We start from the raw sequence: 72,089 nt of genomic DNA, 5'->3' as shown, positions 1-72,089 counted from the left end.
AGTCCAATTAGTGCTGCTCATGTGTGTCTGTGTGTTTAGGGCTGAGCACTTAGGATTCCATACTCTAACAGGGGGCTTGTCCTAGGAGAAGACTGATTTGCCCCCTCTCAGCAGCCTGGAGTTACTTATAGTTTTCATTCGGAGTGGGGCCTTAAGGGAGAAAAACAATGAATACCCAGCTATGACTCTTACGACAAACCACAACAATGACCAACATGACAAGATACCCCCAAGACTGCACTAGTAACATTTGTATCTTGGGGGTAGCACAGCTATCCAGATCCACTCAGTAGGAGGGGTTCATGGCCAGTACTGTAATCCTAGCCAACGACCCCTGGCTGGTGAGGTCACAGGCCCTAGAGGAGAACCTATTCCTGCCGCTTTTCCTGAACCAGCATAATTCCTAGCTGTATTCTAAGTACCTGTCCTTATGCCGACACCTCAGTGTTGCTTGCCCCCCATCCCCATCAAAGAAGCTCCTTTTTCTGATGGAGACCATTCTACAGAAAGCCACAACTGGTCAAAATACAGTTATTCTTGACTTTGCTCATCCCATTCTTCCACTTAGCACTCAAACCCACTCAGTTCAGGATTTAGTGGTTAGGTGGTCCACAGATGCCCTAGACCTTTTCTCCCAAAGGCCCTGATGCCACTAGCACCTGGGAATATCCTACAAAGCACCTAGAGAGCCCAAGTCAGAGGTTCGTTGTCAGGTCCAGACACCTTTCCTTCCTGTGAGCTTTGGGCTTGTCTAAGCGTCCTCAGCCTCTGAGATCTGTTAGGGCTGGCCCTATGGGTGTTGGTCAGTTCTGAAGTCTGAGGGCAGACAGGAACCCAGGTCCACAGCGCTGGTGAATGGCTTCGTTGAAGCACATAGGAGCAGGTACATCCTGTGCATTAATTCCACAAAGACTTGCCGTTGCTCATCGGCAGGCTTGCAGTTACATCATGGCGAAGTTTGAATTCAACATGGCCTGAATGTCCTGAGGACTTGCCCAAGAGGCAGATCTTAGCACTCCGTGAAGCCGAATCTCCTCACAGATGAGTTTCTAGTGACTCCAGGGATATTTAACTAATTACATCAATGCTCTGATAAATTATAATTCTGCGTTTTCAACTCTGTCTCAGGGCTTTCTATTCAAAGCCTGGTTTAAGGCTGAGTGGTGGACACTTAAATCTGCTTGAAATATAACACAAAAATCGAGGCAGGGGGAGAAAGCCTGGCTAAGCCAATGATCCCAGCGAGAGCTTCCATGCAGGCTGGGCATTGCTGTGGATTTTCAGACTGGCTGGAAAGTCATTTTAAATAAGAGGAAAGTGTGACAGCCTTGTGTTTTTGGCACTGGGTAACTGCATCTATTGTTCTTATATTGGATAGTTAATTATTTTAAAATTCATTTTAATGTTTTGAGAAGATAATCATTCATAAGGAATGGATTGTATATGTATGTATGTGCATGCATGCTTGCTTTTGTGTGTGTGTGTGTGTGTGTGTGCAGGTGTGAGTACATGTGTCTGCAAGTATGTGTGGCAGTCAGATGTAGAGGGAGTTTCTGTGTCTTGGCAGCCACTCCCAAATAATCATTCAAAGACTTATTATTAATTATAAATGTTTGGCTGATAGCTCAGGCTTTTTACTAACTAGCTTACAACTTAAACGAACCCATTTCTATTCATCTATGTGCTAACTCCAGGCTCATGGCTTTTCCCTCTCCTGCATGTCCTGTTTCCTCTCTGTCTGTCTGGCGACTGTCCTCACTCTGCCATTCTTCTCCCCAGCATCCTCTCTGCCCTGAAAATCCTGCCTAGCCACCTGCCAATCAGCTTTTTATTAACAATGAGAGTAATACACATTCACATTGTACACAGTGATTGTTCCACAGCAGTCAGAAGTTGACACTGGATGTCTTCATTAATAATGTGACACCTTGTTTTTTTGAGACAGGGTCTCTCTCTGAACCTTGAGCTCACCCATTTGCCAAGGCTGGTTGAGCAGTAAGTCCCCAGGACCCTCCTCTCTGCACTCCTGAGCACTGGGATTACAGGTGCATGCTACTGCACCTGGCCTTTTGTGTAGGTGCTAGGGATTCCCACTCAGTCCCTCAAGCGTGTTACTGAGTGAGCCGTCTCTCCAACCAGTCCGAGTTCTTGCATGTTTAAATCAGGTTCTTAGGTGGAGTTGGCATGAGCCACACATAATGCTCAAATTGTTGAACCAGTCATGGAAAAGGTCATCTGTCTTTATTAGAAAGTAAAAAGGCAATATTCAGAACACAGCTAAGAACATATATTTTGTTTTATTTATGTATTTGTTATTTGTTATTTATTTGTTACATGTTATTTGTATTTTGTATTTGTTATTTATTTGTTACATGTTTTCTTCCACCATAGCAAAAGGGATTTAAGAGGTGAATTTCTGAAGACCAAGCTTTTCAGAGTGGTGGTCATTTGTACTCCTCCCTAGAACAGGGGCTTCTGAGAAGGAATGTGAACTATGCAGGGGAGAGGAAAGGAATGTGTGTACCCCTTAGAGGGACCCTGCAGGTCAAAGGGAGACATCCCTGGAATCTGACTTTGAAGGATAGCAGGAAACTTAAAAGGAAGCTAGGGCAGTGAGGCTGGGTTCCAGCAAGCCGGGGATTCCCCAGCCAGGGAGAGCACTATGGCCTGTGCTCAGGTGGTGAATCATACGCTTCAAGCTGTTCCTCTGCTTCCTGCACCCAGGAGCTGATACACGTGCAGAGATTTCACCACAGCTGCATGCCCGGAAGTACAGAGCAGGCGGCTGAGCAAGGCCCCCAGCCCTGGCTTGCCTGATCCTCCCACTGTGCCCTTCGGTTTCTCCACTCTTTCGTGTTGAAATCGAGAGGCAATGGGCTGGGCCTCATACGACGATCTGTTTGCCTCAGTCTCCCGGGAGCAGGCATTCTTCTAGAGACTCAACTTTCTCAGTGAGGTCACCTTGAGAGTAGCTTCACTGCACTGATGGGGAAGACCCCCACACTGCCGCTGCCTGGACAGCTGCTCCTCTGGGCCAAGGACAGAGGGATCTAGATCCCACTCCCCCCCCCCCTCCGCAAGTCCCCGGCCTCACACACCTGGCATCCAGGGGTTCTTTATGCAATGTTGTAGCTGATTTCCCTAAACATGCCTTGCATTCCAGAGAAGCCACTCAGTACCAGCTGCACTGGGACTCCTTCCTGTGACATTAAAGGTCCTCCCCACCTGAGGAAGACTATGGTCTCAGCCTTCAGGCCCAGCTCAAAACCCAGCTCTAACTACAGCTTTGGATTTCAGGTCCTGGGACATGATATGCATGATGCCTTCTCCCAGCCTCTGCCTGGGCTCACCCATCTAATTAATTCAGTACACATAAACTACTCACATAAGTTATTATGTAATCGCCGCCACCCTTTATAGGGACCAATTATCGTTTCAGGGACGGTATTAGAAACTCGGGGATTAAAGCACATATAATGAGGGGTGGGGTGTTAGTTTTGCAGTACTAGGGTTTGAACCTAGGACTTTCAAAGATGCTAATCAAATACTGTATCCCTGAATGACATCCATCTCACCAGTTTTATTTTTATCGAATTGTTGTTTCTACTAAAGTCCATGCTGATGGCTATATCTTAACCAAATGGTGTCTTGCTAGACCCCACGTGCTGACCACCTATCCCACATAAACTTACCCACCCTGTACCAAGAACAGCCATTTTGGGTAGCTCAGCTTCCCTCCATTGCTGGATGGTTTAACTCCTCCAGTCTAGGAAGTGCAAACCAGCATATCACTGTGGCTACCATTTCTATTTCTCTGACTCTTAATAATGTCACACACATCTTTGTATTCTTATTCAGCAGCTCTCTTCTGTGATAATGCTCCACGATTGTATCTGATTTACACAAATGCGTAGAGATGCACACTCTGCACACATAAACACACATTTGTGTGCATACAGACACATATATACATCGATATATCCATAACCATCAGTACATGTGTATATGTATGTGACCGTGGCATGTGTGGATGCACACTCATGACGCTAATGGATTTATAGGAGTTCAGTTTCATTCTGCACAATTATTGTTTACCAGTATTTTACAACCACTTTTTGTAAGAACATAATGTCAGAATCTAGCCACTGCACAGCAGCATTTCCCTCCAACCTCCCTCACAGATACTGACAGGTACCTCCTGGGACTTGGTACACAGGACCTCTCACCTGGGAAGTGAATTAATATCAAAGGGTATTGGTGTTAAGGTACTGGTGCCACACAGCTGCTCCCACCTCCTTCCCCGCCTCCTGCCTGGCTGCAGGCTCTTGCTATGAGCCCTCCACCATCCTCAAAAGAAGTCAGGGGACTCCCTGTTCTTCTAAGTGGGCTTTGAATCACTTTGGAGATCCTGCTACGCCCTGTCATCTGTCTCTGGTGCTGGGGCCTGAGCTCTCCTCCAAGTCCCCGGCCGCCATGCTGTGGTTTGGAGTCCTTAAGTTCTCTATTACTTACTCTCCACTCACCCCAGCCCCTTTGCAGTGATGGGTAGGTAATCAAAACCATGCTGGCGTGCACCAGGCTCGAGGCCTAATACGTTCCTTCTTATCCCTTACATGAGGCAGGGGCATCTCTCTCCCATCCCAGAGAGAAGAAACCATTGCTTGGAGGGGAACAGCTTGGTCCTTGTAACCGCTAAGAAGCAGCTGCAGGGAGCCAAGGCTCAGCGCTGTTTGGTTGGCTCCAAGTCTGCTGGGACGAAAGTGACGTATTCTGTTCCTGAAGGTGGCATTGATACGGAGCAGGGAAGGGACTGCCACCCTGATTTCTCAGTCCAGACCTGCCTGGCACCTGTCTTCTGGCATGTCTGCCATCCACAAGGGCGCGCACTGTGTACTGAGTCCAGTCCCCAGCCCGACATCCCCAGAGGTGCGGCAGCACCGCCTTACCCTCCTCCTCAGGAGGCAGTTGCGTCTCTTCCTCCAGCTGCAGAGTAAACCCAGGGCAGTTTCTTTTCTAGGCTCTCTCTCAACGTGGCCAGCACCCGTTTCCTCTCTGCAAAACTTCACCTCCTTTCTCATTGTGGCCACACTTCCTTCTTTTGTGTAGGGAGTCCCCTATTTCCGGTCAAGCTTTATTTTTTTCTTTCCGTCAGTTACGAGTTACTATTCAAATGGGTGAGTTTCCCGCGTCCATTAGGGCTGAGTCCAGTGGCTTCATGGGACACTCCCAGAGGGGACATCCACAGGGGACAGTGATGTCACCATCCACACATCATCTTGTGTTGCTGGTCACTTTTCTTGTGAGAAATCATCTCACGTCATCCAGAGGGTTAAAAAGAACCAACCGTCAGAGAATGAATCTGATTGGCTTTCCTTCCGAGATAGTTTTCAGTAAGCTCATTTTTAAAATTTAAATTAAAATTTTTTTTTGAGAATTTTATACATGAGTACATTGTTTTACATCATCCCCACTCCCTGCAATTTCTCCCATGTCCACTCTATTCCTTCTATAATTCATAACCTCTTTTCGTTAATATTACTAATGCATAACTAATGAGTGTGCTCGTGCGTGCGCGCACGCGCGCGCGCGCGCGCGCGCGCACACACCCCCCCTACTGAGTGCATTTAATGTTGCTCATATGTATATGTATATGTATATGTATATGTATATGTATATGTTTTTGAAGCTGACTCCTTGGGATTGGACAGCCTGTGGGGGATTAGCTCCCGATAAAGACCGATTCTCCCTCTCAGCATCCATTGACTGTCTGTAGGTCTTCATCTGGGGGTGGAGTCTTGTGAGATTTCCTTTATCCATGCTGGCATGTCAACTAGTGTTGCTATTGTGCAGGTTTTGATTAGGTGGCCATATTATTGAGATTTCATAGGCACAGTTTCTCAGAAAGTTCACTTTATAAAGTGATTTATCTGGGACTCAGAAGGCCTCCTTGCTAGAGAAATGGAAATAGACCGGGATTATCTAATGGTGGGCTGTTTCCGTGAGAGATACAAATAACAATGTCCTCGGTTATAATTATGCAGTTTCAAAAACATCCCAGGATGCTGAGACACCAGTGGATTTCAGGTGTAGAGGGCAATGACGTACACGGACAGCAAAGGGAAGCCTCCTTGTTCTGAACACTGCAGGGGTCTACTGTTAAATCAACTCCTCCTGCATAAGTGAACAGACAGCACGCTTCCCCGTGGTCCCCACCCACACCTCTCACCCCACCCAGTGAGGACTCTGAATACTGAGTAAAATCCTTCCATAGAAGTCAAAGCCCTGGAGTCCTCACTTCATTTGGGTCCCTCTACAACAGTGGTTTTCAACCTTCCTAATGCTGAGACCCTTCAATACAATTTCTCACGTTGTGGTGACAGCCCCCCCCCATACAATTATTTTTGTTCCTTCTTCACAACTGTACTGTTGTGGACTATAATGTAAATATTTTTGGAGACAGAGGTTTGTCAGTGGGGTCGAGACCCACAGGTTGAGAACCACTGCTCTGCAATCATGAGAGGATTGTGGGGTCGTGGAAACTGAGAGTCAGAGTCCAGCTACTCAGCTGGGCTTGGTGTCGCAAGCTTTTAATCCCAGCACTTGGGAGGCAGAGGCAGGTGGATCTCTCTGAGTTCAAGGCCAGCCTGGTCTACAAAGTGAGTTCCAGGACAGCCAGGGCTGCACCACAGAGAAAGCCTGTCAACAACAAAACAGAGTTCAGCTACTCACTAGAAACTGGAGAAATGAGATGCAGTGTGTTCACTTTCTAGTCCATTTGTCCCTGTGACTGTGGGGAGGAAACACTAGACAGAGAGAAGGCATGTGGGTCCAGGCTCAGCAGGAGAGGGGAGCACCCTCCAAACCCCTAGACTGAGGTGCAGTAACGTTTGTTTCTGGAGCAGTCCCTCCCGACAGCCACTACTCATCATAGTACTCATCATGACGTTCAAAGCAGGAGTTTCTCTTAGGGCCTCCATCTTGAATTTGAGGAAACGGAGGCACGAAAGGGTTAAGCTGGTTGTCCAAAGAGGTGCCGAGAGCTAGAAACAGAGCTGAGCTTTTCACAAGAAAGGACAACTCCCGAGCCTGTGGGTGGCCTGAATCTGCTGTGACAGTGCCCACACAAGGCTGTAGACAGTGAGAGGTGCTGAGTGACAGGTTACGAGACAAAGAGACAGGAAAAGGGGGTGGTTATCAGGGATCGGGAGTGGGCAAGCCGCTCCAGGGAGATGGTGCACAGGTGAGGCTTGAAAACTAAAGAAGGAACAAAGTTTCCAAGGATGGTCACCAGGACCTTTGCAGTCCCCTGGGGATGACCTGGAGTCTGGGCTGAGTCACTGGGCTGGAGAGCAAGCAGATCCCGTAGTCACTGGTCAGCTAGCCTCTGCTGCACGCTCAAACTCAGAAGGAGCCCATTCAGAGGACATGGAGGCATTTGTACATTCGGGGACTTGTCAGCTCTTGGATGGCGTCCACTGTGATGGGATGTTCCCAGAAGGATGCAAAAACCCCGAGGCTAAGAAGGTGGGCAGGTTTGAAGACCTGCAAGATTAGAGAGAGTGAAGGATGGAGAGGTGGGTGGGGCCAGGTCCTGCCAGCATTTCTCATTTCTGCTGAGTGTCCTAGCATGGTGTGGCTCCAGCAGGGAAGTGACAGCATCATCCTCTGAGTGACATAAAGATCCTGGAGTTAGAGGCAAGTCCTGAGGCTACTCCTGCTGTCTCGGGGCTTCCTGGCCAGGCACTGCCAGAACCCTGCCCCCATCCCATACCCCATCCCAATCACACCCAGATGTCGCCCTCAGGAAGAGAGAAGACAGTCAGTTGAGGGGTGATCCCTTCCACTGGGGGGAGTTTTAACTGTCTGGTGACTGTGAGTCTGGGATTACCTTGCTGTTCCCACTGTTCTGCCACCTGTCCACGAGCATTGGTGGTCTTGTGCTGTGGTCCTATACCCTACCAAGAACGCAGACAAACATCTATTAAATTCTGGTTTTCCAGCAAACACTGGTGCATTTGGCTGGATTCTGCATCTGTAGATAGAAGCTAAATTGTGGGCTCGGCAAGCATTTCAAGTCTTCCAAGGGAACAATGGAGTTCATGACAAAATGAGAGAACAATTAACTATGGAAGGAAGGGGGCCCTTCACAGTACAGTCTCCATGTGCTATTTTGATTGTAAGAGGATCAATGTGGGCTTCCATCATCGTGAAGTCAGCCAGCGAGGTGGCTTTTCTCCTTTGTTTTTTGAATTTCGGAACAATGAAATGGCCCCAAATGTTTACACGGGAGTTGGGATTGTTCCACATGTGAACTATGCCATCATGTCGAAGCACTGTGATGTGGACATCTATCAAACATCAGCATGAAGGCAGGAGAGATGTCAGGGCAAGAAGTTGCCAAGAGTCTCATCAGAATCCAATCAAGCCAGGTAGAAATCTCAGCACTCGGGAGGTAGGGGCAGGAGGATCAGGAGTTTGAGCCTGGACTGTACTATATGAGTCCTTGTTTCAAAATAATAATAATAATAATAATAATAATAATAATAATAATAATAATAAAATAAAATGGCATGGCTGCCATGCTCCTCTTGAGCATCTGTGGCTATGAACACATTTATACCTAGGAGATGGCCCAGCAGATAAAGGTGCTGGCTGCCAAGCCTGACGACCTGAGTTCGATCCCTGTGAACCATGTGTGAAATGAGAGAATTAATCCAGAAAGGTTTCCTTTGACCTCTACATGGTTATGGGTATACACACACACACACACACACACACACACACACACACACACACGCACGCGCACGCGCACGCACACGCACACGAACACGCACACACACACACACACACGCACACGCAGGAGATACAGGAAGGGAAGAAGGGAGGGAGGGAGGGAGGGAGGGAGAGAGGGAGGGAGGGAGGTAGGCTGGGAAAAACAACCATGAGATTTTTTTTTCAGGGTCTCACTCCAACCCAGACTGGCCTGAATCTCACTCTGTAGCCTTGGCTGGCCCCAAACTCTTATCTTAGCCTCTGGAGTGCTGGAGTTACAGGCTTGAGCCACTGTATTTAGCAAGATCTGGCCTTTTATTCAACAATCAGATCATTCACAGCCCTTGAGAAGCTCCGAGGCTCTGGAAATTGCTGAGATTTCAGGTTCTGGTGGTTCAGGTTCTGGTTCATGCCTCCCTCATGAAATTAAAAAAAAAATTCCTTTAAAAAAATTTTTACAATGATGTGTGTGTGTGTGTGTGTGTGTGTGTGTGTGTGTGTGTGTGTGTGTGTGTGATGCAGCTCTGGTGGCGAGTGCTTTTACCAACTAAGCCATCTCTCTAGTCCCTCACACACTTTCTTTACACGGCTCTCTAGAGCTTGCTTCTGGAAACAGGTTAGCTTGAAGGGCTGTTTCAGATACTCCAGGCACTGGACTGACGTTATCGGTTTAATGCTCCCGAAATCAAATAACATTTACCTCCCCTTTCTCCTGACCTAAGTCTCCACAACCATGTGTCAGCAAAGCAGAAGACCCCCGCCCTTAGCTCTCTGCCTTGCTGACTTCGGAACCAGACCCCAGACTCCTGTTTCATTCTGTTTCCCTGTTCCTTCCTACCCAACAGGGACCTGAGACAGCTCAGCAGCCAGTGATCATTAACTCATTCTCCTTGGCAGTCACCTCCTGGGGACTTAGGACTCCCATTCCTCCTGACTGATGGTCTGGCACTACCCCACAGCCATGAACACATGGGTAGCAGAGACATATGCCTCCTGCTTCATATCCAGCCCTGAGGCAGAGCTAGAGGGAAATCTGTAGGACTTCGATTGATGTGTGCATGGGGTCAACGAGAAATCAAGGATAGCCACTGTCTCCATGTCCTGAGAGAAGCATAGGGACTTGATGATCAGTGATTAGTCCTAGGGAAGGGAAGTGTGAAGCCTTAAAGGGCCTGGTCCCTGAGAAGCCATGAGAAAGCAGCAGGACTGAGGTCGAATGCGCTCTGGAGCTGGTCCTTGTGTTTCTGTCTTGTTCGAGTCCACTGGTACCAGGTCCACAGTAGTATACCATGAAGACGGTACCACTGACTCTTCATGACTTCACTCCCTCATCTCTACAGTGGGGGTGATGGCACAGTGTTCTGAGGACTAGAAGGATTAAAAGAGAAATAGAGACTCAAGGTAAGCCAGGAAACCACCTGTTCCTTTATAACTGACTGCAGAGGAAGGAAACTCTAATATATCCTTGGTCACCCTGGGTTGCTCTGACCAGGGCACACTTATGTGTCTGGCTCCCCGAATGTCTAGACAGATACACCATTCTAACTGAGCCTCGGCTGTGATGCGACCCAGCTCTTCCAACATCAGGACCTTCAGGAGGTCCTTGGACTTTCCAGATTTGCAGAATCTTGTACTACATGAAGTAGAGATAGAAAGGACATTTTAGGGCTGGGTTGCAGAGCTCCAGATGGCACAGTGGTTGAGGCTGGTATCTGACTCTCATGCCAAGGCAGAGGGAGCTACACCCTGGATATGCCAGGGAGGGTGGCCACAGAATGGGAGTCTCCCGTTTCCCATAACAGAATGTCTATTAATTATGCTTGGGGTTGGGCCTTGGAAGGACTCAGGAAAGGTCACTCTCAACCTTTTGAGGGCGAAGCTGTGATTAGAGGGTCCGGGCAGGCAGAGCAGCCACACACTGCCAGTTCTGACCCGGAGACTGTTGAGCCGCGTCTAGTCGCTCTGTGCTGAGGTTGGCCTGTGTCTCCACAAAACAACAGAGTGAAAGTAGGGAGTGGGAGATGGACCACCAGGAAGATACCACTGGGGAGGATTTAGCCACAGATTCTGAAAATGAGAAGCCAAAAGGATCATGGGGGAAATGCAGGAATGTGCAGAAAATCCATTGCCTGCTTCTTGGGAGTGATTCCATGCTCCCACGCCCCCGTTTCTTTAAATCACCAGCCTTAGACACTTACACTTTTCACACATGCCATTTGCACCACCTACCTTTAACACTAAGACATAGTGTGCCAATGGGCTGGGGGGACGGTTGGCTCAGTGGTTAAGAGCACTTTCTGTTTTTTCAGAGGTTCGGAATTTCTTCCTAACATCCATATCAGGCAGCTCACAACAACCACCTATAACTCCAGCTCTGAAGGATATAATGCCCTTTTCTAGTGCTTTTGGGCTTACATCTGCATGTATCATACACACATACACAGAAACAAAAATACATTTTAAAAAATATGTATTTACTTTATTTTATGGCATATTAGTGCTTTGCCTGCATGTATGGATATGCTCCATGTGTATTGCAGTACCCATGGAAGCCAAGAGTGTTGGATCTCTGGATGTCACAGATGGTTGTGAGATACCATGTAGGTACTGGGATTCGTCTAGAAGAGCAGCCAATGCTTTTAATGGCTGAGCCATTTCTCCAGCCACCTAAAAAGAAATTGGGAAAAAAAAATAGCAGAAAAATTTTGCAATTTATTTATTTTTTAATCACTGTAATTCATTGTAATATAACCACATCCTGTAAGTTGCAGGTTCTCTGGGATCCCTGAAAAGCTGCCTTTGGGTTCTTACGTTGTCTACAGTGGACACAAATATTTACATGGGACGGAGAGAAGTTTCCTGCTGCTCTGCCCACTTGTGGCTGCCCTTCACCGAACAATCCATCTCCTGTATCTCCTGTGGGGCCACCATCATCACTCACAGTGATGGAGCCTCACAGTGGACCAAGACATTTGCTTCTGTATGACCAGGGATGATGAGGTTAAGGAGAAGGGAAGCCCTTCACAGTGGTTAGACATTTCCATTGCCTTCCTGCACCCCCAGTGACTTACAATGCTGACGTGACTTGAGGACAGTCAGGGCTCTGTGCTCTGTGTTCACTGGAGACTGGGCACCCTCCATATGGAGCCCTGAGGACTGACTTTTCTTTGGGTGACTTAGGGGTTCCAGGAAAGCTCTTAGCGACTTCCCATGTTAACAAAGTATCAACATGGAACACAAGATTGTGTCTCCCACTCGCCATTACCTGCAGATACTACCTGCACCCATCCTTCCGTGCTGAGGTTTGGACATGGTTAAAGCATGTCTCCCCACCCGCAAAGGTTTCTGGGTTGGAAGCTCTGCCTCTAATGTGTCAGTCTTAAGAGGAGGCAGGCATTTTAAGAGATGGAGCCAGAAGAGACGGCAGAGGACGCAGTGCTCAGAAGGGATTGCCTGTGACCAGAGAGAATTCTTAAGATGAGCAAGACTCCCCACCAACCCTGCAGCTCCCTGACTTCCTGTCTCACCACGTGACCCCATCTCACTGGCTCAGGTCCTGGCACCATCCTCCAAGACATGATGTCATCATGTCATCAGGAGCCTCAGCAGAGTCAGCAGATGTCAGTGCCATACTCTGGGCCCTCCAGCAGTATGGGAACTCAAGTTCTCGGAAAGAAACCAGCATCTACAAGGTTGATTGACTGATGAGAGCACCAGTGATTGTGGAGAGGCTGTAATGTTCCAGGTCCAGAGCCAAGTTACAATTTATCTTGGGCTGTCGTTGTCCCCTAAACAGCCATTTCCACCGTGCACCTCTTGACTTAACATCCTTGTGACTACCGCATGAACCTTTGGGGATGACTTAATAGACCCTCCAGCTTCTACCAACCCAAAGCTAAGAATTCCATCAGGTGGTAACTGAGGCCTATTACAGAGGTCTCCCCAACTTTTCTGGAAGCTGCCTATGTAGTGTACCCATAAATATCTTTAAGCAGTGTCTTGATTGTGAATTTCTTTGTTCTATTACTATACTAACTATACCAACTATACCAACGTTAGAACACGGATTTTAGGTCAACCTGAACCTGTGTCCCTGAGCCATGGTCACCTATATTTGGCTCCAGCATAAACTATCTCTTGTCCCCTTTGAGGCAAAAACTGTGAATTCTTTCTTTTATGCTGAGACCCAAACAAACCTCCTTTCTTTATGCATTACTCAGCCTTGCTGGTTGCATTAAAGCAAAGGGAGATGAACTGATGCATTCCCCCAGTTCCTTTTGGTCATGGTGTTTATCACTGCAAATAAAACCTAACTAAGACAATGGCACACTCTTGTGATCCCAATGCTGGGGAGACAGAGATTGGTGGGTCCCTGGTGCTCACTGGCCAGCCAGTTTAGGAGTGGTGGTTTGAATGAGACTGGCCCCCATAGGCTCATATATTTGAATATCTGTTCCAAAGTTGGTGGAACTGTTTGGGAAGGATTAGAAGGTGTGGCCTTGTTGGAGGAGGTGTTTCACTGGGGGTGGACTTTGAGGTTTGAAAAGCCACACTATTTCCAGATAGCTCTCTCTCTCTCTTTCTCTCTGGTTCTTACTTGTGGATCAGATGTAAGCCTTCAATTACAATTTCACTGTCAGGTCTGCCTGCCTGCTGCCATGTTCCCTGAGATATCGTTCCCAGCATCCTATAGAAGAATTCTGTTGCGATTGTGTCTTTCACAGTTTAAATCTAGACAGCTATATGGTGTATCAATTTCCTTAAATTTTTTTTATTATTTGTGTGTGTTTGTGAGTTTGTGTGTGTGTGTGTGTGTGTGTGTGTGTGTGTGTGTGTGTGCATATGAGCATGTGAGTTTAAGTGCCTATGGAGGTCAGATGCGTCATAATCAGTACAGCTCAAGTTAAAGGCAGTTGTGAGCCTCCTGACTTGGGGTCTGGGGGCTGGACTCTGGTCCTCTGCAGTGAGTGCCCTTAACCTCTGAGTCCTCTCTTAAGCCCCCTTTACAGTTTTTAGTTTAAAAAGGGAAGTAAACTGAAGGTGTATGTGGCTTGGTTGGCAATGTGCTTGCCTCATGTTAACAAAGCCCTGAGTTTGATTCCCATGCCACATAAACCAGGCGTAGTTGCACAGACCTAAACCCCCAGCACGTGGAAAGTGGAGGCAGAAGGTCCAGATGTTCAAGATCATCTCTGGATGAAGGGAGGGAGGGAGGGAGGGAGGGATGTGGTGGGGATTCACACCTGGTAAATTTCTCTAACCTCCAAACTCCTGGATCATCTGAGTCTTTGCGGCCGGCGTCATGATGACACACATATTTTCAGACAGCAAACTTATTCTAATGTGGGACATAGGGAGGTCAGAGACAACACAAGACAGGAAGAGTCCATGCAGTCCCTCCCGCTAACAGTGTGCTGCACCCACCTGTCAGTCACACGGGCCAGCTGCAACTGTTAGGATAAATTCATAAAGAGACTGGCATCTTTGAAAATATGCAGGGGCAAGTCACATACAAAGTAGCTCCTCTTGTCCCTGAGCACCTTAGGCCTACGACGTCGTAGAAGGGAAGGGGTGGTTCCTTCAAGATAAAGCCTGTGCTTCCTTTTTCTCCTCTCTTCTCAAGAAAAACCACAACAGGCCATGTATGGTGGTGCAGGCTTGTAATCTTAACACTTGGAAGGTGGAGGCAGGAGGATTAGCAGGAGTATATTCTCTTTCTCAGCTCCATATGTGAATCTGAGGCCAACCTGGGCTATATTGGACTACGTAAAAAGATGACAGGAGGTAATTAACATTTCTTACACGATTCTTCCTGGGTCCAGGAAATGATAGAAATGCTTTGCAGGTGTCAGCCTTTTCACTCTCTTGGCAGTTGTTAAGTTTGGACCTAGCAAGGTGAATTAGATGTTTTATTTCAGGCCAGGCGGTGGTGGCGCATGCCTTTAATCCCAGCACTCAGGAGGCACAGGTAGGTGGATCTCTGTGAGTTTGAGGCCAGCCTGGTCTACAGAGCGAGATCTAGGACAGGTACCAAAACTACACAGAGAAACCCTGTCTCTAAAAACCAAAAAAAAAAAATATGTTTTATTTCATAAAATATAGAAACATGGAAACAGCCACACTGAGCAATTCATCCAGGGTCACCTGTCTCCTAGCTGGCAGGTTCAGGGTTGAATCTGAACAGTTCAGGAGGCAAAGATCAAGGTGCTGATCACTGTGTTCTCCAGGGAACAATAGAGTGACCTCGGAGGGCCTGTGGGAAAACGGAACGGAAGCTGGAGTCTGCTCACTTGCCTTTTGTCCTGGTCCTCGGATCTGTCTTTAACCACGTTCTCCTTGTTCTACACTCCTGCTTCTGTCCGGAACGTTTTGTCCTTTTCCACTCACCTGCCGCAGCCCTGTGTCGCCAGGGCCACATCCCTACCTTGCACAGTGTCGGGGACGGGTGCTTTGGAGTCTGCCTCTCCCGCTGACTTTCTCAGACCAATTTTAAAGTTATCTTCAAACCTCCAGAAAATAATCCCATGGAAAGTTTGCGTGCCGTGGTACTAAAAACGATAGCATGCATTATTATAAAATCCAAATCTTTTTCTGCCCCTTGGTGAAGACTTTGGTTCTTATGAGACATGTGTTCAGTTCAGCTGTATCTTACATAGGTAATTTTGTTACTCTTAACCACTGAGCCATCTCTCCAGCCCCAATTCTATTGCTCTTTATATAATATTTTAGGTGATCATGTTGCCACATAGTAAAAATACGTTATAACCTAACATTTAAATGTGTCCACATATATACAAATATATGTTGTATAATCTGCCATTCTTGTTTAATTCTCATAGCTCAGCTTGGTCACTTACATCACAGCCGTGTCAAATGCTAATGTCTACTTCTCTTCTGGGATTGCACCTTACTGGATTGGCCGTAATTTTCAGAGAAGTGTTGAATAACAACAATGGTATTGATACAGGGAGGAACTGGAATGAAAAGAGAGATAATGGAGAAAAGGTTTATGCATTGAGACTCTAGCCAGTCATTTTAAATGATGATAAAATAGTGTCAGTTGCAACAGAAGGTTAGCAGTTAGCTGCCACCAGACTATAAGGAAAATTTGGCTTTAGACTTTATAAATAAAGTCTCCAATTTTTAGAAATTGGAATGCTGGGTGCCCTGAAGAAGCAGAGAATGGGAAGCAGGACTGTCCCAGGATGTTGGAGGCGCTGGTGGGCCATCCCAACAATAGCTGAGGCCCCGGGGGATGAGGTCAGCGTTCTTCTTCAGCAGCCGAAGCACAGAGCCAGCAACTCAAGGGTCTCATGACCCCCACCTGCCCAGCTGGTCAGCACTGGGGAAGCTGCTCTGTCCCATGCACACCGGCAAGGAGAGCTTAGTGGGACTCTCTTCGTATAACCTCCTTTGCTGCATGAGCCAGCACCCTGTGTTTCCTGAAGACTCGGGGTGACTCATAACTAGAGGTGTAAGACTGGCTTTCTAATAAATCTTCCAAGACCCAGTTGCTTCCCAGGCTGCTCTTATATATGTTAGCTGCATTGCTTGGCATTGTCAAACTAAATAGGAGATAGACAAACACATAGATACACAGACAGACACACAGACAGACAGACAGACAGATACAGAAATAGACATACAGTCAGACAGACACATACCACACACATATACACATGACAGAGAAAGAGAGATGGACAGAGACAGAGACACAGAGAGAGACGGAGACATCCAATTATGTGGAAACAGGCTTGCAATGAGATTGCCCATGTTGGAACAAACTGTGAGCACATTCGACATTCCAAGAGGAAGCAAGAGGAGCTTTTCTTAAGGCAACACAAGAAGGATCACACGGATCATTTGAAATAATCCTTGGCTACAAGGTTCAGGGAAAGGCTGGCATTAGTCCAACGTTAATAGGCAGTTGTTGGTTATATGTCATTGAAGAAATACCTCTGTGTAAGGTAGCCTTTGTACAAGACTGTAGTTCTGACAGATTTTGTTATGTAAGATCATCTTCAGAACTTCCTGGATGGGTTGATTGATGGCTAGGGTTTGACACATGCTACTCCATTTTGATTCTATAATGTTCATGTTGTCATTAGGCAATTTGGCCAAATACTACACTACATGTAAACACAAAGTGATGCTCTTGTTTCTATAAAAACTAAAAGGAACACACACACACACACACACACACACACACACACACACACACACACAAAAAAAAAAGCCTTAAGAATGAGTGTTCAGAATGACTTTCAAAAATATGGTCAGGATGCTTATAAAAGGGGCAGAGACTGTAGAGACCTAAGGCTTCATGCACATATGACTTTGGGATTCAAAGTTATTGCTCCATCAGATATCACACACACACACACACACACACACACACACACATAAGGGATACACAGTAAGTCATTTTCCTGTTGCTGTGATAAAACCTCACGACAAGAAGTAACTTATGGAAGGAAGAGTTTACTGTGGTATCTGGTTTCAGAGGGATGGAATCCATCATGTTGCGGAGGCGTGGTGGTGGGCAGACATGCTGGATGGAATAGGGAGCTGAGAGTTCATATTTTCAAATGCAAGCATGAAGCAGAGAGAGTGAAGTGGTGAGAGATGGTGAGAAGATTTTAACTTTCAAATGATGTACCTCCTCCAGCAAGACCACACCCCTAAACCTCCCAAAACAGTGCCACCAACTGGGGATGAAGTGCTCAAATATCTGAGCCTATGGGAGACATTCTCATTCAATCACTACAGGTAACCTCATTTAAACTCTTTTAAACAAAAACAAACAGTACACACACACACACACACACACACACACACACACACACACACAGAGGCTTATAAAATAGTAAGTTTCCTTATGTTTCTTTTCATCATCCTTAGATGCGTTCTACTATTTCTCCCCACTCTTAAAATCATTCTTCCCACCGACAATCCCTTTTTAGTTTCTTGAACTCTATAGGCATTTCACATGAAACACACTAATCTAAATTCGATGCTAAGACCCACAGGCCTCAGAGGTGAGCATACGACTCTACTGATAGAAGCTCTCAGACCTCATCAGAGAAGTTTCTTTTGTGTGATGGACTGTGGTTAACACAGTAAGTGTCAGAGGCGTGCTCAGCTACAAATAGAACATCCGTATCACTCCTCCTGAAGGCTCAGTGTTGTATGGTATTTTGTTTGTGTTCTGACAAATAAAGCTTACCTGGAGATCAGAGGGCAGAGCCAGCCACTAGTTAACCATAGAGGTCAGACAGTGGTGGCACACGCCTTTAATCCCAGCACTTGGGAGGAGGAAGCAGGAAGATCAGGAGTTCAAGGCCACCCTGGGCTACATTAGATTGAACCAGTCTAAAAGAGAAACAGAGTTGGGCGATGGTGGCTCACATCTTTGATCCCAGCACCTGGGATCTCAAGCCTTTGATCCCAGCACATGGGAGGCTCACATCTTTAATCCCAGCTCTAAGGAGGTGGAGACAAGAATATAAGGCAGATGGAGACAGGATCTCAGCGCCCATTCAGTCTGAGGATTCATAGAGACAGAATCCTGCCCATTGGGTCTGAGATTTCGTAGAGGTAAGAAGTTTCTGGTGGCTGGCTGCTCTGCTCCTCTGATCTTTCAGCTTTCACCCTCGATATCTGACTCTAGGTTTTTATTGTTAAGACTAATTAGGGTCTCACTTCACTCAAGGACAATTGTGGAAGATGAGGGTGGGGCAGAAGGATTTTAAGAGCCAGAGGTTGGGGTATCCATAGCAAAACAGTGTCTTCTCTATGTGACAGAACCACTGCACTCATGAACTTGCTGCAGCTGTGATGCCTACAAAAGACCTGCCCAGGACAAGCCAGTTAGCATTCCAACACGGAGAGGAAGTGGTTCACACTCACCCCCCACTCCCAGCTAAGGTGCTATTGACAGTTGATGGCTTCTGGGGGAGGGAGAATCTCACACCTTTTCTTTAAGGGCATGGCTCCATGTAGGTTAACCACAGTCCATCCAATGCCCCACGCTCTGGAGTATGTGAGTAGCACAAACTGGACTCTGTGGGTTATTGAAAAAATAAATAGATAAGAGGGCAAGATGCTGGGGGTGTCTGGAGCTGGGAGTAGATCTTGGAATAGTTCGGAGGAGTTGAAGGTGAATACAATCAAAGTATATTCTATGCAATTCTCAAAGAATCAATAAAAATATGTGTTAAAAATTGTTGGTAAAAATAAATGCAACTTCAACCCTGTTTTAAAAAACGTACAAGAAGGTTATGATCGTCATGAACCCATACTGTGTATAAAGGCTGACATCAGAGGCCTGGGTTAGAATTTGGCTTTCATAAGGGAGCAGAGTGATTTAACACATCTATGCATGATTTCTATCAATAAATGCAAATAAAATGGCACTTACCTGACTGAAAAGAAACAATCATATCTAGTAATTTCATTTGAAGATGGAGGTTTGCAAGGCAGATGGGCAGAATACCGCTGAAGAGATCGGAAAGAGGACAACTCTGCTGTCAAACCGGAAGAACAGTCCGATCCTGGAGCTTTTGTCCTTCGTGTTATTTTTAATCTATTCACACACTTTGTGTCTTCGCGTCCTTTATGACATTTGTGTCTTTTGTAATTTTCCATCTGCTTTAAGAGGTCCGTGTCTTTGTATCCTTTCTGTTTTCTGGTCCGTGTCTTTGTATCCTTTGTGTTTTCTGGTCCGTGTCTTTGTATCCTTCGTGTTTTCTGGTCCGTGTCTTTGTATCCTTCGTGTTCTCCTGTCTTTTTGCTCACAGTAAACTCCTAGGTGTCTGTGCTTTCTTTATGCTGTTGCTTTGCTCTGTTTGTGTTGTTCTTTTGAGACAAGGTTTCAGTGTGTAGCTCTGCTTGTCCTAGAACTCTCTATAGACCAGGCTGGCCTCAAACTCATGGAGATCAGCCTGCCTCTGCTTCCCAAATTCTGGGATTAAAGGCGTGTGCCACCATGCCCAGCTTATCTGTGGTTTTGTTTCATTTCATTTCTCCTCCTTCTTCCTCTTCCTCTTCCTCTTTTGCCTTTTTTCCCCCAAGACAAGGTTTCTCAGCCCTGGCTGTCCTGGAACTTGCTCTGTAGGCCAGGCTGGCTTTGAACTCACAGAGATTAGCCTGCCTCTGCTTCCTGAGTGCTGGGATTAAAGGCCTGTGCCACCGCTGTCCGGCTACCTGTGGTTTCTTAAACTTCTTATGCTTGGTGCTGGAGTTTGAACTTTTGTACATGCTTACACAAGCACTCTACTACTGTGTTCTGGACCAGCCTTCTGCAGACTTTGCATTTCTCTGTGATCTATTGTTTCCAGTGCCACCAGGCAAAGAGACTTCTCCACATATTAAAAAAAAAAAAAAAAAAAAAAAAAAAAAAAAAAAAAGAGAGAGAGAGAGAGAGAGAATGTCTGCTATTGGCTGCTTTCAAAAGTATGTTCCTCTACTAAGACGTAGCCTTTGGATCTAGAGTGTCTTATAACAGATGGTATTCTAAACTTCAGATGACCAATGCTGCTGGTGTAATGAGACAGATGTATTTCTAGAGTGTGACATTGCTTAATGCCTGTTTAGCCCCTGTTCTTAGAAATCCCTGCCAAGATGGATCTCTTGAGGAGTTTGAGGTCAGCCTAGTCTATGTAGTTCCAGGCTAGTCAGTAATATACAGTAAGACCTTGTAAAAAACAAACAAACAAACAAGCAAACAAAACCACGCCAAAATAAACAAACAAAACTCCCAAACCAAAAGAACTCATAGGAATTCCTGTCAAGAAAATAAGGGTGGCCTCTCACTTTCCTAAGTGCCAAGCAGCTGTTAAAGATGAAGGCCCAGCCTTTCCTAGGGCTGTGTTGTATACGCGTGTTGTGCACTAACAGGGACAAACGCTCATTTTGTCACACCAAAACACGCCCGACACTGCCCTCTGTCACTGGGAGAGCAGTTGAAAAGGCCGGTCAAGACTGCCCCTCACTGCTTTCCCAAGCCGCATCCCACGGGAAGCACCTGTGCATCCAGCCTGCAGCCAGAGCAGGTGCCACTTTTGGCGATGCACCCCAAAAGCCCACCAGCCCAAGCACATGTGGTCCCCACCCTAAACCCACCAGTTCAAGCACATAGGTGAACACCCAAAGAACCGCAGAGAGTCACCGCTGATGACACAATACACACCTTCCCTCCCCCTGCCTCTCTGTCACCATGGTTTTTGCCTTGTTTTGTTTTGTTTTGTTTTGAAAATGGAAAAACCCCAACACCCAAGCACTGGACAATTGTCCTTCCCAGAGTTTTGGGGCAGCCTCTGATCAAAGGAAATGATGTCTTGATAATCCAAGATGCCCATGGACGTCTGCCCTCCAAGCGATGACAGAAAGTTAGGCTTCAAACGACTGCAAACGGCAAGCATCACCTTCTGAAGAGTTCCTCACAGAAGCATAAAAGTTAGACCATGCCGGGCAGCAGCAGCGCACGTCTTTAATCCCAGCACTTGGGAGGCAGAGACGGGTGGATCTCTGTGAGTTCAAGGCCAGCTTGGGCTACAGAGTGAGTTCTGGGACAGCCTGGGCTGTTACACAGAGAAACTCTGTTTCGAAACCTCCCTCACAAAAACAAAACAAAACGAAACAAAACAACAACTAAACCATTCTTCCTGTTCCAATGTGGTCGGTATTTTCTGAATATAAAAATGGCATGGGTGCTGGAGGGATGGCTCAGCAGCTAGGTGTGCCTCCTGCTCTTCTAGACCAGATGACCCAAAGTTTGATTCCTAACATTTTTGCTGTGAATCTCACAACGGCACGTCACTCCAGCTCCAGGAGATCTGACAGGGGAGATGCCCTCAACTGGCCTGGGGCGGGGGTTTGGGTTCAGGGAGCCAGTGCACTCAAATTCCATGCTTACATTTATGAGATTTAATGTAGACACTTGAGAGGACAGGATTGTCTAAATGACTGCTATGGTGAAACTCTGTAGTACTCATCACCAGGTCATTCAAGTACCTACTTTCTATAATGTAAACACTTGGGATATAATCAGGATTTCAATCATTATCAGTCCTTATATAGGTCAAACAGATCTGAGGATTTGAGATGAAAGTCTCTGAGGGGTCAGCAGGAGCGAGGGGTCTCTTCCAACAGCTGAACCAGAGTTCTCTCTCTCTCTCTCTCTCTCTCTCTCTCTCTCTCTATATATATATATATATATATATATATATATATATATATATATATATTATTATTATTATTATTTCTCCCTCATGTTTATTTTTGTTATCTCCCCTTTCAGTCCCCATGCCTGCTGTCAAGTGTATCTCTTCAAAAGCAGGAGGGCTGGCCTCCACCTGCTGCCCTTGACAGTAGACACACCCTCTCCACACAAAAGCTGCATAGGCTCTTGGGTGTCACCACCGGAAACAGACTTGATACAGCAACGACCTCAGGAAGTCAGGGGAACCAGGAGCAAAATGAAGTTCAATGCCATCACAGGAAACAGAGGGAGGTGTCTGGGCCAACACCCAAGTTTTCACATTAAGAGTCAGAGGAAAGGGCAATGGTTGAATGTTTGTATTTCTGGAATTCCTGATGAAATCCAATCCCCTCTATTGTCACCAGGAGCAGGAGACAGAGCTTAATGCATCCTGAGTTCTTTCTAGAACCTTCTACTCAGTGAAGCCATGGTCTTCACTCTGTACCACAGAAAAGGATTTTAGGACAAGTACTCATGGAGCACAACTGGAGTTTGTTATGAAAAAGATGGTTTTAGAGTTGTGGTTGTTTTGTTTTCGTTTTGAGACAGGACCTCAAGTAGCTCAAGCTGGCCTTGAACTTGATGCGCAGTCAAAGATGACCTCAGACTTCTGATCTTCCCATCTCTATCCTGAAAGTGCTAGAACGACAGGTGTGCATCAGCAATTTAATATAACCTTATATTAATACAGAGTTAAGTGCTGGTGTTGAGCGGGAGAGATACTGAAGAGGACCGACCGCTGTGTACATGCCAGGGTGGATACAGTGTTCTTGAAGCAGAGTCCCAGCTACTAGATTTGAGGGAGTTGGCTTAAAGGGCAAAGTTTAAAGGATATTAGGACATTACTTATGAATTGGGAGGTGGGGTAGAGAATTCCAGGAATGGGCTGTGATTTTTTTTTTTCTAGAATAGGATCACTTCCCTTTTTCTGTTCTTATATGAGGTCTTCTGGCTGTATCATGGTGTCAGACAGATAGATGCATTGATGGGAGAAGGCAGTTGTACAAGGCTAATGATGTGGAGGTACCATTGTAATGAAGTGAAGCCTGGTCAGGGGTCATCTAAGTCAGCCATGCTAGTTCCAGCTAGTTTGGGGTGCTCCTGCATAGCCTAGATCCTCATTTCACAGTCTTGAGCTGCCCTATGGCTTCCTCTTTCCCCACGGCTGTCCAGCCTACTTGAGTAGGAGCAAGACCTCTAGGAGGAGGTCAGGTCATCAGGGCTCTAAGACCTGTTAAAAGTTGTGATGGAACCCTGTCTGAGGGCTGGAGAGATGGCTCAGTGGTTAAGAGCACTGGCTGCTCTTCCAGAGGACCTGAGTTCAATTCCCAGCACCCACACGGCAGCTCACAACTGTCTGTACTTCCAGTTCCAGGGAATCTGACACCTTCACACCCATGCACACAAAATAAATTTAAATAAATTATTAAAAATAAAAAGAACCCTGTCTGAGCCTTATGCCATATGAGAACACATGGACGATGCCAGAGAGAGAAAGCCTTCACCAGTCACAGAATTGCCAACTCCTTAGCATTGGACCTCCTGGCCACTCGAAGTGTAGAAAACACATCTCCAATGCTTATAAACTAACAGCAGATAACGGCATATTGCCATTAAATCCCAGACTAAGACAGAAAACACACACTGCAACCCCTTCATTGCCTTGTGCTCACATCTATCCAGCAAGACTGGGTGCTGGCCCTGTGTCTCAGCTCCCCTCACAGTAGGCCTCAGGAAATTTCCAGAAGGGTCAGGAATATAGACTTTGCCTCCTCAGGGCTACACACAAAAAAGTGGCTTTTGTCTAAACCAATCCCACATCTTCATGACTCAGTGTATTTTCTCTCACCGTGAATTGCAGGGCTTGAGAGAGAGAACAGTGCAGGGTCACTCCAGCATAGCACAGGCTCACTTGGGCAACCCTCTCTTTGTACACTCCCCTCCCCGCCCCCCATTCCCTTTGTAAAGAAAGAGCACCCCAAATGAAAAGACAGCCCATCTCTCTACATCTGAATTTGAATTTCCATTCTGCCATTGCCAGTCTGTCTTCAAAGTCCCTGGTTCACAGTCACAAGCAACTGAATCAGCTCTTGGCTAATTGTAGAGACAATTAGCCATTTGTTACTTGTCTTAATGAGCCAAGTGGATAATTGTTTCTGGCTGGAGCCACCAGGGGCACAATCAGTGGTCTGCATTCGTAATTTCTGGTTAAATCTCTACTAGTAGGGTGCTCTTGGCTGGCAGAAAGCTGGCCTGTTGCTTTTAGAGTCCTACTGCTAAGAGCATTTGGATATATCAGGAACAGAACCAGAGTCTGACATTTTACCCTCCTCACTCGCTCTAGATGATGAGAAAGGTGTCCTTACAGGTTCCTGTAAGACAGCCGAGATGGTACACAGAACAAGGGGCACATTCTTTTCCTACATCCTAGAGGAAGCACAAAACTGTAGCTATTCTGCACGTGCTCAAAGTCACCCAGATGGCCATCTCAGACCTGTACTCCCCAGGGTAGGCATCTATTCTGATCTCTCACATCCTCTTCTCCATCTCTGGTGTCTAGGGACTTTAGATGCTCTTCCTGGAATTCACCATCACCACTATCGGATGGGCAACCAGCCACTGCATGTGCTGGTCAGGCCTGCCAAGCCTGCTCAGAAAGCAGCTCCCATCTCCCTCTCCCTCAGGCCTGGGCTCTAGTTACTAGCTGGTCTGCATTCAGAAAGGGCTGATGATACCTTCTACAAAGCTAGAGGGCAGCCCTGATAGCCACATGGAGATGGAATTATCTACCATTTACAATATCTCTGGATGAAGTGTGCAATTAACACAGGTGTAGGTGGGATGATCCATTGAGAAAAGAGCCCTTAATGCAAGCACACTGATATTTCTGGATAAATTTTGATAAAACTTTCATATATGTGTATAATTTATAATAAAACTTATTTTGTCTCTTCCCATCCCCCAGGGAAACAAAAACAATGCCAAGACCTATGTTGATGTAACCAACCGTCTTATTAAATAAGAAACACAGAAACAATGTAAAAGAGAAAGCCAAGAGGTCAGAGCTCAGAGCTAAAATCTTACCCTTCCTCCAGCTATGTCCCAGCTTCCCGAAAGAGAGCTATTTCCTTGTGTGTCAGTCGTTTCAAAGTCATTCTGCCTTCTCATTGGTTGTAAACCCAAACATGTGACTGCCTCGTCACTGTCTGTATGTACAGTCCTCTAGGTCTTAAAGGCGTATGTCTCCAATGCTGGCTGTATCCCTGAACACACAGAGATCTATGGGATTAAAGGCGTGTGCCACCACTGCCATACTCTTTCTACGGCTCTAATAGCTCTGACCCCCGGGCAACTTTATTTATTAACATACAATCAAAATCACATTTCAGTACAATTAGAATACTACCACAGACCTACTGTGGAATAATCCTCCTGTACACTATAAATATGTATTACTCTCATTGGTTAATAAAAAGCTGACAGGCTTCTAGCCAGGTAGAAAGTTAAGCAGGAAAGCCAAACTGAGGATGATGGGAAGAAGGAAGGCAGAGTCATGGGAGTTGCCAGGATCTGCAGAGGGAGCAGGACATGCTAGATGACAGGTAAAGCCAGGAGTCATGTGGCAGAATATAGATTTATAGAAATGGGTTAATTTAAGTTGTAAGAGCTAGTTAGTAATAAGCTTGAGCTCGCAGCAAAGTATTTATAAGTAATGTAAGTCTCAGAGTGGTTATTTGGGAGCAGGTGTTTGGGATAGGAAACTTCTGTCATAAAGACCTTCTTTTCCAAAGAGCTAAATGATTCCATTATATAATTATGTACAAAAGTAGACAAAAGATCTATCTACAAGTAATTTTGGGTCACTGAACCACAATGGAAGTAGGCTTTGGATGTTGGATGACCCAAGGGTGTCTATTAGTGTGTGTGTGTGTGTGTGTGTGTGTGTGTGTGTGTGACAGAGAGAGAGAGAGAGAGAGAGAGAGAGAGAGAGAGAGAGAGAGAGAGAGAGAGAGAGAGAGAGAATGGGGGGAGAGAGAGTCAGTTTTCTTTAAAGGCATGGCTTCTGCCAGGTTGACCACCCTCCAGTGGAAGGTCTCATATCCAAGAGTATAAGGCAGTACAAATTGGACTTGATGGGTTTAAAAAAAGAAAAGAAAAAAAGAACAAAGAGGAGGGTGGGTAGGGACAGGGTTGGGGCATAGATCTTTGAGGAGTTAGGGGCAGAGGATGAATATGATAAAGAACGTTGTAAGGAATTATCAAAGAAATAATGGGAAATTGAACAAAAGCAAAACAAAAAAAAGAAAAAACTCTTTTGATCTTTTATGACCTAGGTGTTTACTTTATCAGTCTACTAATGAAAAATCATTAGGTAAATGTAAGACTATTAGCACTGTGTGTGTGTGTGTGTGGGGGGGATATCTCACACTGTAGCCCAGGCTGGACTCAAAGTTGTAATATTCTAATTCTTTGTCTGTCTGTCAGTTTGTCTATCTGCCTAAGATTTCTGGACACACACACACACACACACACACACACACACACACACAAACACACACTATACGGGGCAGGGGGCAAGGGCAGTGCTAAGACACTTAAATGTGACTCTTTCTCAGGAAACCCATACTCCATTCTATCTTTTGATGTACATAGCTGTCCTTCCCTTAATTCTTCATTACCACCCCTAGCCTGTACTTGAATCCATATTAAAACACTTTTCTTAATAAATGACTTTTATTCAACTTGAAGTTGTATTCTTCAGCATTTAATCAAGAACCCTAGCTTTTCCCAACCTGAGGTTTCTGAGAGCACTTTCCACAGCTGGCCTTGTTCAGTTTCCTGCTCCTGTGACCTTGTCAGCAGCCTCCCTCCTCCATGCTGCTTCTGTCCTAAGTACCTGTGAATTTGTGAGCAGCTTCTGCCTCAGACACACAGGGAATGTGAAGCTTCACTGCCTGGAATATCTAGTCACATGGCTTCAGAGGCTGACAGAAGGATTGCTGCCCTGGCTCTCTCCTCCACTGGCTCCCTTCTCCTTTAGGACACTGCATGTCTCCTTTCCCAGGAATCTGGGGAAGAGAGAATCACTCTCTACATCCTTCTGCCCTACACTGGAGAGGGGAGCTTATACACTATCATATCAGGATTACCTTTGAGATCTTTTCAATGCTTATCTTCTTTCCACTGGCTCCCAAGCAGCCATCACAGAGCCCTTAAATCAGATGGGTAGGGGCACTGTTTCAGACATAACTCTGGCTGCAGGCCTCCCAAGACCAAAACCAAAATGGAGTCACTCATGTCAAAGCCTCATGCTACCCAACCAATCTAGGTACATAAAGAAATGACAGCTGAACAACCAGGCCAGTTCTGCTAGTGTGCTTGGGCACTCACCCCTGAGGATTTCGGTCTTGTGAGGAAGTAGTGAGGACCTGTTAACAATTAACACTGTTCAAGCAACGTTATAAAAACAGACAGCCCGCCAGCTCAGCCCTCTCAGATCTGGATTTGGCATACCACCAGAACTGCAGATCACTAATAAAACTCAATTAGACCTTTAAGCTAAATCCATTGGAGTTTTAGTTTCTGGCATAATGAGAATTATCCCATCTTTAGCGAGAAACAAATGCCAGGCTGTTCTGTCTAGCTGCTGATTCCTATCTTATGGACATTACCCCCTCTATGAAGCCTCCAGTGGCTGTGGTCTCTGCAGATAGGGAGCAGAGACACTGATTCTTCAATTGGGAGAGGAAGAGGGATAATGTATTTGGGACATACTCAGATTGCAAAATGTATTTGCTGTTTGTCCGAAACTAAAACTTACCAGATAGCCTGCATTTTTACAGGCAACCCAAAGGCAGAGGCAGAAGAATGTGATTTCATTGCAAGGAGCTGTTTTTCATCAGGTTTTTCTTAAAAACACAGAACTCAGTCATGTCACATTTTCCTCAAATGCACAGCTGTTGGGGAAAACATTTTTTTCAAATCTTCGAATTCTTGAATTAGCTACTAGGAAAGTGTTGGAAATATTGGGAGATAAGTGTTTCACTAAAAGAAAAAAGATGAGGTTGCAATAGCTCAGGATAGTTTAGAGTGAGCAGAGAAACTGCAGTTTGCAAAGGTTATTTCCACCAATCAAAAAGAGACAGAGGTTCAATACTTAGGAAATATTCCATGAGGCCAGCTGGACGAAAAGGGTGGGAAGCAGTAACAGAAGCTACTGTTCCTTATTCTGCCTTTAGCTCTCTAACATCTGACTCCCCACAAAGCAGGCTTCTTTGCTTTCCCACCTGTAGGAAGAACCCTGGGAAGTGCCAGGTGTTGGTTTCAGCTCCTGAGTTGAAAAATTGCAAACCAACCAGCCTGGGAATATAGATGTTACCTAAATGTTTTTTACGTGGCTACATGAACTGAATACAAGCACATGCCTACTTAGTAGTTTGGGTCTCTCACTGAACTCAGAGCTAGGCTGGCAGCTTGCAAGCACCGGGCATCCTGTCTTCATCCCACACAGCACTGGGATTAAGGTGAGCACCTGCATCCATGCCTGGCTCTTTACATGGGTGCTTAGTGTAGTGGTATTTGCTCTGCCCATGACCTTGGGCTATGCAGCACAAAGGAGGTGGTGCTTCCAGCTGTTGTACATGACCTCTTATAAGGAGCTGGAGAAGGGTCACATGCCCCTTCTCCCTACTCCTGCCTGCGAGGTGGATTCACTCCCTGTCAGATCAGAGGACAACTTCTGCTGTCTACTCCATTCTGTGTTTGTGAGAATAGTTCCTCAATTTATATCTTAATTAATTCTGTTACCCATTTAATAGACTCACGTGAATTGATCATAATAAGTGGCACCCCAGATGGGACACGAACCCACAATCCCTTGATGCTCCCTGCTTCTAAAGACACTCAGAGCAGAAGTTTGGACTGACTTTTTGACGACAGAAAGTGGCCTCAAGTTAAGGGACTTGCAGAACATGACAGTGCCCAAAGATGACATCAGCAGTGACTCTAATGACTTCACTGAAGTAGAGAACAGCCAGATAAATAGCAAGTTTATCTCGGATCGTGAAAGCAGACGAAGTCTCACCAACAGCCATTTGGAGAAAAGGAAATGTGATGAATATTTCCCAGGAACGACCTCCCTGGGCATATCTGTTTTTAACCTGAGCAACACCATTATGGGCAGTGGGATTTTGGGACTCGACTTTGCCCTGGCCAACACTGGAATCCTCCTTTTCTCTGTGAGTATTGACGTGACCATGCATTCTATTTCACATCTGTTTTATGTTTGCTTCCTGTCAGGTCCCGAAGAAAGACAGGACAAGTGGCTCACGGTGGTGTTTATTAGCTTACCAAAGGTCATGTTTGACCCCTAGGCTCACTCAGTACCTGTGGCTCCTCCCGGCACTTCTCACCCCACCCCCTGCCCCAAACCTCCTCAGCTCAGAGGGCTTTGTAGTAGAATATTATTTTAAGGTGTGTTACTTTTGTTCATGTTGCATTTGTTTAACTCTGTGAAGCTGTGTTACTGTGCCTGTCTAAAACACCTGATGGTCTAATAAAGAACTGAACGGCCAATAGCAAGGCAGGAGAAAGGATGGCAGGGCTGGCAGGCAGAGAGAAGGAGAAAACTGGGAGGAAGGAGCTAAGATCTAGGAGCCAGAGAAGGAGGAGGACCCCAGGGGTCAGCCACCAGTTACACAGAGAGCCACAAGAAAGAGTACGATTTACAGAAGTAAGAGAACAGGAAAAGCCCCGAGACAAAAAGACAGATGGCACAATTTAAGTTAAGCTGGCAAGAAATTAAGCCAAAATAAGACTGGGTACTCATAACAAAGAATAAGCCCCTGTGTGTGATTTATTTGGGAACTGGGTGGTGCCTCCCCCCCAAAAAGAATAAAAAACACCCAAAAGCATGCTAGGGGTTCAAACTCAAGTCCTCACGCTTGGGCATCAAGTCCTCCCACCCACTGAGCATTTTCAATCAACAGTATTTTCAATTTATGAAGGGTTGATAGGAATATAACTCCATGCTAAGTCCAGAAACATCTGGATTCAGTGAGTCTGCGTGCTTTCTTTTTGTTATGGGGACAGGCTGATAAGCCCATGGTGGGTAGAAGATGTTTTTCTTCCCCTCAGTGGTGTTCACCCAAATTTTGTTATTATAACAAACTCCCATGTAGGCCATAGACACTGTGTCACACTCTCTTGAGAGGTGGCTTTCCCCACAGATTCCACATACACTAGAAACAGCCGTCATTCACTTAGACTTCTTGTAAATATGACATACTGTGTTCCATTCCCACTGCTGAGTCAAACAGCCACAGGTTTCTGTGTATGCAGCAAAACAAAGACATAAAAGTTCTCAGAGTATATTGGTGATCATTCCAAAAATGAAAACCATCTCTTCAGCCGTAGGGGATTGCCTAACGAAATTACAGAGTACTCCTGATCCTTTCTGTGACTAGAAAATGAGCGGGCCATTAAAAGCCAACTTATGAGGAATGCCTACTGATGCCAGATGACAGGCTGAGTGTCAGTTTATGTAAAGGAGTATTTAAATTTCATTGAGCTTATGGATAAAATCTGAAGGAAAAACTCAACAGTATTAGGGATGGCCAATAGTGAGGTGGCAGGTGCTTTTTTTTTTTTTTTTGTCTGTTTTCTTAGATTCTGGGTTGCTAGATTTCTTTTCTCATTTTAAGTTAAGCTATGTGTCCACATAGGGTTTTTGTTGTTTGGTTTTAATTTTTATTTCTTGATACCCCAGGCTGGCCCAGAATTTACTATGTAGTCAAAGATGACCTTGGAGGGTTGTTGTTGCTGTTTTGGAGGCAAACCAGAGAATTCATTCATCTATTTATTTCAAATTTTTGTTTTTGTTTGTTATGTTATGGATTAAACCTATTGACCTTGAACTTGTGATCCTCCAGAACTGGGTGTTCTCACAACCCAGTCTGTGATTGTCTCTATCCTGGTGCTCTGATAACAGCTATGTGCTCTCACAACCCAGTCTGTGATTGTCTATGTCCAGGTGCTCTGATCACAGATATGTACTCTCACAACCCAGTCTGTGATTGTTTTTGTCCAGGTGCGCTGATTATAGGTATGTGCTCTAACAACCCAGTCTGTGATTGTCTATGTCCAGGTGCTCTGATCATAGCTGTGTGCTCTCACAACCCAGTCTGTGATTGTTCTTGTCCAGGTGCGCTGATCACAGGTATGTGCTCTAACAACCCAGTCTGTGATTGTTTATGTCCAGGTGCTGTGATCATAGCTGTGTGCTCTAACAACCCAGTCTGTGATTGTCCATGTCAGTTTATTTGTTTTCTCTGGCTACCTTTGGCTGCCAGGACAAAGACTAAACCCAGAAAGTTTGTTTGCATGGATCTCTCAGCTGCAGCTAACAAAAATGGACTTTTCGTAATGTAACTCTCTACAGATAATGGACATGCAGAAGGATGGTGCAGGAGTGTACTCTGTCTTTTGCCAGTACCCATTGATGGAGAGCAGCAACTGTCCAGCATACCCTCCTTGAAGAAGTAGCTCTGGGGAGGTGGTCTGATCACAGAGTATCTTTCTTTCTTAGCCTTAGCTAGGTGGTGTGCTGGTATCTTGCGGTGGAGTAATGAGAAGGTGGTAGAAGCTGGCAAAGTTAAGGATCATGGTAGGAGACACTAATCTCTCCGAAGGTCTCAGGGACAAAGGTCAACCACTTAAGGATCCAGAAAAGGCTCTGAGGTTGAAGTGGACATGAGCCCATGTTTTGTGGGTAGCATGTGTGTTATTTATTTGCGGTGCTATTTTCCAGGTGAGAGAAAACACGAGGTACAACGGAACCCACTATAAGAGTTTCGTTAGGGAGGGGAAAGTATAGGAAACATGAACAGGCCCATGGGAAACGATTAATGAGGAGAGAGTGGGAATGGGTGGAATCTGCTTTTATGGGTCACCTTGCACATGCACGTATGGGCTTACATAGCTACACCACACATGCACATAGATTACATGATGACACTGCGCACAGATTACATGACTGCATGGTACAGGGATTACATCGGATGTAAGGCCCTGGAGTGACTAAGCATTTTGCCTGACTTCTGGACAGCGCATGTGCAATGATGTAGCTATAAAGTGGCTAGGAGTGATGACATTCCACCCCTTTTATTATTTTACAAATAGAGGGTTAGGAGTGGTGGGGGAATGGGAATGGGGGCGCTGTGTCTTCCAGAACTGCTTCCAGCTGACTTAGTGGGCATTAGTTAATTTTTGGGGAGTAGGGAGGGGGGCTTTTCTTGAGGTAGCCAGATGTTCTGAGGTAGGCTGAATTGTCTTAGCTGCTGCTATTAGCCCCGTGAAATTGTCCATCGCTGCTTGGATCTAACAGTTTGGATCTGACAAGGTGCTGGCAAGGCAGAAAGAGGAAGCTTAGAGAAAAAGAAATTTTACCTTGTGGGGAAAGGGGAGATGAGATGGGGCACGGTTCCCTGAGGGGTTCCAGGATGAAGGAGAGGGGTCCCAGGACCAGGGAAGTCTGAATGATACTTATCTGAAGTGGATCTGACCTGTCTGAGTGGGTCCAAGCTGGTTCTAAAGCTCGGGAGAATTTTTAACTTTACAAAGGAGACGAATTTTAAACACATTAAGAAGCAGTCAAAGGGAATTTAAAATCCTGAGCTGATAACTATGATATTATAGTGTTTAGTACTCTGTTATCAGAATTTTATTGGTTAGTGTTAGTGCTCGGGAAAGAAGGACCTGATCCCCAATGTGGATTGGCGGGCAGGGGTTGTCACATGGCTGTGGTAGGGAATGATCAGCAAAATTCCACAGAAGAGACTAGAGGTGATAGAGCAAGGGGGTGAGCAGGTGGTCAGGGAGGGGTGAAGGTTTGGATAGGAGGCCAGGGGTTAGAGCTGGCCAACCATGCATGAGTTCAAATGGTACAATTGAAAGGGGCTGCTTGGGAAGAACCCAGAGCCCGAAAAGATCCAGAGGCAATAATTTCACCCAATCAAGGTGAAGTTCCTGTGACATCTTAACAAGAATGTTTTTAAAGAGCAGTTGGTACGTTCCACCTTCCCTGAGGACTGAGGATGGTAAGGGATATGGAAATGCCAAGGAATGTTAAGAGCTTTAGATAGGGTTTGGGAAATCTGGGAGGTGAACTCTGGGCCATTGTCAGACTGGAGAGAAGCAGGGATCCCAAATCTGGGGATGATCTCCCTGAGAAGGAGGTCAGCGATTGTCTGTGTCTGTTTAGAAACTGTAAATGCCTCTACCCAACTTGAAAAGGGGTCCATGATCATGAGAAGATATTTAATTTGTCTGACAGTGGGCACATGGGTAAAATCCATTTGCCAGTCAGTCCCTGGCCTGGTGGGTGGGAAAAGGTTGGCTCCAATATTTGGAATTGGGATCTGACTTTTTGGCAATTTTACAAGAGGCAGTCATAGTTCTTGAGAACTGTAAGTCCTCACAGGCAGACTGTAGGTGGGCTTTACAAACTGAGACAGGGCCTGACTATTAGGGTGAAAGAGATGGTGTAGATAGCACAGAATTTGCCTAGTGTCAGAGGATGACTGTGAGGATGTGGGTTTTACTGTATGGATTCCCTGTGGTGGGTGGGGTGAGTCCGGGCTGCTGTCCCACCTGCCTGGTCAGCCCAGATATTTCCCTTAGAGATGATGGAGCTGTCAGTCTGATGAGACCAGCAGTGCATAATTCCTATAGCTTTGGGGAGATGGGAGGCTTTTTAGCATGGCCATTATTTGGCCTGAGTTAGATATGGATCCCCCTTTTGCTGTAAGGAGCTCACATTCTTTCCAGATAGCAGCATGGGACAGGAGGATATGGAAAGCATATTTGGAGTCTGTGTAAACGTTTAGGGATTGTCCCTGTACCAAATTGGAAGGCACGGGTGAGAGCTATTAGTTCAGCCTGTTGGTTAGTGGTGTGTGCGGTTAATGCCTGTGTTTCAACTACCCCAGTATCTGACATTATGGAGTAGCCCACTTTACGGGTCCCCTCACGTAAAAAGGCGCTGCCATCTGTGTACCAGTTATAAGTGGCCTGAGACAATGTGCCCTCCTGTATGTGTGAAGGGTGGGGTAATAGTTCCTCTAGGGTTTCAGTGCAGGAATGAGATGGAGAATAGTCAGCATTAGGTAGAAGAAGGAGGCTTGAAATATTAAGGGGTAGGCAAGTCTGGAAAGTAAGTGTGACATCTTCCAGTAATGCCACTTGGAGAGAAAGAACTTGGGGAGGAGGTAAAGTTTGTAAACCTTTGTAAGTTAAGAGATGGGGCAGGCTGTGGTGGGAGAAGATAGGGGTGGGTGACCCAAAGATTAGCTTCTTTGATTCCCGAATAAGCTCAGCAGCTGCTAAGGCACGGATGCAGGTGCCCAGCCCTGAGTGGTGAGGTCTAGCTTCTTTGACAGGTGTGCTACAGGGGCACAGGAAAGTCCCAGCTGGTGCCCTAGGGTCCCAAGGGCAAATCCATCTCTTTCTGTTACATAGAGGGAGAAGGGACAGGTTAGGTCTGGGAGGTGAAGTGCTGGGGCCTGGAGGAGAGCCTGTTGGAGCTTCTGGAAGGGTTTAGTAACAGGGTGAATGAGGGGTTCCTGTGGGGAGCCCAGAGGTGCCTCATACAAGGGGTGAGCAAGGAGAGAAAAAGATGGAACCCAGGACTGTAAGAAGCCAGCTATTCCCAGAAAGAACAGAATCTCCTGTTTTGTAGAGGGGAATGCAAGAGACTGGATTAGATGCCTTCTATCTGCTATAATAGCCTTGTGGGTTGGAGTAATGTTTAGACCCAAAAAGGTGACCTGAGGAGTGGACAGCTGGGCCTTGGAAGGTGAGACCCTATAACCCTGGCTGGACAAGAAATTTATAGGAGAGCAGAGGTGTTGGTTTGGCTCAGTTGTAATGGCAGGCTGCAGAGTGGAAGGTCATCTACATACTGTATTAGTTTAGAGCCAGGGAGCGACAAAGAATGCAAGTCAGAGGCCAGGGCCTGACCAAGCAGATGTGGGCCGTCCCTGAATCCCTGTGGCAAAACGGTCCAGGCCAGCTGCAAAGACAGGTGAGTGCTGGGGTCAGTCAGGTGAAGGCAAAGATATTTTGAAACTGAGGGCTGGGAAGAATAGAAAAGAAGGCGTCCTTGAGATCCAGAACTGAGAAGCGAGAAGGTTCCTGAAGAGACAGTGGAAAGAAGTGTGTAAGAGTTAGGCTCCACAGGATGGAGGGGGACCACTGCAGAGTTAATGAGCCAGAGGTCTTGAACCAGGTGGTAGGTTCCATTAGACTTCTTAACTGAAAGTATAGGGATGTTAAAAGAAGAAGTCAGGCGAAGTAGCTTTTTCCTGAGAAGGTCAGAGATAATAGGCTTAATTCCCCCATTGGCTCTGGAGTGAGAGAGGGTACTGAGCTTGAGTAACATACTTGGTAGGGTCCTAGATAACAACAGGGGAATGGTGCCTAGCAATAGCAGGTTGCAGGTGTCCCAGACTTTGGGGTGCACCTGAGAGGCTGGCAAGAGAAATGACATGTTAGAGCTGGTGGGCTGGGTGGCTAGCAGGAGGAGGAGAGGAGCTGCTGGTGAGTCTGGAGTCAGGCAAATGCGGGGAGCAAACTAAAAGAAGCTCCTACCTTAGCTTAAAAAATCTCTTCCCATTAGGGACATAGGGCAGTTTGGCATGGCCAATAATGTATAAGAGGGATACCCCTGAAAATACAATTAAGTGGTGGGGTCTGAGGAAGTAGGTAAGGTTGTCCCTCTACTCCAACAACAGGGAGATGAGAAGAAGAGGTGGGACCCCAAAACTCCCTAAGGACTGAGTAAGTGGCCCCAGTATCCAAAAGGAAGGAAATGGATCTCCCCAATACTGTAATGGCTACCCTAGGTTCCCTGTGGGAGATGACTGTCACCGTGTTGGAACCTGGGCACCTTTAATCATCCATGGCCAAGCTTAGGAGATCAGCTGGAGGGTGGTATTCATTTGATGTCCCCATGTCACAAGGTGCATCAATGTCCCTCTTGGTGGCACTTTGGACAAGGGCCAGGCAGCCTGCATGGGGCAGGGCAGGTGCAAGCCCATTAGCCTTCTTAACCACGTTTAAAACAGGAACCTGGGGGCTGTCAGTCAGCCAGTTGTATAGCCTGTGCCAGCATTTGGCAATTTTGTTTATGGGCTTGGCACACCTTAGAAGCCAGTGCCAAGACTTCTGCCTATGGGGTCAGGGGCCCTTTCTCCAGATGCTTAAGTTTTGCCCCAATGTTGGGGAAGCTCTGAGAGATGAAATGGGTCATAAGGAGCTGTCTGGCCTCTGGGCTCTTAGGATCTAGATTAGTATAGTGTAAGAGAGCCTTTGTAAGTCATTCCAGAAATTGAGATGGATTCTCTATCTTATCCTGAATTATGTCCTAAAGCTTTTCATAGTTTATTGGTTTGAAGCAAGGAGTGTGAGGTCAGAGATCCAATCAGAAGGGATGTCTTCAGTCCTCTGGAAGTAATGGACAGGGTTAGAGGCCTGAAGCCTGGAAGTCGGGGCTTCCAGTTCCAGCCTCTAAGCATGGCCACTTGCAGGTTGCTTTTATTATTCTTCTTTGCTATTAGCTGTTCTTCCTGTGTTTGTTACTGCTGTATTGCTGTGAAGAGACACCCTGATCAAAGCAACTTTCCTTGTTTTTCAAGACAGGGTTTCTCTATGTAACATTCTTGACTGTTCTGGAACTAGCTCTATAAACCAGGCTAGCCTTGATCCATTAGCCTCTGCCTCCCAGTGCTGGGATTAAAGGTGTGCATCACCACTGTCTAGCTAAAGCAACTCTTAGATGCTTAGAAGAAAGTATTTCATTGAGGACTTGCTTGTGGTTTCAGAGCATTAGTCCATGAGCACCATGGCAGGAAGCAGTTAGACATGGTGCTGGAGAAGTAGCTGAGAGCTTTACATCCTGATCTACCAGCAGCAGAGAGTGGGGGAGAAATAGAGACTGGGTCTGGTATGCACTTTTGAAACCTGAAAGCTCATCCACATTGACACACTTCCTCCAACAAGGCCACACCTCCCAATCTTTTTAATCCTGCTCAAGCAGTTTTATTCCCTATTGACTAAGCATTCAAATATATGAGCCTGGGGAATCATTCACATGAGCCTATGGGATGATTCTCATTCAAACTATCACACTCTCCTCGTATAATGTACACACAGTCAGCTCCCCCATTTGTGAATTCTTCATCTGGAGAGTCAGTTAATTGTGTATTGCAAATGTTTTGGGGGAGAAAACACATTTGTTCTTAACATTCACAGACATTCTCACTATTCCCTAAAGCAATTACCTCATCAGCTATTGTAAATAATCTAGATATGGTTAAAACAAGGCAAGAGGCAATGGAGCTTATACATCAATGGTACAGGATCTAATATGAACAGCTGTGGGTCTCAGTATCCTCAGGCTCAGTAAATAGTCAATTCCAGGTGGATATAAAGGGATGAGTTCTTCATACTGCCAGTCTCCTGTGGATCTAGAATCTTCTGTGGGTTCTAGTGGGATCTAGAACCTTCTGTGGAAGTCTCTATCCCATCCCATTGAGAAGAGTCTTGGAGATGTGATTTTCTTTGGCAATGATACTTGAGCAGAAATAACAATCTGCTATTCCTAGATGAAACTTTAAAGGTTCAGGGATATTTCTCCTTGTATTTCTTCCCCATTTCCCCCTAGCCATGAGAGAACTGGGTCCCCCAAAATAGTCTGAACCTTTAGAATAGGCTGGGAGAAATTTGTATAGCCAAGTATGACTGTTAGCTTTAATTGTCAACTTCATACAATCTAGAGTCACCTGGGAAGACAGTCTCAATGAGAGTTTGTCTAGATTAGATTGGCCTGTGGGCATGTCCATAAAGGAAGACCCAGGACACTGTGGGTGGCACCATTTCCTAGGCAGAGGATCCTGGATTATATAGGAATGAAGAAAGTGAGTTGAGCGCCAGCACTCATTCATGGCTCTCTGCTTTTGACTGTGGATATGACCTGCTGCTTCAAGTTCCTGCTGCGTTGGCTTTCCTACCATGATGGACTGTACCCCAGAATTATGATATGAGCCAAATAGACCCCTTCTCCCTTAAGATGCTATTATCAGAGTATTTTCATCACAAAAATGGGAAATAAGACCAAGACACAGAGCTTCAGCCAGCATATGACTTGGTTGAGAAATATCCTTGAGCTGGATATGTGTGCTGGGATAGTGGCACCTTAGAAGGCAACAGAAAAATCAAGATTCAAAGTTATAAAGATGGAAAGATGCCCATTACCTTTGATTCATTCATTTTTCTTTTTGGAATTTATCATAAAAATTTATAATGATGGCTAATCTTCACTGTTGACTCAATGTGGAATCATCCAGGAAAGGCATCTCTGGGTGTGTCTGAGAGGGTGCTTCTTATTTCCTTTTCTTCTTTTTTCAAGACAGGGTTTCACTGTGTAGCCCTGGCTGCCCTGGAACTCACACTGTAGATAAGGGTGGCCTTGAACTCAGAGTTCCTCCTGCTTCTGCCTCCCAAGTGCTGAGACTGAGGGTGTGTGACACCATGCTCAGCTGAAAGAGTGTTTCTAGAGATGCTGATGGGAGAGATAATCCCCCCAGAAAGGGGATGGCACCTTCTCTTTGACTGGGATCCCCAATACATAAAAACGAGAAAGTGAGCTGAGAAGCAGCACTCACCCCTCTGTAGATGTAACCAACCGTCTTATTAAATAAGAAACACAGAACCAATGCAAAGAAGAAAGTCAAGAGGTCAGAGCTAAGAGCTAAAACCTTACCCTTCCTCCTGCGGTGGTCCTACCTCTCCGAACCAGAGCTACTTCCTGTGTGTCTGTCTTTTGATAGTGTTTCTGTTCTGCTTTCTCATTGGTTGTAAACCCAACCACATGACTGCCTTGTCACTGCCTGTCTGTATAGACCTCCAGGTCTTCTATGGTTGGTATTGAGATTAAAGGCATGTGTATCCAATACTGGCTGTATCCCTGAACACACAGAGACTTACCTAGCTCTGCCTACCAAGTGCTGGGATTACAAGCGTACACCACCACTGCCCTGCTTTCCTTTGGCTTGCTAATAGCTCTGACCCCCGGGCAACTTTATTTATTAACATGGTAATAACATTTTAATACAAATAAAATATCACCATACCCCTCTGATACTTGACTGCAAATGCAATGTGGTCAGCTGCCTCATGCCCCTGCGGCCCCGATTTCCCCACCATGATGGACAGTGTTAGCCTCTCCTCTGGCTGCATGACCGCACATGCGCAGTTCAGTAGCTAAGCAAGGGGTCTTAGGTCATCAGTGTGCTGCGTGATCGTGCAAATGCGCACAGCGTGGTCACGCAATTGGCGCATGCTTGGCGTAGCTCTGTAAGCCCACCTGCGCATGTGCACAGGAATCCTTAAAAATCCGGACACAGACTCCTCTCTCTTGTCTGTTGTCTCCTCCCCCTCCTCCCCTCTCTCTGCTCTCTGCATGTGCTTCTTCCCCAGGCCTGGTTCTTTTGTCCCCCCTCCCCCCTCAGTAAAGCTCTGATACTGGGTTTTGTCATGGCTCATACCTCATGAACTTTCATGCTTCATGACCTTTCTACCTGGTAACAGCGCTGCCGATATTTTTAAAACAACAGACAGTATCATTAATCCGTGAGCCCAAACCAACCCTTTCTCCATTCAGTTTCTTTTGTCAGTGTGTCTTGTCACAGCAACCCGAAGAACAGCTAGTAACTATCCCTAAATGCTGTTCTGCGGACCCTGCTGGCTTCAGCTCTGGGAGCTTGCTTTCCAATGTGCCGCTGTCCCAGCACACACATCCAGCTCAAGGATCGTTCTCAACCAAGTCACATGCTAGCTGCTGAAGCTCTGTGTCTTGGGTTGATTTCCTGTTTTTCTGCTTCTCTTTGCAGTAGGGACCTCAACTTCTCAGGACTAGAAAGGTGGCTGGAAGGCTAAGATGCAGTCATGACATCATCTACTCTTCTTCCTAGAGTTCAGGGACCGCTCTCTATCTGCCGCTGAGGGGGCGGGGAGGGCTCCCCTCCTGTATATTTGTGGCCTCTAGCACATTGTGGGCGTACTCCTGACAGCCAAGCGCTACTTTCAGAATGCAGGCTACGCTCCTCTAGCCCAGCTCAAGACACACAAAAGAAGACTCCTCTTCAAGATACATCAAAGGTGAATAAATAGAGGGGCCCCTGCAATCCTTCAACCCAGAGGCTGGGGGAGGCGATGTGACCTTTCTCAGAGGCCAACCCCTATCACTCACGGCAGGGCCATTGTCCATTGGTCCTCATCTGTAGTTGCTCAAACATCAGCTCTTCAGCAGAGAAACTTTCATAGTCCAGGACTGGTTGGCGTCAGTGGTCATAGGCAGGAGCCTGGCCGAGTGTGTGCTACAAAACACCTGAGTCCAGCCTTTACTCCACGGCCTCTGAGCGGCAAGTCTCAGAGTGCCAAGAAGGCGCTTCCAGTTCAAGAGCTGGCAAAGCCAGATTTTGTTGTTGTTGTTGTTTCCAAAAGAAAAAAAAAATCCACATGTAGGCTGAGAAGGAGTTGAAAAATAATTTTCTACCCACAAAGCCCTAATGGTATGCCATTTGGAGATATTTAGCTTTGAGAGAATGATGTCTCACCCAAGATCTCAGTTTCAACACACTTAAGTTTCCTAATGTAGGTCCCAATTTAAAAGACAAACACACAAAGCAAGCAAACAAACAAACAGAAACCATGCAATTTGCATGAGAAACTGTAAGAGTTAATGAAAACCCAGTGTTTTCCAACGCCCTCCTGAGTCTGCTTTCCCAGCGTTTTAACCAAGCTCTGACTTGAAGCGTCAACATGAGGCTGCTGTGAGCTTTCCAGACACCGGGGCTTGCAGTGTGGTTTTCAGTGCTTTTGGAAAAACACAAACAAAAGCACACCCCAGCAAGCTTTTCCCAGGGCTTTTCCCGGCATAACCAGAAGCTGCAACACTAATGGTGGTTCCTCGGGGAATCTGCCCAACTCTCAAGTCTCCTGCTCTCTTGGCATCCTTACATGCTAAGCAGGGCCCCGGCCTGGATCTTTGAAGTTTCCCGCCCCATAGGTTAGGAAGGCAGTGTGATTTAGGATGGTTGACAGGGAGGAGGGGCAGTCCAGTCCGCTTCCCCCACTGAATAAATAAACAATGCCCAGCATGGCTAATTGAGAGACTCGAGGGCCTTAGGCACCTGAGGAATTCAGGGGTCAGGAGCAAAAAAAAAAAAAAAAAAAAAAAAACGGACAGCGGAGGGGGAAGGCGAGTTTTTGCAGAAGAATCAGGAACAAAGGGTGGTCTGAGGGATTCTGGAGCGGCGGGAATGGAGGCCGGACACACAGACACACAGTCATTTCTGCTTCCAAGTTTCCTCCTCTAAGTCCAGGACCACAGGCCCTTCATTAGGCGCCCTTCGTGATCTGCCTCCTGCCTTTCACACCGCTGGCCAGGGGGACGGACATACGGGAGTGTGCTCTCATGGTACCGTTTTGGAGTTAGAACAAACTCCCGCAGGCTTCGGCATCACGGGAAAACTGGCCCGGGACAGTTCTGCTTCTAGAATCCTCTCATGGATGTCAGCTACGTAGATGAATATGGCGGCCACCTGCCCATCTAGAGAGAAAATATGTCACCAAGGTGTTGGTGTAGTGCCTGGGATGAAGACCTCCATTGTCACATTCCCAAAAGTGTTCTGAAAATGTCACCCAAACTCAGTGGGGACAGTTCACACAGACACACACAACACATGCACTCATGACATGCACCCTATGCCCTGTGTTCATCCACAAACACACATGCCTCACCTTCCATGTGGCTCCTGGGCTCAGGTAAGCTTGGACAACCTTGCAGGTGGCAGCAAAATGTCATCTTGTGATTGACAGTGATCAAAAAAATCTGAATGACGGCCTGTCACAAAGAAATTGGTATTACTGCTTATCTGTGAGACAGAAGGGCAAGATCCCAACAATTTGGTTTCACCCAAAGATATTAGGGAACAGAAATCGGTCATGGAAAATGGATGCATTTATAGTTTGGCCAACCAAACAATAGGGGGTAATTTCCTCCTTGCTATACCTGTATTACAAATCATAGAGAGCTATGAGGCAAAGGCCAGAATACATAAATTTGCTATGAAACTCATTTGCACATGGTCCTTTCTTGTGGAGAAAGGGGCCTGGTCCCTAGGTCAACTTTAGTTTCTCAGTTCTCTCTTACAGAGACAGTTTTTATTGAAGTCTGAACTGCAGAGGAAAATGAGTCTGTAGAGTTCTTCCATTTTGAAAGAGAGAGGAGTCTGAGTTTAATTTTTCCTTGGCAAGTGTGTGTGTGTGTGTGTGTGTGTGTGTGTGTGTATGTATGTATGTGTGGTGTGCACGTGTGTGATATGTATGGTGTGTGTGGGGAGTTTGAGGTGTGTGGTGTATGTATATGTGTATGTGGTGCATGTACCTGTGTATGAGTGTGGTGTCTATGGTGTGTGGTGTGTGTGGATGTGGATGTAGAGTGTGTGGTGTGTGTGGAGGTAGGTGTGGTGTCTATGGTGCTTGTCCCGTTCAGTCAACTCAGTGTCTGTGTGGCAGGTGACGGGGTTTGGAGGGTATATATGTGTGTGTGTTGTGTGTATGTATGTGTATGTGTGTGTACGTATGTGTGATGCGTGTGTGTGTGTGTGTGTGTGTGTGTGTGTGTGTGTGTGTGGTGTTAAGCTCTCTACTGGTTCCAGGCCTAGAAGAGTTTACTCTGATCTTTATAGAATTCATGTGAGTACATGTCACAGCCCCGTGATCATGGAAGTCACCCAGCTCTGGGGTAGCAGTTCAGAGAGTGCAGAAGCCTCTGCCTCCCTCCGTGTTACTTTTCAGTCAGCAGATCCAGAGCCCTCTCCCATGTTCCTGCCTTGGGTGTTCCTGGGTAGCCAGAGTTGTGAATCTGAGGGAGGATGGAGTTGATGAGCAGATAAAAACTACCCAGAGAGAAGCAGGTGAGGAGGGATGGACCTCAGTCCAGGAAGGGGAAGAGACACTGTTCCATGGGAGAGACGGGAACTGACGCTTGAGGTCCAGGTCTTGGGGATGAAGAAGGATGAACAGGATGAACCTGGGCCTCTGGAAATCAGCCGCATCTCCACGGACAAAGCATCCTGAGAGCTGGCTTGAAGTCCAAGGACCCCTGGGAGCTGCTTATTCAGAGAGCCTGATGGGAGCTGGGTTTGACTTGGGCTCAAGCTGGGGCCAAACATCCATGACTGACTTATCTGCTGCAAGTGGGGAATTCAGAGCCCTTGCAGGTCTGTCTCCTGGCCACGGCCGAGGATAGATCTCTGTGAGGGGTCCTCCTGGCCCCTGAGACTTTCTGGGAAATGCACGGTAAAAATGGGATGTAACGAGAGGATAAGAGAGAGGCCAAGCCTTTCCTCCTTTGGGTGTGGGAAAACAAAATCTGTGGACCCTTTGGCAGCTCTCCCAGATGTTACCAAACACTCAGGTGTTGGGCTGTACAAGGGGAAGTTGGTCCACACAGGTGACTAACTCAGACCATCAGCTTTGGTGGCATAGTGTTCGAACATCCCTCATGAGCTGTCAGCACACCCGATGGCTATATTCCTTCAGCCTCCACAAGAAGAGCAGCTGCGTTGGGCCTGAGACTTTGGCCCCAGAGTCAGGAAGGGAGCACGCAGCACAGAGTCCCTAAGCAATAAAGGTTTGGGGGCTCAAAAATACTGGGAAGGCCCACGGTTAATGAAACAGCAAACACAGAGACCAGCGGAACTGAGTTTAGGCAGAGCCATCTACAAGCATGTGATGAGGGCATGCCTACATTCAGAACACGCCATCAGCAGTTGTAAAGAGGGACAAGAATTTAGGGGGCCGTTAGGGGGAGGGGCAGCACTCTCCCGAGTGCCAGGTAAGGGCAATGGTTCTTCTAGGTGTTTAACAGTGTCCTTGGGAGGTGATAAGGAGGTTGGCCTACTGAAGTGTTCAAAGACCCTGGGTTGACTCAATGGGACACACCCCTTAGCCCATTTACTTCCGGTCTTCTCTCGAAACGGTGGATTTGACCATACACCCTTCACTCAGGATCACCCGTGGGAATCGCTGTCTCCTATACAGATTCAGGGGAATGCTGGGCCCTGTGACTCCCATGGGCCCCTCTGGTGCTGAGCCCCAGAGTTCACAGAAAGGAGAGAGGGCAGACAGGAATATGCCACTGTCTGTGTGGCAGGTGACGGCCAGCTGTCCCCAACCCAGCAGCAGCTGTTGCACATAGCAAAACACTAAAAGTTTCAAAAAACAAAAACAAACAAACCACTCCCAAAGTAATTGCTTTTCCCCAAACCACATAATCGAGAAAAGAAAGCTGTTCTCAAAAGTCAAAACAAACACAAGTCAGGCTGGTATTTGTAGTCTTCTAATTACGAAAAAAAAAAAAAAAATAGCAGGACCACAGAGAAAAGCTTCCTTTTCAATAACTGGCCAATCTTATTGAAACAGAAAACAAACTCTGTGACCTTCTGTGACTTCCAAATCCAAGCCTTGAGAAGCCAGAGGCAGCAGAAATATCACTGTCCCCGAGTCCCAGGAGGAAGGTGCCTCCTCAGAGCAGGACAGACTGCTGCCTAGGCTCCCAGGAGGCCGCAGGAAGGAAGGAGCAGAGAAGGCATGAACAGAAGCTCTTTACACTTTGCAACACTCCATTTTTAGTTCTGCTTTCCACTTGGGAGGTGGAGGTACGAGGATCAGAAGTTCAAGATCTTCCTCAGATTCATAAGGACTCAGAGGCTAGCCTGTGCTACATGGGACTGTGTTTCAAAAAACAACAAAAAGACTGAAGAAGAAGAAAAAAAACCTCAGAAAAACAAAACAAAACACTGGTTCTAGGGGTGGAAATCTAGATAAGAGATGGTGGTCACTGACAGGCACTGAGGCTACAGATTCTTCAGGCACTCCAGACTCAGAGTCGGGGTGGGGGGGTGCAGCTTTCGGGGTATTTTGTCGCTTATAGAAGAGAGACTACAAAAGGAGAGTTGCAAATGTATTATAAACAAAATTTTAAATGTCAGCATCCCTAGAGAGTCACCAATATTAACTTAACACAAAGCTGAATCTGATGCTGATCAGCGTGGTGGAAAACAGTGGTCATATAGCATGCTAGCCAGAGTTAAAAGCTTGAACAACTTCACAGAAGAAAATTTGGCAACATACAGCATGGGCCTTAGAAATGTTCCTATCTTAGCTAGGTGGGCAGAGCATAAAATGATTTAAAATATTATAGAAAGGAGCTGCAGGCTATTACATGTAAAGCCTATTCTCAAGATATCTTACTGTGTGTGTGCAAATATTCCTTCTCGTGGTTGTCTTGCAGCCAGCTCCACAGGTGTGTGTCCAGTACAGCCCACATTGCCTGTGTTTGGCTGGATGCTTGGCTGTTTCCTTCCTGGAGTTACTGTATTCCAGACAGTGTCTCATGTATCCCAGGCTGGCCTCAGACTCCATCTGAACGCAAGGGGATCTTGATCTTCTGATCTTCCACACCCAGAGTGATGGGATTGTATGAGGACCACCACACCCAAGGTTACCTGGTGCTGGGAACCGAACCCAGGGCTTTGTGTGTGCTGGGCCAGCACTCTACCAACTGAGCCACACCCCCAGCTCCTCCTCCTAGGAAATCTTCGTTCTTTTTGAACAGGGAATCCCGACTTTTTGTTTTCTCTCTGCAGAGCTCTTAAAGAGCCCTGACTATAGTCAGATCACAAGCCAGATGTTCAAAAGCAGATTTCTGTGTCACTCAGGTGGTTGATGGCATTGCCCTGGCGGCGTTGGTGGGTACTTTGCTACAGATGAAGATCTCCAAATGCTTTGCTGGAGTTTAACTGCTGTGGTAACAGCCTAAAGTAGGGCCTCCAGGAGGTGAGGAGGCCATGGATAAACCAATGTCCTTCTCAGAGACACGGTAGCCTCAGAGCTAGCCTTTCTGGACTGTTCTTTGCACATGACATTCCAATCCCTGGAACAATAAAAAATAAATGGCCTTTTTTTTTTTTTATGAATTCCTCAGTCTATGCTGTTCTATCAGAAAACAGACTGTGATGTGAAATAAGTACACGTAGAATATCTCTTCTCCAAGGCAGATCACAGAAGTTCTCCATTCTCCGCTCCCTACACCTCCCATCTCTCTGCTACCCCATCCCTTTACCCCACCCCCACCCATCTCCAAGCTGGGTTTAAGGAGCTTCCTTCGGCTTGGGTTAGGTCAGAGGAACCTCCTCATTCCAGAGGGTCCTGGCCCATACCTTGGTGGAGGAAACGCCACACAGAGAAACTGAAAAGAATCTGAACAGACTGGCTTTGCTGGCTCCCACACCCAGTTCCTTCGAGACCATGCCTCTTCAGTGAAGTCTCCATTAAAGAGCTCAAGGACAGGGTTCTGAGAGTCTCTGGACATCTGTGGAGGGCGGTGCATGCCTTGTCCACCCCCAGGAATCTCTACATCTATGCCCTTCATAAATACAAGTAAATGAATTCATCAGACCCAGGGAGAGAGATGGGAACTCATTTTATAGCCACTGGGTAGAAAGAGCAGGTGAAACGACGTGGGTCTATGGCTGGCTTAGATGAGGGACAATCTTAGGGACAGCCACTACCCACACCAATACCCCCTTCCTGCTCCCAGGGGACCTGACACCATGACCTGGTAGACTGGGCCAGAACTGCATGGAATTGAAGGACACCCAGCTAGGGTCTGCTGCCGACACTGTTGTTTACATTCTGGTGAGGAGACAATCCTAGGCGTCTGGTGTCAGATGTCTGTGCTGTGGCAGGAGGGGAAAAGCTAGGCCCTTGGCTGTTCCTGACTTGTGGACTGACTGACTAACAGTCCGAGCGAGAAATGGGCGACTGTGAAGCAAATATCTAAAAATGCAGGCAGAAGCTGTTAGACATGAGCAACAGTCTAGGAGCTGGCATGGCCACCTTTTGACATGGCAACATGACACAGTCTTCTGTAAAGTTCATGCACCGGTCTCTGAGAGGACACGCTAGTGATTCTGGTGAGGAAGACTTATGCACTTGAACCCACAATGCAGGTGGGGATGTGGATGATGAAGACCATTACAACCAAGCCTCGGGGAGAAACAAGGAAGTGGAAATCAGAGCGAAGGCCACCGCATCAAAGTGCAGCGAAGGACATGGGCCCAGGGTTCCATGGAAAGCAGCATAAGAGTGACCCACTGGACACCCGAAGGAGTGTTAATATTATTCTTATCATTATTTTGAGACAGGGTCTCATGTAGCCCAGGCTGTCCTCCAGCTCCATATGAGCTAAGGATGACCGCTAGCTTCTGATTTCCCTGTCTGTACCTCAGAAGTGCTATCATGTAGCCCAGGCTGCCCTCCAGCTCCATATGAGCTAAGGATGACCGCTAGCTTCTGATTTCCCTGTCTGTACCTCGGAAGTGCTAGTATGGCGGGATGTGCCTTGTGTCACCGGAGACTGGACCCTGAGCCTCACACATGCTAGGCAAGCACTTTACCAACTAGACTGCCTCCCCAGCCCTGTCTGACTCAGTGTGAGATGCCAGCGAAGAAAAACACATGCAAAGTCAAAAATCTGTGACTGAAAGGGAAGCAGAGTACACAGATTTGGAGAAGTTGAAGCTTGCTCTGTAAAGTGGAAGAAGTATCCAGAAAGAAAGAAAACAAACGTGTGTGCATAGGTGTTGCCATGGTTTCTTAGGTCAGCAGGTATGGCTCAACGATGGTAAACTGAGTATCCTAGCTCATCTGAGGCTCCAATTTCCGTCCTCAGAAACCAACCAAACAAAAAGTAGATGCTCAGCTGTAAATACAATCTAGCAACAAGCTCCATTCACAGCCCATCTTCCCCTAAGTTCTGTCTGTGGCCTATAATTGATCGAGTCTTTTCTAGAGGACCTCTGAAGCTTGGGAATCCACTGGATGGCTACTCAGTCTGCCTTCCTCCCACAGACCTGTTCCCATGGGTTTCCCGCCAAGAGGGTCAAGGTCTTGTGACTCATTCTCTGACACAGTTGCTAGGTTCAGACTCCTGACCAGGCTCCTGGTCAAATTCTGGGTATAATGTCCTCTCCTGGCAGTTCAGAGCCCAAAGCTTGAGGCCCTGAGTAACTGCCACCAGTCATCTGAACTATGACATCAAGATGTCTTAAATGTAATGGTGGTTGCATTTCTGGTGTGCAGAAATGAGACAGAAAGATCCATTTTCCAGGAGAGGGGCTGTGGCTCCGTGGGAGAGTGCTTTCTTCTCATACATGATGCCATAGGTTCGATCCCGAGTACTACCCTACAGATTAGAAAAGAAAAATCTACTTCCTGGGGGAAGATCAGCAGGGATAGGAGCAAAACAAAATTGGGACTAGAGGGACCAGAGAGCTTCCTAGAGAGAGCGTGAGAGAGGATGCTGGTGCCCAGGGCTCCAGTGTTCATCCATGATCTTGTTCCTGACTCTCCTCCAAGGGACCTTACAAACCCTCATGAACAGCTGAAGCCACACCGTGACCCCCAAAGGGGTCTGCTTATCCTGCTGGGAGTGACCCATGACTAACTGTGACAGGGTTTTTGCTTTGTTTTGTTTTTTTAACTCAATTTGTTCCTGTTCCAGAGTTTTCCTAAACTAATGTGTTGTTTTAGGAATTGGTATGGTTTGGATAAGAGTCCCCCAAGTCCCATGTATTGAATGAAGGCTTGGTCCTAGCCTGTGTTGCAACTGGGGGGTCTTTTAGGGGATGGCAGAATGAAAGGCTTTTAGACCATTGTGGGGTATGCTGTCAAAAGAGGCAGCAGGACCCTGGTCCCCTCCATTCTTTCTCCTTTGTTCTGGACACAGGAGTTAGCCACGCACTCTCTGCCATGATGTATTGACACTGTAGGCCCCAAAGCATGTGCCAGTCAGCCACTGACTGAAATCTCCAGAACTGTTGAGCCTAAATAACCCTTTCTCTTTATAAATTGTCTCAGGTATCTTTTAGAGTAGTGGAAAGCTAACATAAGAATACACACATTTATGAAGAAAAGCAAGGGAATGTTTTGTCTTAAAGTTGGGTCTTGCAGTGTATCCCAAGCTGGTCTTGAACACACAGCAGTCCTCCTGCCTCGGTCTCTTCAGTCCTGGGATTATAGCTATGAGATACTACATCTGGATGAATGAAAACAACTTATTGGATAGTGCTATACACAGGGGGAGCCTCATGAGGGTGGTGATAGTCCACTGTTCATTATGGTGGTAGGCATCCAGGGGCTCACTTTACTGTTATTTTATACACACACACACACACACACACACACACACACACACACACACACACACACACACCTTTTGTGAGTTAGCCAGTGCCAGTTTAGAATCCCCTGACTGACTGAGATGCTAGTCTGTGTATCTAAGAGTGGGAGTGTGGCTTTGGTGACCAATCTGGGATGTCTCCAAGATGTCCTGCTATAGTGGGCATGTGGCCTCCTAGAGAAGGTTCCACCTGGCTTTTTAGGCTGTAATTGTGACTGAGCCTGTGGCTGGAGGAACTGCTTCTGGGGGCTGCCACACCCTTGCTCAGCAGATAGGTTCTTCCTCCCAAATATTCCTGCAGGACCTGTCCCCCTCTCCATCAAAGAAAGAGCAGTCCCCCCACTAACATAGCTGCTTGGCCCCTGTCTGGAGTCACAGTACTGTGACAAGCCTGTGGGACTTCACATAAGCAGTGTGGAGTGTCTCAGGTAGCATACACTGTAGCCTGCTCTGGCCTGATTGTGATTTCAGACAGATTGAGCTTGCCACAGCCTAAAAGATGTCATTGGAATGAACAGAACAAACAAATAAACAAACAAAATTTAAAAATAAGTAAATAAAATCATACTCCACACCAAGAAGGTTTTAGAAGGGGCGTGAGATGAGCTAGACAAAGGTTAGGTCCCCACTCCTTCCCTGTTTGAGGTAACTATGGCTCGTCACAGGTTGGTAAGGAAAGCCTTGGGGTAGAGGTGTGGAGGATAGGGGCTGGAGGCTACAAGTGCCGTCTGGCCTAGGGAGCCTCCTTGGAGAAGGTGGGAGAGCATCTTCCTTCCCAGCCCCTTACTTTGCTGTTAAACTTTTTTTCTTAAGAGGGGTGGGTGTAAAGCTGGGTGGGGCAGGGCAAACCTCAAATCCTAGCACTGGGAGCTGAGGCAGAGGGACCACGCATTCCAGGTCAGCTTGTGATATGTGACATCCTGTCTCAAGAACACGAACAAAACCAAACAACAGAAGCTAAGGCCTCCTCACTCCAGAGAGTGTCAGTTCCGAGGGATGAGGGGCAGGGACGGGGACCAGGTGACTAAGCTCTTCTGAGGAAACATGACAGCCACTCTGCCCCAGATGTGGTGCTTGTGGCTTTGTCTGAGGACAGGCCCCGAGAGTCATCTACTGCCTCACACCCTGTCCCCTGAGCACACCCAGAACACACTGCTCTACCTCCCTCCCCTAGCTTTATCCACGTTCCATCTCATCGGCAGGCAGCTGTCACGAGTCTGTGCACGACAATCTAAAAGCAGATGCCGCTGAGGCAGGCCCTGAGATTTGGAACAGCTCCTGGGCCATCAGCAGGCCAGGTGGGGCAGGGGTTCTCCTTGTCCCAAAGGAGAGCAGGAAGAAATCGTGGGGATGGCCAGTCGTACCTCCCTGGTAACTCAGGAGAGAGAGCCCATAATCTCATGTCAGCAGACCACTCTGTAAAGAGGTACACTTCCTGAGGGAGGGTATCATGGTGACTGCCTGCCTGAGATTCCACACTAATCAAATACAACTGGAAAGACAATTTCAGTAGTGTTCAGAATAGGTAAGGGATGGATGAATGGTAAATGTCATTTTTTAAAAACAAATTCTGTTGGTTGCAAGGAAGAATCCAGAATACCTCTTCAAGAGGAAAGGGCCATGGGCTGGTTAGTGATTACCTTCATGAACTTGATCTCTCTGAGATTCACATTCACGGAAGAATCCAGCTCCACTCCCATGCTCTGTGTCTGTGCGGCCTGCTCTTTCCCTGCTGAGAAAGCATTTTCTAGATAGGAACTTGGATCTTCTAGAAGGCACTGGACCTCAAACAAGAGAACATGTGAGTCCAGGTTTGTGGACGTTTTATTCTGAAATGAATGGATGTGTGGTTTTATCTGATATTTTCCCGCATTGGCTCAGGTCCCCAAAGGTTAAACACATAGAACATAAATCGAGAGTGAGGCATTATAAAGTTGTTGTTTTCCAAGCACGGATCATAACCTTGCTTCCTGAGTCAGACTCCCACACCTGGACTTGATGAGGGACACAGGTGAGCCTGGGACATCCAGCTTGCTTTCTCTGCATCACTCAGGGAGTTGAGCAGGTAGTGCTGGTGGATGAGGAGCTTCACTGAGGGCAGACACGTGTCTCACGCTCGGGTTGAGAAATGTAACAAGAGACTTGTGGTTCAAGATAGGATGGCCAATACATCTCACAGACACCAGGAAACTGCACAGAGGAAATGGTCAAAGAGAACACCGAGGGCCAGGCAGAGCTCAGTCAGTAAGTGCTCACTGTAAAAGCATTAGGACCTGAGTCCACTCACAGAATTACATTAATAAAAACAACACAAATAACCACCACCACCACAAACCCAACAAACCGATGTGATCGTGTGCTTGTAACCTAGGGCTGGGGGAGTGGAGACAGTGGATCCCTGAAGCTCACTGGCCAGTTCACTAGCAAAATGGGCAAAGTCCAAAGTGAAAGTTGGAGACCTTGCTTCAGAAAGCAACATGGAAAGGGGCTGGAGAGCTGGTCTTCCAGAAGATTGGAGTTCAGTTCCCAGCGCCACGTTAGGAGACTCACAACCATCTGTAATCTAGCTCCCGGGACTCCAATGCCTCTGGCCTCCAAGGGCACCTGTACTCATGAGCGCGCGCGCGCGCGCGCGCACACACACACACACACACACACACACACACACACACACACACACGCACGCGCACACACACACACACACACACACACACACACACACGCACGCCCTACACATAACTAAAAATAAACTTGAAAACAATAACAACAACAACAACAACAAAAAATGAGTAGCACATGAAGAAAAACACCTGAGGCTGACTCCTGGCCTCCAGGCACATTTACACACATCTATGTATGCACTTGTACACACGGCCACACATTTAAACACACACACACACACACGAACGCACCTGCACTCTAATCACAGGACATCCTTTCCCTTGCACTACACTGCACACTCACAGTTAAGAAACTCTGTCATCCGAATGAACAGAAACAAACTTTTCTTCATTAATGCATCCTTAAGGTGCACATGCTGGCCGGGCGGTTGGTGGTGCGTGCCTTTAGTCATGGATTCCAGAGGGAGGCAGAGACAGGCAGATCTCTGAGTTCAAGGCCAGCCTGGTCTACAGAGAGAGTTCCAGGACAGTTCCAGGCACCAAAACTACACAAAGAAACCCTGTCTTGAAAATCCAGAAACAAACAAACAAACAATAAAATTGCATACACATTTCAGGGGAACCATGTGGGGTGTAGCCGAAGAACTTTGGGCTCCTGGTTTAGGCTTGCAGGTGTCTCGTGAGCTCTTCGCCTGCTGTGCCTTTCCTAACGTTTCTCAGATCCCCTAACATTTTTTCCCATCCAAGCTCTGTGACCTTTGAGTGACTCAGCTACAAACTGCTTGAATCCAGACATCCAGTGTTCTAGGAATAGATTTTTACGGGAGAAAACAAAAAACAAAAACCCAGCAGTACTCAGGATTGGGTGAGGCATATGGTAAGCAACCAGGACGTCTGGGGATGTCCTTCATCAGGCCTCTCGGGCTGGGAAAACTCTGAGGGCTCTGGCTTCAGCTCCGACTTTAAAATGTAGGTTTCCCTTGCATTCAGCCATCAGATCGAGAGGAGGGACTCACAGAGTTGCTCAAAGGGATGAGTTCCGACCTCGCTTTTAGCTCTGGAACCAGCCAGACATTTTATAGGGCCTGAAGCAGAAAGAAAACATGAGAAAGAAATTGTTAAGAGGTTCAAAAGGGGGACAGCAGATCCTTTGGGAGTGGGTCTCTGTGCACACACTGGTCCCAAAGTGCTTGTGTGGATTCAGTCATATGACTGATCCCCTTTGGAGGCACCTTGAACAGATCACAGGGCCTGGGTTCTTTGGTCACAGGGAGGGAGGGCATTGGCCACACAAAGAGTCTTCCAGCTCCACTCCGAGCCTCTAGGCATTCCTCTCTTTCTGCCATGATTGGCACAGGGCACCATCTATCTAACCAGCTACAGGAAGGGGAATCCTAACACTGCTTGCAGAGTGTGGCAGGGGAGGGATGTACATCACATCCTGAGTTTGGAACAGCTGAGATGGACCATCAAGGAGTTGGGTTAGAGCTAACGTAAGCTCTGCTGCTAGAGACCAGGCAGAGAGACCGGGGCTCGGCCATGCGGCCCTGCGGCTTCCTGACCCCAGATCTCAGAAATGAGCACATAGCCCCTGTCAGCACTCACCTGAGCAGGGTGAGTGGCCGAGGCCTTGCCTTCTCAGAGGAGCAGGGAGCCCAAATGCCCAGGGAGAGAGGAAAGGAGGGGCATAAATAGTTTCTCTCTGACCTGGTCAGTCGGATCAGGGTCTTAACCTCCACCAGAAGCCTGAAGAGGTGACTCCATGAAGCTGCCTTCCTATAAAAGGAGACCTTCTAAGCAGTTGAAGCACACCCAAAGGTCACCCGACAGCAGTCACTGTGACTGCGATTTTCCCATGGAGCATCTGCTCTCAGAGGGATGCTCACTCCTCCAGATCCTCCCAGCCTCAATCGCATCATCCCCTTCCAAGGCTTCAGAGTGCTGAGGTCTGATCACACGCTTGCTTTCCTCACATCTCATTGGCTGACGTTCCTCTTACCTGGCTCATAGAGGGCACTTCCTACTGTTCTGCTGAATTGATGATTGAAGGCATGTGCTTAGACACCAACAGCGAGTTCATATTCTTAGTTTAGTCAATGAAGGGTAAATTCTTCCCTTGGGCTCACACTGTTGAAGTGCAGGCTGCTCATAAGCAAATACAGCACACCATTCATCAAGCCAAGCAAAGACATGGGCCAGGAGGTGTCGAGTCCCAGCCCAGGTGATTTACTGTACACAACCATGACTAAGGTATTGCAAGCTTTCATTGACAGCGTAGAAAATGACGGGAGTCACGGAATCACAAGGCTGGGTCCATATTTGAGAATGTTACGTGGTGGTGGGGCATCATTTAATCCCTGGACTTAGGCCAGCCTGACTCTAAGGATGAGCTCACTCAGCTGGGCTTCAATGGCCCAGGCCTCTGTTTCATAATCACATCCCAACTCCTGTGTGCTGGAAGCTGGAGACCGAGCTACACAGCAGACAAGCCATATTCATGGAGCATCAAAGACCCCTGGCTTCACTCTGACTCTCTAAGTCACTTCCCGGGAGCCTGGGACCATCCCAGAACCCAGCAGAGTCCTAGAAATCTCTTTCTCTAGGGCAACTACAGATGATGGCATCATATTTAAGGTCATTTGGCACAACGCGTTTTTTATAGGCAAAAATCGTTTTGGGATTAGAGCCACATGACCCGCTGATACATCAGATATGGGCAGCAAGGAGAAGAGGTGAAGGGTCCCCATGTTTGTGGCCTGAGCGAAGGGCCGGAGACTGCCCAGGCCTCCAGACTTTGTGCATGGGGATAAAGTCTCACCTGACTAAAAAGCGCTGCGTCATTTTTCTCTTTCACACATCACTCTCCCCTTCTCTGGCCACCAACTCTGAACTCTACAGAGTTGCCTCTCAACGGTTACATTTGAGCTTTCTGTTGTGGGATATTTGTACACTGTGTGAAGATATTTCTGTGACTGGTATGATAAAAAAAAAAAAAACAAAAAAAACCTGAAGAGCCAATAGCCAGGCAGGAGGTATAGGCAGGACTTCTGGGCAGAGAGAGCTCTGGGAAGAAGAAAGGCAGAGTTGGACCTGGAGAATAAACAGGAGGAACAAGATGGAAGAGAGGTAACACCTCGTGGCAGAATGTAGATTAATATAAATGGGTTAATTTAAGTTAAAGGGGCTAGTTGATCCAAGCCTAAGCTGACGGCCAAGCTTTCATAATTAACGCATTTCCATGTCATTATTTGTGAGCTGGCGATGGATGAAAAAGCTTGAAACATCCTTCTGTAGCCATCTTGATAGTTTCTAGACTCTCTTCTAGTCTAGTTACAGCAGCCTTTGCTTGTGAGTGTCAGTGGCTTCTCGCTGTCCTTCGGTCAAAGCCCCGAGTCCTCCCCAAGCCTCCAAGATCCTGGCTGTGAAGTTCCAGACCTCCCAGCCCAGCCCCTGATACCCCATGTTTCTCTGGTGTCAGCTACCTGGTCTTGAGCTCCAAGTGCCCTTAGACCTTGATCTGTCACTCCGCCCGGAAGGCCCGCCTCCTTGAGACTTGACTGAGCTGATGGAATGCAGAGTGGGGACACAAGGACCCTTTCCTCACTCATCATTGTGTCTTTTACTGACCTCTAGAGATGTCCTGGGTAGGGGAGGCAGAGAGAAGACAGGGTTCTCCAGAGAAATGGCCCTGGAATCCATCAAAAGTTCATTCACCAGTGTGTCCAAAGAAAGCACCATTGTTTGGAAATCCTCACACATTAAGTGAGTTTTAATCCGGATACAATTTTGGGTGAAGAGAAATGTTTTCTCTGATTGCTAAGAAGGGAGAAGTATTCAAAATTCTTCACTAATGAGGACTCCAGCAACCACTGATCACGAGACTGGCCTCTGAGGGACAAGCAGATGGACCTGAGTGGTCCACACCCCAACAGGATGTAGCTAGCAGACTTCATCTGAACAGATGACATCCGAGCAGACCACACCTGAACAAATCACATCTGAGCAGACCTCACCTGAGTGGACGCTGGCCTTGTGACTGCAGCGATGGGCTGATGATTCTCAGATAGTCACTAGTCTCCGGGAATCCTGTGCTAGCCAGTACATGTGGGCTTGCTTGTAGTCAAATGTTCTCCTGGGATATATTATTTTTGAACTGTGCAACTGCCATATAGATTGCTACAAATCTAAGAATCACATAGAATAAGAAGAAACAAATTTAACTGCCTATAATTTCCCTTATAGAGTCACTGGTGGTGATGGGTTCATTTTTGAAAAGAAAATTAGAAGCATGAATACTCCATAGTGTGCACAGTCTTTTCTCCCCGGCCCCCCACTTAAGAGATTATCTCAGCCTTTCCTGCTGCCATTTCTGAATGAATTGTTCCAAGTGCAGTATGCTGTGCTGTGAGTGGTATGCTGTGGTATCTATGCATCAGACATTGAGGAAGATCTTGCGCTTCAGGCCGCAGAAATATGAAGCAGGAATTCAGCTGACTATAACAAAAGCTATTGCCTGGAAGGTCAAGGACTTTCCAGAGGAAGCCAAGGCTCAAGGAGCATTGGTGTTATTTGGCTTTTAATATATCAGCTGTTTTCTGCTATGAATTTCATGTGTGCTACCATAGCTTCCCTAATTGATTCTTTTTCCTAAGAACTTCTAAACAATGAAGTTTGATCATTCCTTGGGCATATACAATTAAAGTATTTGGATAAGAGCCTCAGGCAAGGCTTCCTTCCTCCAGGCCTTTTATTTCTCCTTTTTATCATTAGAATCAGATATCTCTTTTAGCTAGCATCCAAGGACAAATGACAGAGAATAAACAGTTCAGACCACCTGCTAATGTCCCGAATTAAGGTAAATATCCATAAGGTGATGCCGACTAGGCCAGGCAGAAGTTAGGTGCATAGCTTTGTTTCCTGTGCAAATTAAACTCAGCCCCTCCTTTCTTACACAGCCTCAGTGGCACCCTCAGATTTCCCCTCCAACAATTAACTCAGAACAAAAGGGTTTTTTCATACCACGTGCAGTCAAGCTCTGAGGCAGGTTTCCTAGTTTGGAGTAGACTTACCCCGCCCAAGCAGAAAGTAGCAGGACCAGAGAATGGCTGATGGTAGGTGCATAGAGACAGACGGTCACGGGGAGAGGAGAGGAAGGATGAGAATGAGATGGAGAGAACTTAGAACTATGAGAGAACAGGAGGAGAAGGGACAGAGAGGAGCTAAGTGTGAAAACAGAAGCTGTGTAGATAGAATTTTGTCTTAGAAGATTTAAGTGAATTGACTAAAGAGTTTCATATAAATAGATTCATTTGCTATCTCTCAGATGAGTAACCCCCATTGCTCACAGGACTCTGGGAGAAATCTCCCCAGGGCAGGCACCCGAGGGGCTTTCGATTATCTTGTGTCTGAGCTCCTGTGAGGAGTGAAACGCCTTCCCAACCCAGGCTGCCTAGAGTGCGCTCAGTGTTGGGGCTGCAGTTTCCTTTAGATTTTCAGCAGCGTCTGCCTCATTGTGTTTGGTGAGTGCAGGTTTCATGGCTGCTGTGGTCCTTCATGCTCACCTGGTTATCAATGGAAAACAGTATTTCCTGTCTAGTTGTTTTCCTTTTGTATCATTTTCTATGATACTAGTTTTCAAATCTTTATGTCATTCATGAGTGTCTAACGTATCACTGCTCAAGTAAGTTCTTTTTATTTTAGTTAATTTATTTCTATGTGTTTCAGGGGTGTGTGTGTGTGTGTGTGTGTGTGTGTGTGTGTGTGTGTGTGTGTGTGTGTGAGAGAGAGAGAGAGAGAGAGAGAGAGAGAGAGAGAGAGAGAAGCCCAGGCTTGTCTCAGACTTGCTGTATAGCTGAGGATGACTTTAAACTCTTGATCCTCTTGCCTCTATCTCTTGAATTCTGGGACCATCGACATGTGCCACCATGCCTGGTCTATGCTGTCATGGGGATCAAACCCAGGGCCTCATGCATGCTAGGAAAGCAGTCTACCAACTGTTTCTCACCTTTAAAAAACCATCCATTTTTTTCCTTTTGTTTTAGGTGAGTTTGTCAAACACACACACACACACACACACACACACACACACACACACACACACACACACATTCTTTTTGACCCAGTCTTAGTATTTCTGTCAAGGAGGCTTTAACAACTTGCTTATTGTCTCAAAAAATATGCTTTTTTTTTTTTTTTTTTTTTTTTTGGTTTTTCAAGACAGGGTTTCTCTGTGTAGCTTTGTGCCTTTCCTGGAACTCACTTGGTAGTCCAGGCTGGCCTCGAACTCACAGAGATCCGCCTGCGTCTGCCTCCTGAGTGCTGGGATTAAAGGCGTGCGCCACCACCGCCCGGCAAAAAATATGTTTTTTAACTGACTTTTGTCATCTTGTTGGCATGTTTGCCCCCTTTAGACACATATTTGATCCCCCCCCCCATTTTCTTTCTGCCACCTTTCTTTTCTTCCAGTATACCATTTTTAAGTTGTATTAACATTATCTCCAAGTTACACGATATTTAGCCACGTGTCCCAAACCTGATGCATCTTCTCCGGCTTCACAGTTCCTAAAGTGGTGACCTTATAGCACACTTAGGGCAACACTGGAGCTGATCTATGGAAGGTCCCGGCACGGCTCTGAAGTCTCACCCGCTATCCTGTTGCAGGTACATCCGTTTCCCAAATCTGGTCCTCAGTCTCCCTGTGCAACTGCATGGGGAGACTGATGTGGTCCTCAGTCTCCCCCCGCAACTGCACCTGGCTTCGAGCACACTGTCCAGCTCCTGCTTGGCAGCTGCTGAGCCCATGCCCCCCCCCCCCGCCCCCCTCCCCGCCACCCCCAGCCTGACCTCAGCATTGTGCATCCAGCTAATGAATTCCCCAGTCTATCTGCATCTGCTCTTGGCACAAGTCCCTCCCATACTGTGGCCAGGCAATCACTGATATTCTTAGCTTCTGGTGTAGTTGCAGTTTGGCAATCATGCACGTGCCTTCCTGGGTGTCTCAGTGGGAGGCTAGGAGAGGCTGAATGGGGTTAGCAGACACCTGCAGTGAGTCCCTGAGGTAGTGCAGGGGTCTGCATTCTTGGCTCAGCAGACGGTATGAGAACCACACTTTTGATGCTGTACAAAGCCCTGGCTCTCGTGCAGAATCTCCAGCAATGTGCTGGGGGAAAGATGTGCTTGGAACACACCACATTTATGAGGAGCATCGAGAAGGAGGGATGCCACCGCCAACCAAGTGAGAAGGAGGAACAGTCTGTGCTTAGATGTTTTCAAACGACACCCCAGTGTGTTAGAACCCAGGAGTGTCCCACAGCTGGGAGGCCGGTTTAACTGTGCAGAGCAGAACTCATCAGTGCTTTGAATTCCCCTTGTAGGGCTCCTGAGAAGGTGGGAAAGAGCTGGTGTTCTCGACCGTGGCAGCTGGAGTGCACTCGAGGCAGCCCGCTTCTCCAGTCCCTGCCCAGAGAGTGAGAAACCCCTGTGACTGGAGAGAGAGCTCACAATAATGGCTCGCTAGATCTTGGTGTCATCCACACTAATCAGATCTTTCAAAACCAAAATGCTGGGAGCACAGCTCTTCAATGGTCCAGAAAACTGGTCCTATTGACTTATGGGTGTTCAGATTTCACAGGACTTTAATTCAGAAAGCTTTCACTTAAATGCCTGTCGCCCATCTGACAGGCACGAAGATGCTGTCGATGTTCCTGAGTACTCAAGAGTAATCCTCAGAGATTTATCTCAGACTCTCAGTGACAAACACAGGTGAAGGCTGCCGATTTCACTGTTGGGGGCGGGGGGGCTTGAACATAATCTGCGTTTTGCTCTTGGCCTTGGGAACCAAGAAACTCTGAAACAAATACAGTGTCTCAACTCAAAGTGACCCGGAAACTACAGCCTCGGGTTCAAGGCAGCGAGAGATTTATTAGAATTACTAAGTTGATGGACAGACAGACAGGCAAGGTGGGGTCCGAAGGAGAGTTCAGGGCCACAGCCGAGGTGTGGTTCCAGAGAGCAGGAGGTTCCATGCCCCGCAGTTGGTGAGCGATCAGCACTGGCATGGCGTGGTTGGGCTGCCTCTGAGCCCTTTAGTCAATGAGTGTCTACCACACAGGATGTGCCACCTCTAACTCCTGAGTTTCTGGGGTGCCTGGTAAATTTACTCTGGGGGAAGTGGGGATTCCAGACCCCCCAGACAACCCCAGTAGGGTGCCAGCCATTTATTTTTACAGCAACTGTAGTAAGGCTGGAGAGAAAAAGAGGATACTGTATGTAGTGAGTGTGGCCCAGGTGGTCCCTAGCCTAAATCTAACAAAACCGTGGTTTTTCTTCACTAATTCCAGGCACTGCCTGAGCTTTTAAATTCCTAATACTCTCCCATCTTTTCTGCTATGGAGACATACTTAGAGTTAAGTAAAATTCAGTTTCTCTGTTTTCTTTTTCTTTTTTTTTTTTTTTTAAAGGTCTGTTTTCTTTTTTTTTCTTTTTTCTTTTTTCTTTTTTTTTTTTTTTGGTTTTTCGAGACAGGGTTTCTCTGTGTAGCTTTGCGCCTTTCCTGGAACTCACTTGGTAGACCAGGCTGGCCTCGAACTCACAAAGATCCGCCTGCCTCTGCCTCCCGAGTGCTGGGATTAAAGGCGTGCGCCACCACCACCCGGCTCAGTTTCTCTGTTTTAAGTATACTTTTCGGGCAGTGTATGAGTCTGTTTGTACTCCTGCCAGAAAACATCTGGGGCAGGTCAACATTATAAAGAAAAGAGGTCCACAGAGCACAGCAGCTTTCTGCCCCTATATCACAATACTTGAAATGATGAACTTTCGAAGGACGGTGATGTCTTTGAAGCCACAGTTTTGAGGTTCCTGTCCACAGACGCTTGGCCTTGGCCCTGTTGCTTTGGGGCCTTGGGCAAGGTGGGAGGCAGAGAAAAGATGAGAAAGAGAGGTTGGGGGATGGGGAGTTGGACAGCTGAGGGTTTAGATTGCCTTCTCAGGACAGGGCTGCAGTGACCCAAAGACCTCCGGTCCACCCTCCCTCCCCATAGCACTGTCTTGAGGACCAAGCCTTTACCATGGGCCTTTGGGGATGGTCAAGGTCCAGACTGTGGCTTTTAGCCCCCAGTCTGATGGCTCAGGGCACGGACCTGAGAATGGCTGTGCCACATCATGTGCGTGTGTCTAGAATAGGACACCCCAAAAGTGGGAACCCTAAAGAGACTGGGGTCCTTCTTGCATCCCAATAAGCCTCTCCACCGATGCAGCAATCCAAACCAGACCAAATCAAATAGAATTAGGAAAAGCCCCGGTTTAATGGGTAAAGTGCTCCTGGATGATTTCCGGTCCCCCGGGAGGAGACGGGAAAGAGACCGAAAAACCATGTGTCTGGTTTCCGAGGTGCAGTTTAAATACCCTGTGGGAGTGGTCTTCAGCATCTCTGGGGGAGGAGCGGGGTTTGGCAGGCTTTCTGAGATGAGGCAGGGTTTGGGGAGAGAGAGATGGAGGGGAGCTGAGGTGGAGCTTCCATCTGAAGGCCTCCCTCTCCCCCCATTTACTCCCCCACTCCCTCATGCTAGACTCCGAGTCTTAAAGGCCCACCCCTCGCCCACCAGGGAGGAAGCGTGTGACTTCTGGGGAGCAGGCCATCAGGTTCTGACAGGTGTCAAGAACTAGTGAAAAACAGCTTCTCTTACACAAAGGAGACTCAGAAAATGCCCACATTCCCACCACAGAGGACGACACACGTGCCCCTTTGGACCCCGAAGGAACAGCACAATGGCCGCTGGAAAGGAGGGAAGGAGGCCAGAGGCCCAGCTGGGGCTGCGTTTGCTTTCAGTCGGTTACTGCAGGCCGGTGAGCTGCTTTTCCCTCGTTGTCGTGTTTGTGGTGGCATTAAAGATGTCGAAAAGCCAGAATCGATAGGGCAGCAGACGCCAAGGAAGGAGCTTTTGGACGGAACCTGCAGAGCACGCAGGAGTCATCCCCACTACTGCCGAGCATACAAAAAAGAAATAAAATCCACGTCTTTTACTCAGTTTCAACAATTATAATTTTTCTAATCCTCTCTCACTTTGTTCTACCTTACTTTAAAAAAATGTTTTGAATTTTCAATACTTTTCTTCTCCGTCTCTGCTTGTCTGTCTCTCTCAGTGTGTATGTGTGTGTGTGTGTGTGTGTGTGTGTGTGTGTGTGTGTGTGTGTGTGTGTGTAGGTACTTGAGGAGTCCAGAAGAAGGCATGGGATTCCCCCTGGAGTTACAGGTGGTTGTGAGCTGCAAAGAGGATTCTGGGAACTGAACTCAGATCCTCTGCATGCACAACAAATACTCTTAAGCACCGATGATGCCTTTCCTGGATCTCACTCTGTAGACCAGGCTGGTCTCGAACTCACAGAGATCCGCCTGCCTCTGCCTCCCGAGTGCTGGGATTAAAGGCGTGCGCCACCACTGCCCAGCCCAGAGTGATCATTTTTCACGATGCATGCTCTCTCATTTTGGTGGTCCGTCTTGTGCAGCATCACCACCACCCTGTGATACTTGCTCGGTACCTCAGATGTGTCGGAAGGGAGGACTGGCCCTCTGCCTTCGGTAATCCCACATCGGACCTTGCTTCTGTGTCTACGAAGGGGGGGAAGAAGGGAAACGGAGAGGGAGGAGAGTCAGAAAAAGGAGGTGGCTTACCTGAGATGGGTTTGAAGGATTGCTTTCTTTTCATCTTTTGGGATGCTGCTCCCAATCTGTGTAGGGTCAACCCTGGGACAGAGCTTATCTTTTTGGGGTACCAACTGCATTCGTAGAAGTGATCAGAGTCCTCCAGTCCTCAGTATGCATAGTAAGCTCAGAGTTGGTGCCAATCAGCAAGCACCTGACGTGGGCCACAGCTTACAGTCTAATGAAAAGCCCCTGCTCTGTCCCCAGGGGATGCATTGGTGAGGGATATGAGGCATTAAGTCTACGGAGCCCGAGTGCTAACATTAAACATGTGTGGTGTCCTATTTATCACTGGGGAACTGGTTTTACCAGGGTCTGGCACACACAGGGAAACACCACCACCTTTACTCATTGTGGCAAATAGTATTTGTGACCAGAAAGGAATATGGACAAGGACTCTAATCTGGATGCCCCCACAGTGGCAACTGTGGACAATAATACTTAGATATTATCTTTATTGTTATTTAATAAACATCTTCAAAACACATTTAGGAATGCAATGGGGGGTGTCAGGATTTTGTTGAGGGGCCAAGAATGGTGATTGACATCTGTAATCTCAGCCCCTGAGAGATTGAGGCTGGAGGCCTGTCAAAAATTTGAAGTCAGCTTGGTTGGGTCACATAGTGAGTTCAATGCCACTATGTAGCTTGGGCTATATAGTAAGACCTGGTCTCAAACAACTATCAGTTTTTTTCCTTATGGGATTTTAGGGAAGGATTTTATTGTTGGACCTCAAACTGCACAGATTTTAGACGAGGGAGGAAAAAGGGATGGGAAAGAGATAGAGCTTTTGTTTTGTTGTGTTTTAAAAGTCACAGGTTTTCCACACCACAGACCTAAGGAGGTCATGGTGTTCTGACCACACGGCACAGTGAGACACGTAACTGTAGGTACAGGAACACTAGGAGGTCTGCGGTTCTCTGGCCAGTGTCTCTTGGCAATCCCATCCTAACAAAAAGTAGATTCATGACAGAATTAACTCAATGAGAAGCACCTCTGAACAGATTTTAGGGAGACCAGAAGACCCCAGCGGGACAGAGCCACAGCCCTTCACAAGGGTGTCCTCACTTGTCCTCCCTGCCAACTGTGCCATGTGTCACCAGGTGCCACGGTGTCCTTCTGAAATTTCCATCTCAACATGCCGACCTAGTCTGACCGGTGACGCCCCAGAAGTTGCCTGCGGATTCGGTTTTGTTTCTCAAGTGACAATGAACAGCCCTACCTACAGTATCGGCATAACCAGGCCACTGCAGTGAAGACATCTGTCAGCACGGGAGGCAGCTGCATGCCCTGTGTGCAGACTGACAGAGCTGCAGCCGGAAGCACAATGGATGTTTGCTTGGTAACATGGAGTTATGTCACAGAATCTGTGAGACGAGCCGAGCTGACAGCTATAGGAAGTGCAAAGTCAAGTACCGGAGGGAAAATATGTTCCAGACAGAAACAGATGTTCTCAGATCAAATATTTCTGTGAAAAATTGTTGAAAAAGAATCAACTTGATAAAGTGCAAGAGGCTATTTCAGTAGCTTACGTCATGGCGAGGAAGAAAGGGAGGAGGGGAAGAGGAGGAGAGGGAGGGATGGGAGAGGAGTGCAAGGAGAAGGGGAGAGGGAAGGGGAGAAAATGCAGAGAGTTCAACACCTCACCAGCAGCCTGGACAGGATTCAGTTTCCCCACCAGCAGACCAGGCTGCCTCTCACATGCCGAGGCCAAGCTAGCTCTCAATGTCCGTCTGGTCTGTGTGTTCCAGGTCAGCAGGGACAGTCACATGACTTTATACGACAATTTCCCTCCTTGGGCATAGATTTTAAATATCACCATCGAAGAAATGAAACAGCAGGAGGGGGTAACTAAAGGGGGTGGGGGCGGGGGGAGGGAAGAACAAGAGTGAGTTTTATCTCTGGGGTGTTGACAGCACTGGTGACAATTCAGGCCAGTTGCTCTCCAACACAGGTGACCCCAAGAAGGTGAAAAGATTGTCTCAACCCTAACCCTCTTCATGACCAATAGTATACTGCTGCATAGGGAATTTTTGCAGTTTGGACAAGGATCACAGATGAGGACCCAAACGTTCAAAGCCAGGCATTCTTGCAGAATCTTGCTATTGTTCTCTGGGCCTCTAAGCATCCCTGCTGTGATGGTTTGTTCTAGAATCACAATCTAGAATAATTGAGGAAGCAAGTCTCAAGGAGGGGTTGTTAGATCAGGTTGATTCCTTGGCAGTATTGTTCTGATTGTGTTAATCGAGGTGGGAGGAACCATCCACTGTGGGCGGCACCATTCCCTAGGCAGGGGTCCTGGAGTGTATAAGGGTGGAGAGTGTGAGCTGAGTGCAGGCATGCGTATATTCATTGCTCTCTGTTTCTGATTATAAATAAGATGCAGCCAACCCCCCTATGCTGCTGCTGCCTTGACTCTCCCACAGTGATGGACTGTACCCTGGAACTGTGAGCAAACCCTTCTCCCTGAAGTAGTCAGGGCATATTATCACAGCAACAGGAAAGAACACTGAGATGTCCGCCTTCCACATGCCGCTCATTGTTGAAGCCCAGGCCTGTCCTTCAAGACCCCCCTTGCTCCGACACCTGTGTGAGTGCTGCAGACTTTCCCAGAAGCCCCAGGGAAGCATCTTCAGGGTCAGCTTGAATGGTGTTTCTGCTTCACTACAGTCTGGCCCTCCCCTTTCTCTTCCTTTAAAAAGAGAAGGAAACTGCTTTTCTGGTCCCTGGAAGATGAATCAGTCAAGAATCTGTGTCACTTGGTCTGCAGATCACAAGCCCCAGAGGCAAGGTTGCTACAAACATCTAGCACTGAGCCCTGAGGGTGGTACACTGAGCACAGGGTAAACCAAGATCTCTCTCTCTCTCTCTCTCTCTCTCTCTCTCTCTCTCTCTCTCTCTCTCTCTCTCTTCTCTCTCTCTCTCTCTCACACACACACACACACACATCCCACATGCACACATACACCATACACACCCATCCACCCCCCCCACACCACACATACATACAAACACCCACACACATACCACATACACACACATACACCACACATCCCACATACACCACACACACACACACACACACACACACACACACACCACACCATACACACACCACACACACTACACACATACCACACACACACACCACACACACCACACATCCCACATACACCACACACACACACCACACCATACACACACCACACACACCACACACATACCACACACAACACCCCTTACACACTGCACACACCACACACACACCACACACACACCACACATACACCACACACACACCACAGATACACACTACACACACACATCACACACACCACACATACACCACACACACACCACACACCCCCCCACACCACACACCCCACACACCCCCACACACCCCACACACCATACACACACCACACACATCACACACACACCACACACACCACACACCACACACACACATACCACACACACCACACACACAAACACCACACATACCACACACACACACGCGCACGCACACGCACACACACACACCACACACACATCACACACACACACCCCACACCCCACACACCCCCATACCACACACTGCTGTGGGACGGTCTGTATGTCAAATTGCTCTGATTGGTCAATAAATAAAACACTGATTGGCCAGTGGCCAGGCAGGAAGTAGGTGGGACAAGGAGAGAGGAGAATTGTGGGAAGCAGAAGGTTGAGGCGGAGAGACACTGCAGCCGCCGCCATGACCAGCAGCACATGAAGACGCAGGTAAGCCACCAGCCACGTGGCAAGGTATAGATTTATGGAAATGGATTAATTTAAGATATAAGAACAGTTAGCAAGAAGCCTGCCACGGCCATACAATTTGTAAGCAATATAAGTCTCTGTGTTTACTTGGTTGGGTCTGAGCGGCTGTGGGACTGGCGGGTGACAAAGATTTGTCCTGACTGTGGGCAAGGCAGGAAAACTCCAGCTATAACACACACACCACACACACACAGACACACACCACACACACACACACCACACACACACACACACACACACACACAGACAGACACACACTAATGGGTGAGGAAATGCACAGCCAACCCCTGCCCCTCAGCACCAGTTCCTCCCATACTTGTTTCTTCCCTTTCCCTGTGGAATAGCTTCTTAGAGCAGGAAATAAGGCAACAGTTCATCTCCTGAGCCTTTAGTGGGCTTCCCACACATGCCTAGTGCTGACACAAGCCTTCTAGATGGACGCTCACGGTCACATGCCGTGCAGGCAGGAAGGCTGTGTTTAGCATCTGCAGCTAGAATGTTCTGTGAGGAAAGTCACAATAACCTTCTGCCTGGGCTTGGGAAAGAGAGGGCCTGTGACAGAGAGAGAGACAACAGATCCAGGACAAGTGGGAGAGCTAGGAAGCCAGAGGCAGTGACGATGTCGCGGCTTTACACCCTGGATCCAAAGGCACAAGCCTGCTCCCACCAGGCCCCGGCAGCACCCTCGCCTCCTCTTCTTTCCTCATCCAGGGGCTAACTTGTGTAAATTCCTTGTTTTTGAAATAGAATCTCAAGAATCCCAGGCTGATCTCAAACTTTCTATGAAGTCCAGGATGACCTTGAGCACTCTCCTGCCTCTATATCCCCATTGATGGGATTCTGAAGCATGATCTTAATTACTCTACTCAATTAAAACCAGGAGTCAGATATCAGGGTAATAACCTGGAAGGTCAGAGAAGCAGAGCAACCACTAGAGACTTCTTACCTCTTCGAATCCTCAGACCTAATGGGGACCGAGATCCTGTCTCCACCTCCCAATTGTGCTGGGATTAAAGGTGTGAGCCTCCCAAGTGCTGGGATCAAAGGGAGGAGCCTCCCAAGTGCTGGGATTCAAGGCATGAGTTACTACTGCATAGCCTCTATAGTTAACTAGTGGCTAGCTCTGCCCTCAGATCTCCAGGCAAGATTTATTTGTCAGAACACAAACAAAATATCACACAACAGGATTCCACGTGTGCACCATCATGCCTGGTTTATGCAGTGCTGGGAATAGAACCCAGGACCTTGTGCATGCTAGGCAAGCACTCTGCCAACCGAGCCACATCCTCTCACCCAGGGCTAACTATATCTCGCTAACTAATGTTTCATCTGCAAGGTGGTATCTAGAACCTATGCAAGTTGACTCAGTATTATAGCTAGAGTAAGAGACCCCTCACCAGGTCATATTGTGGCTTTTGTTTTACTTATCATTAGATGTACGAACCAATGAAATGAAAGACAGCACACTCATGGGATTCATCCCACCCTTACCCTAACTTTTCTGTCTTAGTTTTATCTGATGACACAGGGGTTTTCTTATGACTCCATTAACCTCATGGCTTCGGTAAAACTTGCCAACCAGAGCCCATTCTGCTTTAGGGTGCTGCTGTTCACACTTGGGGGTTCTGACACCCCGTGTTTGGGTTTATAGCACAGAGATTTCCTCATGGATCTGAGCAAGCCTGAGCTCCCTCAGTCACTCTGGGTTGACTAATATCTTTCCACAGGATCCAGACAGAGCTGTGGCTGCTGTCTGCGCTGGTGTTGGTCTGTGGTTTCCTCATTTTTCAAAAAAGGGAAGTCAGCTCTCCTCTGCATCAAGTTATGTTTTCGTGACCCCGAGTAACACCCTAAGACCTATCTCTAGAAGTTAGAGGGCTTAGATCCATGATGTTAGATTAAGCGCTGGGCTTGCATTCTCTCTTGTTTTTAAAAGTCTAGAACAACAACATCTAAAATTTGGGGAGAATTCTTTCAGTGCCAAGCAGATCAGGGGCTGAGCTTGCAGATGTGCATGCTGGGTCTCCTCTGAGCCATCAAACACAAGCTGTAAATTGTGGGTCTCATTAAGTCTCATGTTCAAGGCCACACTCAAAGGTGGGAAAACAGACCCCTGCCTCTTTGGGGGAGAGGTGCCCCATGGTCAAGTGGGAAGAGAGAGCTCACTATGCTGGTCTGCCACCTACTTCAGCCCACATCAGTCAGACATAGCTCTGCTCACCTCCAATTCTCTCTTCACTCAGAAGGGACACCAGCTTCTTAGTGTGTGGTAAAGCCTGTTTCCTGGTGCTTGTCAGGGTAACATCTGGCACCCTGCCCAGCAGATAAACGGGGTTTGGAAATGGGCAGGAAGGTCTCATCATAGCCAAGGATGAGACTCCTATTCTGGGATTGCAATCTGTAAGGTACTGTCATCCGGCTCCCAAGGAATGTCACCATAGCTGCCTGCTTGTGACACAGGACAAGCTCTGCTCTGAGCATCCCTGTCCTGGCATTCCTGCCATCCAAAGCACCTACTACGTCACACTGTGTGTCCTCAGTGTCGGTCCCCAAATGCTGGGAGCAAGGGTCTCATCCTTTCTACTCTGATAGAACTGTGGGGGGGGGGGGCGTATCTTGAAGCGATTTTAAAGGTCAAACTTGCAATGTCCTGTTTGGTTGCATGATACAATAGTCAGCCAGGCTTAAACTTTGAGAAAACCCTTTCAAAGGTCATTTTCCTCACCTTATTAGTTACCTTTATGTGGTAAAGGGGATTTTCAACTAAGACCAGAGAGTCTGTCCTTTCCTGAAATCAACTAGGAGGCTAGTCACGGAGTCCTGACAAAGACCGGGTTCTATTTCTGGTTTCTCGTTGCCTTCTTTGTCTCCTCCAATGGCTAATTAACACTCCTGCGGCTACTATCTGTGTTGGGAAAAAAGGTGACAAGGAGCAAGTCACACGACAGAGAGAATAGTTAGGGATCCTGGGGTCCCTGTTTCTGTCACATCTGTTTCCCTGTCCCAACTCTGCAAAGGATTGTGAAAGGTATGTTCTTAGAAATGGCTGACACCAGCTCTCAAAGTGTGCCCCCTAGGCATCAGCTTCAGCTACTACTACTACTACTACTACTACTACTACTACTACTACTACTACACACACACACACACACACACACACACACACACACACACTGACTTAGAAACTCAGAGTGGGTCCAGCTACCTGTGCATCTATCAACCACAAGGGGAATTCTGATGCGTGGTTAAATTTGCACATTGCTGATCTAAGCCATCAGTAGCCCACTGGGGATTGCCACACTAGTATTTGGAGCTACTGAGTTCAAGTTGTGCTTAAATACAGCAGAACATTCTCCCACCTTTACCAGAGTCTGGAGAGAAAGGTGGAGGAATGGGATTATTGAAAGATATTTGGTCTGAGTGGTGGTGGCACATGCCCTTAATCCCAGCACTGGAGGCAGAGGCAGATGGATCTCTGTGAGTTTGAGGCCAGCGAGTTCCAGGACAGTTACACAGAGAAACCTTGTCTCAAAAAACAAAAACAGGCAAACAAAGATTTGGAGGCTCGTGTCCACTGTGACTGGGACAGAGGATGCAAACTCCATGGAGGCTGCAGAGATACCAGGCAGTGGGACAAGGCGGATGAGCTCAAAACTCCTTTGTGTAAATGGGTGCGATGATTCACGCTGAATTTAAGGACAGCATTAAGGACATCGTGATTTCCAGGCCAGCCTTCGTTAGCGATACCTTGCCTCAAAACAGCAGCAACAAAGCCCTTCTGTGCTGGTGTGTATTGGTGTGTTTCCCTCTCTGGTCCTCTCTGGAGCCTCGGTTCTCAAACTGTTCCCTGTTGTCCAGTTATTCTCAGTCAGATTACTTCTGGGGCTGAATGTATCTCACCCCAACGAGATAAATCAGGTCTTGTGATAGTTTATATGTCACCACCTGTAGGTGTGTGCCACTCTTCATGGGAGCTGGAATGTGCTGGAGCACCATCAGAGACAGGGTAGATCGCCACTGCTCCCTCTTAGACTGTCACCCTGGCCACCTCCTCCAGAAATCTCCTCTCCATCCCTGCATTCACCAGGCAGGCAGTGACTGCTTGCTCCTCACCATCTCCCGAGGGCTTGGTCTCACTCAGCCTCTCTGTTCCGTGTTCCCCTAACTGGCCACAAGGTTCACATCTTTGCATCTCAACCATTCACTCTGAACCTTTAACACCATAGCCGGCCCTATAGGCTGCCATTAGGCATTTGCTTGTAGAACAGGTGACTGACGGCAGGCTGCATCCCTGCAAGGGACCAGCCTCAGACACCGAGGAGGAAGCCCTGCTAAGCACACCGATTACCTGTGTTTGCAGCGGGTGAGCCAGCAAGCAGTTTCCAGAATGAGCTTCAAGGAGCTCCAAGGAAATCCATACCAAGCAAGATCACTAATCTGAGGGGGCGAGATGAAGGCAAAGTGAGACAAAGTGAGCCGCAGGGAGCGTAGGCTCATCCCGGCATCCAAAGTGCACACACACACACACACACACACACACACACACACACACAATCACTGAGAACTGTGTGCGCCCAGAGAGGTTTATGTGCCTTTGACTTCTTTCCCCCAATGGTGGCATCTGACAGTACTCTATGCTGGCTTGTCACCAACTCTGACACCAACGCCGTATTCTCAGGCTCTGTATCGGGGTACACTACTCTCTCCACGTTGGCCCTGACCCTGGAGCCCTCTCTTGAAATAGACATCTGGAGGTCAATCATGGTGGCACACACCTTTAATCTCAGCACTCAGGGGGCAGAGGCAACCAATCTCTGTGAGTTCCAGGCCAGCCTGGTCTACATAGGAAGTTCCAGGTCAGCCAGGCTATGCAGTGAGAATCTGGCTAGGATTTGAGCCAGTAGGTATGACTCTCAAGGTAGGGGATGTTCAGAAGGCTTCTTCCAAAGTGACAGGTGGACATGTGGGTGATGAAGGTGAGCGTTGAGCCGTAGTGCCTGGTGGAATTTTCTGGTACAGAGCTTCAAAGACCTGGGTGCCATTCTCTTCTACCAGCCAGCCTGGTGGTCTTCACAAAGAAGTCGGGAGGAGAGCTGGGTCCTCAGCAGCCTCTGCCCCATCCCGGGAATAATCAGGAGGAGTAAAGGACACTGGACTATTTTCTGAACTGGGATTCAGGGGCTGTAAGAAGGAGAGAACCAGGCACTCAGAGGCTGGGAGTGTGTGTGTGAGAAGCTTTGCAGCAAAGACCAATCGGGCAGGAGGGATGCCAGTCTCAACAGCAGAATCCCGGCATGCGCATGCACCTCTCTCCGCCGTATGAGGGATGTCAGCCTCCCCGGCATGTGTGTGCCTCTCTCTGCCGCACCCCATCTTCACTGTACCCCATCTTCACTGTGTGATGTACCTTGCGAAAGAAACCATGAGGAGATTGTCCTAAAAATCACACCATGGAGGGCTTTGTCTAGCGAGACAGATTTCACAGAAACATGCGGTTTACTGTCTTGATGGAAACCTCAGCTGGGCCTCACTCGAGTACAGGCACGCATT

At 47.3% G+C, this 72,089-nt stretch overlaps 2 long non-coding RNA genes across 2 annotated transcripts; both read right to left on the bottom strand.

The window, feature by feature from the left end:
* Positions 1–22,042: 22,042 nt before the first annotated feature.
* On the bottom strand, positions 22,043–37,551 carry LOC143268346 (uncharacterized). Its single transcript, XR_013044200.1, has 3 exons — positions 37,372–37,551; positions 27,855–27,990; positions 22,043–22,672 (listed from the first exon to the last, which is right to left on the bottom strand). It is a non-coding gene; the product is annotated as an uncharacterized LOC143268346 (long non-coding RNA).
* Positions 37,552–41,367: 3,816 nt separating this feature from the next.
* On the bottom strand, positions 41,368–51,979 carry LOC143268345 (uncharacterized). Its single transcript, XR_013044199.1, has 3 exons — positions 51,044–51,979; positions 41,894–41,996; positions 41,368–41,702 (listed from the first exon to the last, which is right to left on the bottom strand). It is a non-coding gene; the product is annotated as an uncharacterized LOC143268345 (long non-coding RNA).
* Positions 51,980–72,089: the final 20,110 nt, after the last annotated feature.

Source organism: Peromyscus maniculatus, chromosome 13, assembly GCF_049852395.1.
Source record: "Peromyscus maniculatus bairdii isolate BWxNUB_F1_BW_parent chromosome 13, HU_Pman_BW_mat_3.1, whole genome shotgun sequence".
Lineage (NCBI taxonomy): Eukaryota > Metazoa > Chordata > Mammalia > Rodentia > Cricetidae > Peromyscus > Peromyscus maniculatus.
This window is presented reverse-complemented; position numbering and strand designations above follow the sequence as displayed.